Genomic DNA, 72,089 nt, shown 5'->3' on the forward strand with positions numbered 1-72,089 from the left:
AATTGGCTGAAATTTTCAGGAAAATGGCACATTTTGTTTCTGAGCAGCCCTTGAAAATTTGGGGGGGGTTCGTCAAGGGGGGGCCGAGAAAAAAGGGGGTCCCAAAACGTGTTTTTAACATTGAGTTTTCCATAGGGCGGTTGGCCTCACTTTTAGCCCGAACGGCTGAATGGATTTGCACGAAACTTGGCAAAATTGTAGGGACTGGTAGCCCGATGTGCCTTTGCTAGGTCTCAATATATGTGCTCCAGTGGATTTTGAGAAATTAACGTTCAAAAAAAGATATATATCTGTAACAGCGGACCGGGCAGCGCTCCGGTTCGCGGACTTTTCGCGGTACGGAGCTTTGTGAAGCGAAGCTGATTGGTTCTCCGGCGTCTGTGAACATTCCAAACAGTCCGTAGCGGCCGCCATCTTGTCTCTCGGTAGGATCGAGAGACAAGAGGAGGCCAAAGCGAAGGGGCAAATGACCATAAGGGGGCATAGTAGATCCTCGCTGACCCCCTAGGTTTGATGTGGAGGTTTTAAAAGGGCCCCGCGGGGCAAAAAAAAAAAATAATAATAATAATCGAACGGCTGAATGGATTTGCACGAAACTTGGTAAAATATTAGGGACTGGTAGCCCGATGTGCCTTTGCTAGGTCTCAATATATGTGCTCCAGTGGATTTTGAGAAATTAACGTTCAAAAAAAGATATATATCTGTAACAGCGCTCCGCTTCGCGTAACGGAGGTTTGCGAAGCTGATTCGTTCTCCGGCGTCTGTAAACATTGCAAACAGTCCGTAGCGGCCGCCATCTTGTCTCTCGGTAGGATCGAGAGACAAGAGGAGGCCAAAGCGAAGGGGCAAATGACCATAAGGGGGCATAGTAGATCCTCCTTGAGCTCTTAGGTTTGATGTGGAGGTTTTAAAAGGGCCCCGCGGGGCAAAAAAAAAAATAATAATAATAATCGAACGGCTGAATGGATTTGCACGAAACTTGGCAAAATTGTATGGACTGGTAGCTCGATGTGCCTTTGCTAGGTCTCAATATATGTGCTTCAGTGGATTTTGAGAAATTAACGTTCAAAAACAAGATATATATCTGTAACAGCGCTCCGCTTCGCGGAGATAAAATTATATCTGTATTACCTAGCTGTTGCTAACACCAGTTAGCGACGGCTAGTAGGAGATAGCGACCATCTTGGGCCCCACTTTGCATGTGAGTGATATTTATCACTAATGACATGCAAAGTGGGCATGCCAAGATGTTAGCGACTGGAAACAGTCGCTATCATCGCTATCTCCTATTATCAACTTTTGGAAATATTCGCGATAAGCGCGAATATCTCCAAAAGCTAGCACCTGCCCTGAGCAGTTCTTAGCCATGTTATCCAATGGGAGGTGGATAACATGGCTAAGAGCATTAGCTCGGTAAAGCATGAATATCGCTGAGTTTTCAGCGATATTAATGCATTGCGGTCATTTTTTATCGTATTTGCGATAAACCTTGATAATAGCAAGGTTTATCTGCGATAATTTCTGACGATGCTTAGCGGTAAAAAAATCGTTGCTAAGCATCGTTAGGGATAAATATCGCTTAACTTTGGTAATATGCCCCAACGTCTGTTAACGTTCGATTCGAAGGAAATCAGGAAGTGTTGAAAAACATTGTCTGCGCCATCTTGCCTTTTTTCAAATGCCACACTTTTGTCGTGCACGGCAGTCATTTTAGATGCCTTGACCAGACCCACTCTGTGCACGCTGTCGATCCTTAGCATGGCTCCCCACCCTCGCAAGCATCTCCCCCAGGCGGCAGTGGTCACCCCCGCTCTCTGTCTTATGCATGGGTAATAAACCACTCCCCATCTGCGCTGCTCTTCCCTGAGAATCACACCCTGTGCCCGCCCGACACCTCCCTTTCGCCCTATTCACTACCGCACCCTCTGACACTCCTTTTCCTCTGTGTCCGATTGTCCAGGCCGGTCCTAGGGTATCAGCTAGCCCTGCAGATGTAGTTTATGGCCCCAGCTGTAAAGAATCACCCCTCTTCAAAGGAGTTATAGTAGATCAAGGCCCACACTCGATGAGATCCGTCACAGCAGACGCGTTCCTATTATCTGAAAACCATCCTGTATTGTGATTGGGGAGGGGACCGAGCCTGAAGCGGAAGATTCCAGGGATGACTCTTTGTACATCAAAGTTTTTACAATTATGTGTCACATTAAAAATATATAGCACTCCAACAAAGTAGTAAGATTATAAAACTTTAATAACTTATAAATATATACAAGAAAACAAAAACAGTAATAACATATAAACATTTTTAGGGAAAAACAACGAAGTAGCGGTCGGCTGTGCGAATAGTCCCAACGCAGCACAACGTCCAGATTTCTGGCGTGGGGCGTTGCGGGGGGTGGGTCATCAGTAGCAAACTGTTGTGCGAATAGTTCCAAGGCAGCAGAACGATGGCACCAAGGTGATGTCCAGTAAGTTGCCGCACTGGTTTTGGTATCCTACAATGCTGCTCCGAATAACGGCGTGGGGCGCCCCGGGGGAGGCGGCGTGAACGGGCCTCTCCAGGTGGAGTCTCGTCTGTTGTAGTGGGGCGCCCCTTTACCGTTTCAGTTGCCATTCCGTCCGCTTTTGGTCCACTGTGTCAAAAGCCGCAATTCAGCTGAGTTGCGCCCACTCTTGCGGTGCAGCGATAGGCGGCTGTCACAGGACTCTCAAAATGGCGGCAGGCTGTTTCCTTTTTGGGCCTGGTCCACTGAAATGGCCCTGGGACACCTTGGAAATCGGACGCTTGTCTGCTAGGTCTTGGACCCCATTCTCGAAAGCGTCCCCTCCACCTTGAGGATTCATCAAAAGTTTTGGGGGCCCCCGACTCCTGTAGGCTTCTGGTGGGGAGCGGCTGCCATGATTGCTCGCGGAATGACCACGACGGAGCTACGAGATGGTGGTGCTCTCATGCTGACGCCAGCTTCAGTCTGAAACATCCAGAAACAAGGTGGGGCTTTCATCGTTTGGGAAAAAAAAAAAGTTTTCATCCAATGAAAAGTGTTGTTTTTAGGTCATATGATCAAGCCTTCCATCATTAGGAAACCAAAAGTAAAATGAACCAATGAAAAGTTTTATAAACAAGTCACATGACCTGTTATGCGGCATAGGGTATAAAATGCGGAGAAAATACGTTGGCACGTGAGGCGGCGTCAGTAGCGGACCGATGTGCGAATAGGCCGAAGGCAACACAACGCGCCAAGATCCGGATGGCACCGAGGTGGTGTCCAGCAAGTTGCAGCACTGGTGTGGCCATCCTACAATGCTGAAAGTCGGCGTGGGGCGCCCCGTTGGCCTGTGAGTTTGCGTCAGTAGCGGACCGATGTGCGAATAGGCCGAAGGCAGCACAACGCGCCAAGATCCGGATGGCACCGAGGTGGTGTCTAGTAAGTTGCAGCACTGGTGTGGCCATCCTACAATGCTGAAAGTCGGCGTGGGGCGCCCCGTTGGCCTGTGAGTTTGCGTCAGTAGCGGACCGATGTGCGAATAGGCCGAAGGCAGCACAACGCGCAAAGATCCGGATGGCACCGAGGTGGTGTCTAGCAAGTTGTGGCACTGGTGTGGCCATCCTACAATGGTAAAAGTCGGCGTGGGGCGCCCTGTTGGCCTGTGAGATGGCGTCAGTAGCGGACCGATGTGCGAATGGGGCCAAAGGCAGCGCAACAATATTTTCTGACTAGAAGACACCACAAGGCGCTGAGATTCCAAGATCCGGATGGCACCGAGGTGGTGTCTAGTAAGGTGCACTGGTGTGGCCATCCTACAATGCTGAAAGTCGGCGTGGGGCGCCCCGTTGGCCTGTGAGATGGCGGCAGTAGCGGACCGATGTGTGAATGGGGCCAAAGGCAGCGCAACAATATTTTTGGAATAGAAGAGACCACAAGGCGCTGAGATTCGGTTAGCACCGAGGTGGTGTCTAGCAAGCTATGCAGCTGAGTTGCGTGCGCACTTGCGGCAAATAGGTCGAAGGCAGCACAACAATGTTTTCTGAATAGAAGACACCACAAGGCGCTGAGATTCGGTTACCACCGAGGTGATGTCTAGCAAGTTGCCGCACTGGTGTGGCCATCCTACAATACTGCTCCGAATAACGGCGTGGGGTGCCCGAAGGGGGGGGGGGGAGGCGGCGTGAACGGGCCTTCCTAGGTGGAGGCTCGTCTGCTGTAGTGGGGCGCCCCTTTACCGTTTCAGTTGCCATTCAGCTGAGTTTCGGCTGCTCTTGATGCTACAGCGACAGGCGGCTGCAACAGGACTCTCAAAATGGCGGCCTGTTCTTTGGATTTGGGCCTGGTCCACTAAAATGGCCCTGGGACACCTTAGAACTCGGACGCTCGATTTTTTTTTCCTTTCCTGTACATGCAAAAAAAGGTAAATGCCCGGTACGTTACACGCTTCATCTGCCACGATGAACTCTCCAGAGGAACCGAAAAAAAATATAGTTATGGTAACTATACCATGCATCGTCATATGGAGAGGTGGCACCAATTAATTATAGTGCTGCATAAAAGAGAGATTTGGAGGAGAACCCCTGACCTGCTAGTACATTCATCAAAGAAGTGGCACTGACAGCATCAGAGGCAAGGGAAACGGTCCCAAATATTTAGAAGAACTTTGGAAAGATTAAAATGACATGTTTAGATTGTGGCAAATTAATTTCATGTGGACAGATGAGTGTTACTCTAATAAATACAGCATATGAAGATCATCATAGTCGATGGTTGGTAGAGACATTTTGACTATATCCTGGACCTGCCCGTCCTCGCCCAAAATGGCGCCGGAATAAATGGGACTCGTAACTCCTTGTTGTGTACTGGTTGCAGAACCTTGAAATCACGAGATACGTATGCAGTTTTGAAGCACATGGCGGGCGGGGACGAGAATTGATTGAATATTTCGACATCCCTATTGATATTAAGTTCTGATGTGTTATTGATTACTGTACTATTGAAAGTTCGAATTAACGTCACCCATGGTACTTGCCCGCAAATGTATATCTAGATAATTTTATTGTAACTGGCCCTGTCGTATTTTAATTATAAAATGTACGTCCACCGATTCCGTAACTGTTAGACACCTTAGTTCTTGCAACCTAATGGCCCGCCCGTTACGTTCCTCTACAGTGTAAATGTCTACTCATCATATACGATTACAGTTTGCTCCGTGGCCGGCCCACGTGGTTATAGGCTCGTATTTGTATAATGAAATTTTCACAATAAAGGTTTTTAAAAGAAAACATGGTAGTAGTATATACATTGGTAAAGTTTTTAATAATAGTCACTGTTTTAGAATCATTAAAAGGCAAGTGAAATAAAGCAGACCAATTACATGAAGGGCAAAAGGTATAATACGAAGGAACGCAGTAAAGATAAATGGTCAAGGGCTGTTGTGTTTTCTACTCCTGCAACATAAAGTGATCGATAAGAATCTCATATTCAGGCGTATCGGCGACTAAGACAGCAGGTCGACCCTCTTTTGCTCAACGGCTCCGTCATGGGACGAAGAAACGCTCTTTTTCTCGAAAAAAGAATATATTTTACTTGCAGGACAGTTGTAAATTTTCCGGGAAAGTACATTAGCCTGGAACATTATAACATATATTTAAGAAAAAATAATGTTCGGAAGTAATAAAAAGCATAATTTTTAGGTCATATGACCAAGCCTTTCATCATTAGAATAAGAAAAGTAAAATGAACCAATGAAAAGTTTTATTAACAAGTCACATGACTTGTTGTGCTTACGTTACGCGCTGCGCGCCCCGGATGACTTCCGGATGCGCTAACGCGGCGCGTCATATGACGCATTACGCGACAACGCAGGTCCAGAATATAGTCAAAATGTCTCCACCAACCAGCGGTCGGAACACAACCCCTTTCAGCAGGCTAAATAGTTCTGTTAAATGACAACAGAAGGGACAGGCAACAAGAACCATCAGTCAAAGAGGGGAGGGCTAGTTCTTCTCTACCGGGTTACATTGGGGCGCTACCGGAACTGATCAAATTGGTAGTCTACAGTGTTTCTGGATGTTTCAGACTGAAGCTGGGGTTAGCATGAGAGCAGCACCATTTCGTAGCTCCGTCGTGGCCATTCCGCAACCAATCATGGCAGCCGGTCTTTATCGTTATTTTGGGCGGGGTGGGTGGCGGAGCCGAGCTGTTTTGCAGCCATCATTGTGTGGAGTTCAGTTCATCTCACTAGTTTTGTATTTGTCATGAGGGGTTGTTCCTAATGTTTCTATTTTAGCGAGGTCAAGAAGAGATCCCATTAGTGGCCTACTGATTTTGCTCGATTCCTTTTCCTTTTTTTTTACACGATTTTTCGTTATCTGCAAAGACTAAACAGAGTATTGCGACTCTGTGTTTGTTTGTAAATAGAGAATGAACCAAAGAGAACCAATTCTAAAACAGTAAATACTTGGATAACAATCAATCAAATGGAGAGAGAAGCAGGCACGACGTATTACAACGGGGGCAAAGGCCTGCGTTAACTACCCTTCACTATGTGCAAAGAGAGAGTACTCCTAATAGAAATGAGGGGGGGGGGCACCATTCAAAGCAGATCAGTGTGCATAAACACGAAAATGTTTTCACTTACCACGTACTTGACATTCGACAGCTTATGATATTTGCTATTAAAAAACCATTGAAATTCACTGTAAAAACCATAGGTTATAGACCATATATAGTTAGGAATTAGCATTTACAAAACCTTGAAAATTCACTGAAAAAACCATAGGTTATAGACCATATATAGTTAGGAATTAGCATTTAAAAAACCTTATTTTACTCACACAAAACCATTGAAATTCCATATATAGTTAGTTGCACTAACTATATATCGCGCACCCGCAATCCACTGCTGATGATGTCACATATTACATCATTCATGACATGGTCAGTGACATCACTGATGACATCACTGATGACATCTCAAATGACATCACTGATGACATCACTGATGACATCTCAAATTACATCACTGATGACATCACTGATGACATCTCATTTGACATCAATGACCACATCACTGATGATATCATTCATGTGACAATACAATGCATCTCCTCACACTTTAATATAACCTCTGTTACACCCAGTGTTAAATACAGAGTATCATTTTTGAAACCATTGACACACCAATACTAGTTACTACATACGCACTCAGTGATTCCTATGTTTACACACACATTCACTCATTTACCCATACAATCATTCATACATACAATCACTCATCTTTACAACACTATCATATGCACTCATACACCTATACAGACTCTCACACTCTGTCACTCATCCATGGAGTTACTCACACACCTAGTCAGTCCTGTAAATAATCAATCACACTTCCATTTTCTAATCTATACAGTTAAACATAGAGCACCTTACATTTTGAAACATATACTAACACATACTTACTCTCTTATACAATCATTGATACAAGTACACATTGATCTGCACAGAGTCACACACCTCCCAGCCAGCCACACACACACTCAGTCTCCCATACAAATACTTGGGCAATCAATCAATAACCCATATAGTTACTCATATAGCTACTGACCAACACATGCAGCAGTTTACAGAACAACAGACATAATGATGCACAAATTAAGACAGTTTAGTCACTAACCCATGCACTCAGTGAGACACATTTAATCACTCACTCATACAGTCAGTCACGCACCTACTAAATCCTTCATCCAGACACTTCTACATCTACTCATTCTTCAATATGTAAAACATATTTAAACTTTTCAGAAACACACAGTCACTGGATGATGTCATCAGTGATGTCATTTGAGATGTCATCAGTGATGTCATCAGTGATGTCACTGACCATGTCATAAATGATGTAATATGTGACATCATCAGCAGTGGATTGCGGGTGCGCGATATATAGTTAGTGCAACTAACTATATATGGAATTTCAATGGTTTTGTGTGAGTAAAATAAGGTTTTTTAAATGCTAATTCCTAACTATATATGGTCTATAACCTATGGTTTTTTCAGTGAATTTTCAAGGTTTTGTAAATGCTAATTCCTAACTATATATGGTCTATAACCTATGGTTTTTTCAGTGAATATATATATAGATAGATAGATATATATATATACACACACATATAAATAATAGAGGTTTCACTTACCTGATATATACTTACCATTTTGTTTTAAAAGCATGCAAAGTAAAGGCATATGTGTGGTAAAGACTTGAGTGGTAAAGGCAATGCATGGTAAAGGATGACATACATGGTATAGACATACATGGTAAAGGCATTTGTTGTAATGTCATACAAACAGACAAAGAGGGTTTCAAGGCCGTCAAGTAACACATTGTCTTTTTAAGTGGGGATTATATGCTAAGAGTGGGAATGGAAGAAACACAAACTCAAGATTTAAAACATAACACAGAGCTTGGGGTTGTCCTGTACTACTACTCGAAGAAACCCTTTTTTAGCATCCTTATATTAACAGATTGAGAAAAAACAATTTTGTGCTATACCCATGTTTTGCAGTTTGCATGGAGGTCATTGTTTCTGGTTCATAGCTCAATGTGCTATATTGGAAGTACTGCGATTGATTAACTGGAAGTAATAAAAGGATCTCTGTATCAAAAGCAGTGACATACTTACCTATCTATGTGACATAATCTGTAATCTGCATGTCACGCGAAGAAACATTAACCCTCTATACTACTTTATGAGTCAAAACTGTGACTAAACAAACACACGGATCTCACCAGCAGGTGCTTCAACCACCAGAGCAATCTTACCAATTCTATTATTCCCTGAGATTTACTGGGCAAACAAAGGTTTGCAGCAGGTGCTTTAACCCTATAAGATATTTTAGAATTCAGCCATTGCAACCAATTAAGCCAGAACATGTTTACTCCCTATTTTTCCTTAATGCCAATTTATTTGTGACAGAGTTTAAAATAAATAAATGTCCAACTTGACTGTGAAACTGCTTTTCATGATTCCCTTTGTGACTCCACCCACTTTTTGTTGCCAACTTTTACCCCGCACCCTATAGGTTCTCAAAGTATTGTTTTTCCAATTCCAACACCGCCAGCGTCTGAAGGGTTGGTAGTATTTCTTCTGTGCTGTTTGTGAGTTGACGTCTCTGGTCCACATTGCAAAGAGTGGAGGTTGTGGTGAAAGAGGAGGCTGTGATTCCTGCCACGGGTCTCTAAGGAATTTTGCCAGCTGCTGCGAATATAGCATTCGGCCAGGGCATGAGTCGGGGTACCAGGCAGGTGGACGACATCCCCCCACTTATTTTACAGGGTGGATGCCGTCCACCCTGCTTATCAAAAGCATGATAATCAGCAGCTCAAGACTGCGCGTGCCAGGATTTAAACACGAAGATTTTCGCCGGGGCTGATTGTTGCTGGGGCGAAGGCGTGAGTCATTCAGTGCTTACTTGCGAAAACAAAGGAGTAAACGGGAGGGAACACTTGTTTCCAGCCGCTATCCAATGGATGACCCCGGATTGCAGTAGCACCCCCTATCCCACCCCCACCTGCCCACCGGCGCTGCCTCGTGCCTACCCCTCGTCTTCTGCTGCTAGGCCTTGCCCCAGTCTGCCCAAATGCAGGGAGGCTGCAACATCTCCTATGTTAAATTTGCACGCCACATGTGTAGGTCGCGGGGGCGTCATAAATAATGCAGCACCGAGGCAGAGAAGGCCCTCTCCAATTAAAAAGACATTTGAAGACTATTAGGAGAAGGCAAAGTTATCTGTAGTTTACAGTCTTTATACCTGGAAGAAAAGAGAGGGCGAGACAGAGGGGAGAGCAGGGCTTAGAGCGACAGGACAAGAACTGAAGGGGCATACAAGGGAAATAGGACAGACAGGAGAAAACATTTTGCAAATTGCATTCGTCTCTGCGTCTTGTTTCAGAAATGGGCCAATAGGCAATAGTTTTTCACAACAATGGAGAGAGGGAGGGAAATTAATAATGCTAGGCACTATGTGAGGCGGGAACTCCTGGTCCCCCAATTAATCTGAAAAAACAATGGAGGAGTAACCCCTCGTGGGTAGAGAGAGAAGTAACTCTCTAATCATGAGCAATAGTGCTCTGGCTAGCACATTTTGCCCCAACCTGTTACTGGATAAAGCATATCCTTATAGAAGACCCCTCACTCACCAACCTGGTTGGTGACATGCTTCATCATCGGGGTCCCACCCCATAGGCCGAGTGCCTACAGGGTGTGCTGCGACACCTGATTACAGTGGAGCTGGTTTCGTTTTTATGTGTACAAGACTATCAAAGTTGTGTATTAAAAAGGGGCCAACACTACTCACTTCAAGATTTATTCTTGAGCGCTTGAACCCTTATTAAAAATAAAGTGTGGCACCTTTGCCTAATTAGGAAGGCTTCAGTGTCAGAAGTCGTGTTAAAATATATAAAAATAGCAAAAGTGTGCTATGTGAATGTGAATATACAAAATTAATGTTTAAAAAGGTCTACATGTTTCAACCCAAACATGGATTTCAAGGGTTTTCGTCAGGACCGTAGGTGATTTGAACTGGGTGGTCCGCCCGCGCTAAGGAGCGTCCTGCCCTAGTTCAATTAAGAGATCTTAAATAGGGATCTCGTGAAAAAAAGTGCGTTTGTTCAATTTTTGAAAAAACGCTTGAAAGCGAGACTCTCGCTTCATGGGCACCAGCGTAACCAAGTAGACAGGATTCCGTCTCTTGTCGCTTCTGTTCATCGGACCGATAAACCTACTTGGTTCTTGCTCGGCGTGCCCCGTGGAGTGTCCACTCCACGGGGCACGCCGAGTACGCTGGTGCCCATGAAGCGAGAGTCTCGCTTTCAAGCGTTTTTTCAAAAATTGAACAAACGCACTTTTTTTCACGAGATCCCTATTTAAGATCTCTTAATTGAACTAGGGCAGGACGCTCCTTAGCGCGGGCGGACCACCCAGTTCAAATCACCTACGGTCCTGACGAAAACCCTTGAAATCCATGTTTGGGTTGAAACATGTAGACCTTTTTAAACATTAATTTTGTATATTCACATTCACATAGCACACTTTTGCTATTTTTATATATTTTAACACGACTTCTGACACCGAAGCCTTCCTAATTAGGCAAAGGTGCCACACTTTATTTTTAATAAGGGTTCAAGCGCTCAAGAATAAATCTTGAAGTGAGTAGTGTTGGCCCCTTTTTAATACACAACTTTGGTAGTCTTGTACACATAAAAACGAAACCAGCTCCACTGTAATCAGGTGTCGCAGCACACCCTGTAGGCACTCGGCCTATGGGGTGGGACCCCGATGATGAAGCATGTCACCAACCAGGTTGGTGAGTGAGGGGTCTTCTATAAGGATATGCTTTATCCAGTAACAGGTTGGGGCAAAATGTGCTAGCCAGAGCACTATTGCTCATGATTAGAGAGTTACTTCTCTCTCTACCCACGAGGGGTTACTCCTCCAATAGGCAATAGCACTACAGAAATATGCAATTTGGGCAGGAGCAGTGCAAGCTTCCTCGACACAAAAAAAAGATATAGGGTAGGTGACATGTACAGCTGTGCAAACCCCCCCCCCCCCCCCACACACACACACAAATACGGCGCGTAATACACAGATAGCAGCTTTGCATGCTTTCTCGTAGACATATAGAACATGTGGCATTGTTGCCGTCTCTTGCATACCAAGAAGACAGGCAGTAGTGCAAGCTGCAGCTGCATTGCATCCTTCTCAAGCATTCCTAGAAGACAGGCAGTAGTGCAGTCAGGGGGAAACAAATATTTCCAAACATTATCCAAAGGGCTGGGTTCGTGAAGTGACTGTTGTAAAGAAAAAGGAAATCCCGGTGTCAAACAAATTGGGAAGGAGGCAGGTCAGTGAATAAATCTTGAAAGTTACAGGTAGCTTTTCTGTGCTAAATACTCATTTTGAACTTCCATAAATGTCAGGTTTGAAGAAAGACCTTTAGGGCATGGAGCATAAAACGTTCTCAGAAGAGCTCATGTCAAGCGATGATGGCAGCATGTACACGTGTTGCCAAGGAACTAGGGCCTCATCAGCCAATAGGCCTCGCTTTTTGGGCTTCTGGTTTTGCCAATGCTGTTTCAGGGCGTTAGGTGGTTAGAGGAGGGAGGCACACGAGGGAGAGACAAACACGGAGCAGGGAAAGTGTTTTCCAGATTTTGGGGACCACAAAAGGAAGAGGACACAAGGAGTGTGGGGCAGGGGTTGTTTTCAGGGTTGAGAGCACACAGAGTGGGGAGAGAGTAACACGAAGCATGGAGGGAGTTTTCAGGGGGAAGTACACGAGGAAGAAAGCAACACAGAGGAGATGGAGCATCTTCCTGGGGAGAAGCACAGAATGGATAGGGAGGAACAGAGATCATGGAGAAAGGGAGGTTTGACGGGAAAAGAAGCGCATAAGAGGGAGAGAAATACAGTAAAAGGGCAGGGGAGAAATGAGCAAGACAGGCATTTGCAAGGGAAAGCACACAGGAGAGAGAGCAACACAGAGTGCAGGGGTGTTCAGAAAGTGAAGAAAGCACATGATGGAGAAAGCAACACAAATCTGAAGAGTAAGATGTGTGGTCAGTACTTGTGTTGCGACTTGCCAATCTTGTTCAACCCTCCCATGAAGCATAGGTACTTTACCATCGTACCACTTCCTGATGTGATGCCACTTCCTGCTGTGATGTCACTTCATGCTGTGATGTCACTTCCTGTTGTGATGTCATTTCCTGCCATGATGTCACTTCCTGTGACACCACCTAACTTGTAGAGTCCCCCCACTTCTTTTTTTAGGACTTGTGCCCTGCATTCGGCCATAATTCACGAACAAGCAAATACATAAATAAATACTTATAGCTGACACCTTGAATTCTAGAACTTGTTATTTGAAAGTCATGCCTGATGAAATTGAGATGCTATTTCATTCAGATGACATTTCATTCAAGCTGAGCGGGCAGTCTAGTGAAGGGCGGTGAGTCAGTGAGATGTCTCTATGACACTTGGAGGGACATGCCAGACTGTGCCAATCAGGATGAGTTAAAAAATCAGACCCCCGCATGTCATTGCGCCTCAAGACTATTGGTCCCAGGCTGCAGCTGTCTAAACCAGATGGACCCAGCTGGTGGCCGTGCTGGCTTCTGGAGACTTGTCAGTGTTAAAAACGACAACAGGTAGACGTTCCAATCTGGCGCTTGGCGGACGAGAGTCTCGGGGCACTGCGGCTCTCTGAGCAAATTGCGTATTTAATAAATTAGTGACTTTCTGTTTTTGGCTATAGGAATGTAGATGTATGCAGTCTTTGTCAGCTGTCAGGAAAGCTTTGCACTTTGAAACTGATAAATATATAAACAACAAAGAGCTGAGGCAATCACAGCACAATACACGCCTAAAACCTTAGCAGTAATGTAGAGGGTCCGGGTGGCTATGACTGCGGTCCATCTGTGCCCAGAAAGAAGGGAACATTGAGTGAAATATGATGAACAGGAATTTGGCTCAAGAAAATGGCGTCTTGGTAACAGATCAGACGAACTGTAGGACGTTCCTCTGAAACAACGAACTGCAAATCATTGGAGGACTTAAAAGAAAGTAAACCTTCTGCAGAAATATTAAGGGGCTTATTTAAGAGAAACTAATGCAGCTCGGTGCCGCAAGTTAATTTGCTGCGCCACGCTGCGTTAGTTTCGAGGCACAGGGATGCAACATATTTACAGCAACACGTCGCATCTCTGTGCCTTTCCCTCCGCTGGCACACAAACTGCTGCCATGCGCCGGCACAGGCACTCTTGCACCGTGGTGCAAGGATGCCTCCGTCGTGTGGAGATTGTGTCTGTGATGGAAGGGGCACCTTCCTGTACAAAAACTATGCATTTAGGTGATTTCCTCTTCCAGTGCTTGCTGTAGAATGCAGCATGCATTGAAAGAGGAAAAAAATGAGGAGAAATGGACACATTTCTCCTCGTTGCCCCTCGCTACAGCCCCCTGTAGCATTGTGGCGCAATTCCAGGTTTACGATTGCTCGTAAATCTGGAAATGCATCAGTGGATATGGGTGTTGCGTGTGAACACCCACAGCAACACCCATGTCATGCCCCTAACACCCTACCAGTTGTTACAAATGGGGCAATGTTTACCAGCACAGGTAAAGTCACGCAGAGTGGCTTTACATGTGCTTGTATTTTTAACACAGTAGGTTGCGCAGCTGGTGTGTCACGCAACATGACGCACCGACGGCGCAAGGGGCTCATTAATTAGCCCCTAAGAATTTAGCGTTGTCGTAGCTGGGATACCTGTTTTTGTCTTTTTGTGCAACACTAGTCCCCTTTTTCAGTTTTGTTTTTTCATAAATGCAAGGAACAAGTCCTAAAAAAAGAAGTGGGGGGACGCTGACGTCACGACATGAAGTGACCTCACGAAAGGTGGCTTGCTCCATCAGTTATAGAGATCCAGGTAAAATAAGTGGGGGGACGCCGTCCACCCGCGTGGTACCCAGACTCGAGCCCTGCATAACTGTACGAATGAGTGTAAGCATTTTTCTAACTCATTCTTTTAAATTCATCAAAATGGAGTTTCATCAGCTTTTCAACGCGAGCCGTGGGAGTTTAAACATTTGTTTTTGCCCTGACATGAGGTGGATCTACAGTGGATTTGCAGTGGCATTGTGAGCATCCCTCTTGCATTAAAAGAAAAAAAACATTCAAGTAAATATATCAGCTTTAAGTCATTCATTATCGGATTGTATCTTCTGTCTTCCTATTATCGCGCAATTACTGTCTTATATTGCTGAGGAAAGCGCCTCTGATACCATGCCATCTGTGCCCCGATCTGTTAAATCACATCATCACTTCTCTAATCTGTGAGCCTTTCCTGTAAGTGGTACTGCTCTCTGATAACATTTATTCAATGTTCTGATCTGTACACCATACTCACTAATAATGTGTTACCAATACTGATAGGTGAACTTAACTCTTTGGTGTCAGATGCACCCTCTAAGATCGTGTCATCAATGTTGTGATGTGGAAGACCAACCTGTAGGTGGCAACACTGTCTAAGATCTTGCATTCCCTATTCTGGGTGCCTTTATTGTAGCAGAAACCCAGGGTCTCATTTACAAAACAATTATGCAGCGGCACCGCAAGCCATTTTGCTGCGCCGGAGAGAGTCATTTTAAAAGCACAGGGATGCTTCGTATTAACAACAATACGACGCATTCATGTGCTTTCCCCTGCACTGGCGCACAATTGGCTGCCATGTGCCAGCGCAGGCAGCCTTGTGTCATGTTGCAAGGGTGCCTGCTTGGCAGGGTTGATTGTTTTTGGGTAGGAAGGGACATCTTCTTACACAAAAACAATCATAGATGGCATTTTCCTCTTTCTATGCATGCTGCAGAATGCAGCACGCATAGGAAGAGGAACAAATGAGGAGAAATAAAAGTATTTCTCCTCATTGCGCCACTCCCATGCTACCCCTGGTGAGGCATAGGATTCGGATGCATTCCCAACTTTACAAAACTTTGTAAATCTGGGAATGTGTCAGGTTCCACGGATGTTGCGTGGGAACACCCAGAGCAATACCCATGGAACGACCCTTTCACGCAGATCAATGCGTGAAAGGGGCCCATATTTACAAGGTGATGAAAAGCTACGCAAGGGGGACTTTATGTGGCCTTGTATTCATGGGAAAGCACACTGCGCTGCCAGTGTGTCAAATAAAGGGACGCACAAGCAGCGCAATAGCCTTGTAAATGAGGCTCCCTGTTGTTCCCTGCTCTGCTGGTGACTTTCCTGCAGCTATCAGCACCCTGTAAGACATTGTTTTTCCCTTCTCTGTGGGGCATCTCTACATCAGGTAATACCCATCAAGAACCTGTCTTATCTGTAGTGCTTAATTTGTGCAAGTGACTTCCTGTGCTCCGACCCTGCACTTAATTTTAGACACTGTCACTTGTTTATGAGAGTACACCACATGATGTCTCTTGTAGTCTATGTTTTGAGTGTGGCACGAATGTCTTGGAATGCAATGTATTAAAAACTCACACTTTCAGGCTATATCTACAGCATAGGGCGACCTGCAATTGTCCACCGTGTCATACTAGTTTGAGTGTGATGGCTGGTAGGTAACACTGGCAGCATTGCCATTCGGCGGCAGAGGCAGGAGACAGATATTAAAAGGCTCACTGTCTGACGAGGGGGTCTGATCTTGAAGGGGGCGGGCCTTATGGCCAGAATTATCGAGTCACTTCAGTGCCCTCCCTCTCCAAACCCCCTCCTCCAAAAAACAAGCCTGCAGAGGCTGGGTCTAATGTCTTGGGGTGTTTTAACACCCTTTATTGGACATCAGTTTCTAAAAACCTCCAAAAACAAGCAAACATTGGTAAATGAATTAGATGTCACCATTGAGATTAATAATAAGCTGTTTTTTGTTGTAACTTGCTGAGTAGTTGTACAATATAACTTGCATAAAGTCAATTAAAGAGTTATGACCTGTTTATGTACAAAACTGCAATAGTTTCAAGTTTTCAATTTTTATTTGATTTGGTTCTCCACTGAGAGCCACAAATGTTCCATTCATAATATACAATGTAAAACTGTTTTGTTAAAAGATAGGTTTTTCATTCTAATACAAAGTTAAAAAGGGTTTTAAAAATGTGTACAAATTGGAGCAGACAAACTCGTTTGGTGGAGCCTTACATAATGTGATCAATTCCTGTACAGAGTTATTTCTACATTTCATATAAATTGGTTGTAAAAACCTTTTTCTTGCCTTTACCACAGTCTCGTTTGGGCAAGTGAACAACAAATGTTCCAAGTCCTGCTCTCCACCATTACACAGATTACAGATAGTGCTTGATTTTTCTTTTGGGTGCCACCTATATGTAACTGTTTTTACAGGAAGTATCCCAAAACGGAACAGGACAATCGATCTCCTGACCCCATGCTTTAAATTGAAATTAATATACTGCTGTGTTTTCTTAAAAACTATAGATTCTGCGACATTTTTATATAAAGGCAATTTAGTGCAGTGCTGGGAGTCAAGGTCGAAACTGAGTCTTGGAGTATAGTGTTTTAAGAAGAGCTTCAGCTGAGCAGGTGTCCATGATTGTAGCAAATTAATATTAACATCGGATAACTTGAAAGGAGTTAGAATATTCCTTGAGAATACATATTTCGACGATTCATTTTTAAATGTTTCTATTTTAAGCAGAGATCGAATTGTTCCTTCTTCCGCATGGAGAAGGTTGTATTCCCACCTGATGATATTGGCAATTCCTCTAGCATAGGAGCTTATTAAAGAAAACTCGAGGCGGAGAGCTTGTACCAGTACAGCCTGAGATAGTTTTGTTAGTTTCCGTAGAATCTTCCCTTCTTTTAGGTCTATAAAGCTCCATTGGTTTATTGGTATATATTCAAGGGTGTATGACAGCACTGGTGGAATCTTAGTGCTGTATACCTGAAGCAGAGAAGAGAAGTGTCTTTGTCCAGATGCAACATATAACCATGAGAGTGCCCCCACATGAACATCAGATTTACGGATCAGATTCTGAGTATGGAGCCTATTTTGTAAAGTCTTGGTGAATATTCGACCTAAATAGGTATATTCATTTACCACTTCCACTATTTTTCCCCCTAGAGACCAGTTGAATTTGGTACTCTGTTTTCTTCCTGAGAATGGAACTATTTTTGTTTTCGCGATGTTCGGTATTAAATAGTTTTCCTCCATATAGTTGTGAAGTGCTTGGAGGCTTCTTTGCAGACCAAATGGTGTTGGGTCAAAAATGATTACATCGTCTGCATACATCATGGTGTGAATTTTGTGGAAAGCAATTTTGGGTGGAAAGTTGCATATCTGTTTAAAGCATTCAGGAATATCACTGAGGTAAAGGGAAAACCATAGGGGAGCAAGAAGGCATCCTTGCCTAAGGTCATTTTGAGTCAGAATAGGGCTAGTTAGACCCTTTTCCCTACCCATTTGAACCTGACACCAAGTATCGGAATGTAGTGATGTTAATATATGAAGTATTTTGTTCGGGATGCCCATTTTGCTGAGTTTTCTCCAGAGTGTTCCTCTGTCTACTCTATCGAATGCGGTGGTAAAGTGGATAAAAGCAGCATACACAACCTGGGATTTTATAGCCACGTATTTATCTAAGATAGTTTGCAACACAGCGAGATTGTCGATGACCGAGTGCTTTGGTCTGAATCCCGCCTGATATAGGGGGATTAGTCCAGATGAAAAGGCCCAGTCCTTAAGATGGTCTAATACTGCTGATGTGACAACCTTTCCTGTTGCATCTAAAAGGGCTATCTACCTGTAGTTGCCAGGATGCAGGCTTGTACCCTTTTTGTGTATAGGTATTACAATGCTCCCCTTCCATGATTTGGGGATTTCCGCAGTGGTAAAAATATGGTTAAAAAGGGGAGATAACATCTTACTCCATTCTTTGGGGTTGCATTGGAGGACCTTGATCGGGATTTGGTCAGGACCCATTGCTCCTGTCGTTCTCGCCTTTTTTATAAGTAGCTCAATTGGCAAAGGACTAAATGCTCCGGTATTTGAGAATTTTATTTCTGGATTTCTTGCAAAATTATAAATCATTTCTGAATTAGTATTTACAAAACTGCAATATATTGTGCTATTACTAGTGGTATAGTGCGGGTAAGTAATAGCAACACTTGGAAAAATGAAATTAAGGAGGGAAATAATAGAATTAATTGATGTAATTGCAATTTTATTTATTTAGAGGAGTTCTGACAAATGTTGGGCCCAGTGCCACTGCGCCTGCTGCACCATTCAAATCATATCACTAGTGCCTGCAAGATAACTGCATTAATGACTGCCTGTGTAGTAGTAAAATATAGCAATATTTGGTGTTTAGAGGAGTTATGACAACTTTTTGCCCCATTGTCTCTCCACCTGCTGCACCATTCAAATCATGACCCTATTGCCTGTAGGCAACTACATTTGGGACTGCCTGTTTAGTAGTAAAATACTGCAATATTTGATGTTTAGAGGGGTACCTAGAAATGTGGGCCCCAGTCTTACTGCACCTGCTGCACTATTCAAATTATGACCCTGGTGCCTGCAAGATAACTTCACTTGTGACTGCCTGTTTAGTGGCAACATTTAGCAATATTATGTGCTTATTAGAGTTTCTAGAGCTTTTGGACCAGGTGCCACTGCACCTGCTGCATCATATGAAATCAAGCCCCCTTTAACTGCAAGGTAACTACAATTGTGACTGTCTGTTTAGTGGTCAAATATAGCAATATTAGGTGTTCAGTGGAGTTCTGACAACTTTTGGGCCCAGTGTCACTGCACCTGCAGCACCATTAAAATATGCCCCATTTAACTGGAAAGTAACTGCAATTGTGACTGTGTAAAATATAGCAATATCTGGTATTTAGAGGAGTACAGCATCACTAAAGATAGAAAGTTGGATGGAGTGAAAGGCATAGCTTCATTATAGACAGGGCACTGGAATTATGTGGCAGGAGAGGGCCAAATTATGCGTCAGGGTTGAGTAAATTATGAGCAAGAAAAGGCAAATTAAGCAGCACAATGAGGCATATTTTTTACATTATTGCATCTTTAATTTGTCATTTCTACACTTATTAACCCTGCCAGGACATTGAGTGCACCTCATTAGTACCAGTTTAACACCCAAATATAGCAATAAGCAACAAAAAGGTGGCCCGTCCAGCTTTGCAAATGACCTTCCACTGAGTGGCAACACGTATCACTGCATGTTTAGTAATTTTTTTACCATTTGAGCTAGAAACAAACATCTTTTTATTTTAAATCTGCAGAAAATGGAATACGTGACAAACAAGGCAAATCTATAATTATGCAAAAATCGCCATGGCCGCACAATCGCATGATTTCAGTGGCACTGGTTATAGATGAGTAGCATGGGGGGAAGGGCATAGCCCTCTTGTAGACTGCAAAGTCAAGGGTGATGTCGGTGATATGGAAATGCCCATAACATTAAACAGAAAAAAAACAGAAGCAGTAAGAGTTCAACTCCATTACATTATAAGGAGTTATCTGTGGGGGCATTTGCTTGGCACAAATTGTTGTAATACATTGCATCAATTTACTTGCCATTTAAATGGCCAGCATGAGCAGTTCAAAATTGAAAATCTATATCATAGTATGGAATCTTCGAAGCGCTAATCTTAATAGTAGAGCAGAAGTGAGCAGCTTTGTTCTACATGGGCAGGTGGCCGTGAGGACATGGAACACGTTTTGGAATGTTCACAGAGCCTGCTTACCACTGCTCGATCGCTGATAATTGGCCAACACTTGCTGTAAGTGACTCGAATGCAGTAGAGATGGTCCTTTACACCCTTCCTGTTAAACTGAAGATTCGCGTTCGCAGCACTTGATTTCTGGCCAGAGTACATCCTGTTTCATAACATCAATCAGAAGCGAGCCATGGGAACACTCTTGCAAGGGATGAGTACTAAAGATGACATCAGCATTTGCTGTGAGTGTGTTTACTTGAAGTTTGTGCATTGTCATTCTGTAATTCCTCCCGAGCCTTTAGGTCTCTGCCATGTTGAATTTGTGTTCTAATAAAATATGTCATCTGGTGACTAAGACAGGCAGCACATTCGCCTTTACGTTTGCCCTTGCCATTGCCATATTAGGACACAGAAATATAGACAAAGAGATAACTCTACTTTAAAGGAATTCCCTTGTGTCAGCCTGGCTTCTTACAACTTGCACTGTGGTCTAGGGAGCCTCAGAACCCTTTGCAATTGGTACACTGGGGTGTAATTGCACACTGCAGCTAATTGTCACTGTGTCAATATCTGCAGCAGTGTTGCCAGATTTTGAGACCCATCCCAAGCCAAAAGCTGCCCAAGTATAAGCCCAAATGCAGCCCCATGCAGACCAGTTACAGCCAAAAAACCAGCCCAAAATAGCAAGTCTCAAATTATGAAGTAATAGTCATCAGAAACAATTTTAAGGACAAATATGCATTCTATTCAATATACAAATAGTGGGAGGGTGTTAACTGGGCACCTGTCAGATATGTCATTCTGGGTAAACAATTTCAGATGTGTTGGTCTGTTCCAGTATTTACACACAATTTAAATAGCAGTATTTTATTTCCTGCATTGATCCATAAGTGTGTTTGTTCACAAACATTTACCCATAAGTGTGTTTGTTCACAATTAAAAGCTGCAGACAGACGCAATTTTCACTTTAAAGATTTAATTTCTCATTAGCTTTAAATTATTTGCATCCAGAATTATTTCTTCATCAGAAAGAGGTCGAAGCAAGGGGGTAGGCTGACGATTTTGCTTAGGGAATAAAATACTCCCTTGTGTAACTTAATATTGCAAGTGACCACGGAGTTCTGTGCCCTCATAAAGGAATTTGACCTCTGGCCTCGGTATTTTATTTGGTAATACATGTATTCGTAACATGCAATATCCTTATCCTTATAAAGTACAGTAGGGAATCCTTTATCACGCAAAAATCACAATATAATATACACTGTACTAATTAACATATGGTGCGATTCCCAAAATGGGTATGAATAGATTCCGTACACAATTGTCTTGCACTAGTCGACGTTGTGTGCAAACTGACAACAGAAGTGGTCTGCGCTCAACAGACCAAAAAATACATTCTATTACACTGCTTATTTATCTTATTTTTGTTTCTCAAGATTGTGTTCACACCTTCTTTGTCTCATTTGCCTGAGGAAGATCTCTAGCCCGAAAGATGACTCTGAATTAATGGCTCAAGGTAAGTTCTCGCAGCTAAATGTAATACGCATTGGCAGAAGTATTAAATCCAGCAAGCTATTAGAGAGTACTGTTTGCTGAATGTGGAGTTGCAAAGGGTAGCAAAAGTGCTTGCATTGGACCCCACCTCAATCATATTAATCATACCAATCCGCGTTCGGTAAGATAAATTAGACAACAAATCTAATGGAGGAGGTGTTCTCCTAAAGTTGATTTTACAAAAAAGCAGCAATTTTTATTGTCCGTACTTGGATTAAATACAATATATTTGTGTGCTTTTTGACATCACAATAAATGAAAAAAGAAAACATATTTCTGCCTCTCCTTCCAGTGGCTGCCAGGAGGTTACTCGTCCAGGGGCTTATCATCTCGCGGCTGGATTTCAGTAACGCGTTGTTTCTGGGTGCTCCAGAATCCACCCTGAACAAACTGCAGCAAGTGCAGAACGCGGCCGCCAGGCTCCTGACGGGCCTTCCTAGGCATCAGTCCGCTCGCCCTGCGCTGAAGGCGCTGCACTGGCTCCCTGTCAGGGAAAGGGTGAAATTTAAGTCACTCTGTATCGCCCACAAAATTCTGCATGGGGTAGGCCCACCTATCCTGGGAGATATGGTTCAGCCTTATAAGGCCTCCCGCTCGCTCCGTTCCGATCATCTACATCTGTTGCAGGTTCGGAGGGTGAGGAAGGCAAGAACCGGTGGCAGAAGGTTCTCTATAAATGTAGCCACCTTGTGGAATTCCCTCCCATTGCACCTACGAGCGGAAGCGAGTCTCCTACTGTTCCGTAAACTTTAAAAAACTTTCTTATTCTCTGTCTAGTGCCTGCCCTTCTGTGGTAACGTATCTGTCTGGTTGAGCGCGGGGATGCCCAAGGGTAACCAGGCGCTATACAAAATTCATTAATAATAATAATAATAATTTCGACACGGTGTCTTACAAAGATTACTATGTAGATATACAGTGCTACTGGACAAGCTGGATCTAAATGGACTGAAGGAGCCTGGCCTTTCCCTTTCTCTCCCCCTGGACACATGTGCACACATACATCTGTCTAACCCCTCCTCTGTGGCGCTTCCTTACCTTTCTAAAGTACTCACTGTTCCTTTTGATGCTGAGGCCCTCGGCCCAGCCGCGGAGGATGGCGTCGGTCATTGATGCCCTTGTGCTCGGCGCTGTGTGTGTCACAAGTGTCTGTCAAGTAAGCTTCGCCCGGTTGGGGGGGGGCACTCTGAGCGGGACTCACCAACTTGTTTGGTCCCTACCCTTCCCTGACCTTTGGCCTCCTTCAGCAGCGGGATCAATGTGGATTACAAGCAGCCTCCTTATCCTGCGATTATCCTGCCAGGCAGCCGGCTAGCCGCAGGGCCCAGGGACTCGGCCCGTCGAGGTGCACTGCGCAGCAGCACAGGCAGCAGGTATAGCCTAGGCTATGATCCTGAGTGACTGTCTGACGGTCCCGACTGAGGCTGAGGGTGCAGTACAGTGTACTGGATGACGGGTGAGGTGACTGCTGGACAGGGCACCAGACCACAGAAGGGCTCGGCCCGGAGCAAGTCTGCCTGCTGCGGCCTGTTGTGAATGCCTGAGTGACCACAACGTGACTTGTCAATGATGGGAGAAAAACAAGATGACTACAGTCCACGACTACACCCGCACGCCGAAGGGAGAGCCCACTTGGCACCTGCACGTCACCCAAGCATTATATGGAACTGCGCAGGGGCTTGCCAAAAATGATGAGGTGCGCTTGCACTTACACACGTATAATGTTACACACAATTTCACATACGCCATCACGTGTCGCTCGTGATGCATGCATGCCGCTGCTCTTAGACTAGGATGAGTGGGTCATGTGCGCGCAGGCAGGACCTGGGTCAGTCCTACTCCAATGAGTAGTACTGCTGCACTGATGTTAGCGCAAAAAGTAGCCCCCGCCAGGTATGGGTTTTTCCCGCACAATTGGGAAAAATGTCGCCCAATTGTGCGGAAAGTAGCCCAATCTGGCAACACTGCGGCGGCACTGGGTGCGAGGGTTGATGCGCAAAACACAGTGTCATGGAACGCAAGTTTGTTCCAAAACAAGAGAAAAAGAAGCCGCACTAACCAGCTTCTCAAACAGTATGTTTCATAGCATGTCAAAACCGTGCCAGGCGGGCATAATAGAGAAGGCGAGTTATAGTAAGACCCCACAATGAAACTTGCGGTCTCCGACATAGGGGCCTATTAGGATTGCGGTGAATCTGCATCCTCAGGGGCGGCGGAGGCCACCGCCGGCCCGGAGGATGCGGATTCACCGCTACGGACCTCCAAAACACCACCAGCCACATTAGGATGGCGGTGTTATCAGCGGCGGACGGCAAGTCCGTCCGCCGCTGATCCACAGGATCTTGTCTGCAATTTGGTGGCGGTGTCTGCAAGACACCTCCAGCCAAATTACGAAGGGTGAGGAAACATGCTTTTCCGCGGCGGATTTTCCGCCGTCGAAAAGCATGTGTACCTTTGCTTTAGGGGGCCCGTTGCGGGCCCCCAGGGCGTTGGGGGGCACATGGGGGTACCTATGATACCCCCCTGCATATGCATGCACAAAGCAGCAGGCACCGCGCGGTGCCTGCCGCTTTGTGCATGCATATGCAAAGCATGCAATTTTAACCTTGCGGCGGGCGCTGCTTCAAGCGGCACCCGCCGCAATGTTAAAAATACAGGATGTGACCACCAGGGTGGCGGTCACATCCTAATTCGCATGGAGGGACCGCCGCTGCCCCTGCAGACGGTACCTCCACCTCTGGGGTGGCGGACGGACGTCCTAATAGGCCCCTTAGTCGGGGCTCAGATGTGACCCCCCATGTGTGATCTTGCCACTGCTCCAATGTCGCATGGCTCTCAGATGCAGCCAGCGGTATGCAGTGTTAATCAAAAGGAAAAAAGATCTAACCACCAATTCGGATGGGAAAAAGTAGTTAGGCCATGTGAAACGGATCAGAGAGACACAAAAGGGCGAACTAGCTACAATCAATAGAAACAGAGGAGAGCAAACTGGTAAGCACACGGACCAATAAGAAGTGAATACTTAAGTCCCTTTTAAGATTTATAAAAAAAATAGATTTCTCAAGAACAACGCAAGCGCTGTTCAGGCAAAACCTAAAAACAAGGTGGAAATCTACTCTTTTCAGTGGTTTCAAGCTAGTTTTTCCTGCTACTATGTCATATAGGATCCTTACCAGGTGACCGTGTGAAGGGAGCCAATATGGTGTTGGCAGGTCTGCAGGAGGTGTGGCTGGTGAGTCTACAGAAAAATACCTTGGGCCCTGGCACTTATATTTGTACATAGGAAGCACTGCCTATGGGTAATTAGCAGCACCCTATGAGACCATTCTGTAAGCCTGGGCGTAGTTTGCAGAGTTTTGCTATGTGAAACTCCGCGAAGTTACAAAAAAACTCCGCAAGTGGCAGAGTGTAGTGCGAACTGCTGTTCACGCTGGTCTCACTGCTGCTCGGGCAGAAATTCTACCTGAGCGGCAGCTCATGCTCAACGTGAGCGGGGGAAAAACTTTGCTGCACTACGTGAAGCAGAGTTTTCTGCACTCTGCGAGTTCAGTGGAGCGCGGAGTGCAAAAAACTTGGTAGCAGTCTATGAGAACATATGGTTACACCTTGTCTTTCAGTGCCTTGCATGCTATTTCTGTCCCTGTCTGTACCCCTCGAAATCCTGGTGTGGCGTGATCTTTATGCCCTTTTTAGGTCTCGCCTAGGCAGCGCTTGCTCTCTGTCTTTGAGACAAGCTGTATTCAGAATACAAATAACAATAATATTTATACTGATGATATTTGTTGAGCACAACAGCAATATATAAGGAAAAAGATGTAAAAACTCAAAAAACTACTCATAGAGCCCAACAAGTATTTTGCTTTCTTATTTATAAATTCATGTTAAAATTTAGAGAAGGTGTAAGGTGTCCCCAGTGAAAGGGTTCTAGAACGGATTGGATGGTATATTGATTTATTTATCAGAGATTTTGTACCTATCCAAGAAACCTATGTTAGGGATAGTATGATCATGATTAATATTATTGAAAACATGCCTTTTTGACACTGCCACTGACTGGCAAGCTACTTAGGACATAGCATCATGGTATACTAACAGCCCTCAAGAGGAAAGCCTCGTATTAATACTAAATATATTAGACACATGCACACGTCCAAATCAAGCACCTACCAACTTTATAATTTCCTTAGTAAGGATTGCACCACAACATAATTACATTATGTCAAATGTATAATACTTCCAGCAATGTTCTGGAACTTCAATGGGAGCAGTTTTTGCTTCCAGTCTGGCCAGCATTTATATGGACCATGTAGAACAAATGTACGTTCTCCCACAGCAAAATATATAAGGCTCCTTAATTATATGTTGGAAACGCTACATGGACGATATCTTCCTGATGTGGTCCGGATCAGAAATTGATTTCCATGATTTTGTAAGGTACCTGAACGAAATCCAAAAGCATCTATCCATCACTTCCACCATACACCAAACAGAAATAGCCTTTTTAGATCTGACTATAAAACACGACAATGGCCTATTATACACCAGACTCCATAGAAAGTCCACAGAAAGAAATAACCTCTTAGCCTTTAACAACAATCACCCGGGAGCACTGAGAGATGGCTTGCACTTCGGCCAGTTCTTACATTTCCGCAACAATTGCTCCCAGAAGGAAGACTATATGAAAGAAACTTAAATCTTAAAAAAATAAAATGTGATTAGCAGAGGTTACCCTAGAAGATTAGAGAGGAACTCACTAAAGCGAGCCTGCTATTGCACACGATTAGAATTACTTGTTGCCAAAAATAAAACACCACTTGAAAAATTGATCTGTGTAACCATGTTTGCTACTCACACTAATCAGATCCATAGGTTGATTCAAAAGAATTGGCTCCTGATCGAGAGTATTGATCTGACCAATCAGAAGCTCCCATGCTCACATACAAACATGGCAAAAATATCAAAGACCACTTAGTGCACTCCTCTACACAAATGAACATTGGTCAAAATCTAGAACTTTAAATACCATCTGGGGTCTTCCACCTGTTAAAGGCCATGATCACTGTAACAATTGTGCTGCCTGTGATTTTTTGTATTACACCAAGGTGTTTGAGCATAACTATATTAAACAAGAATTACATTTCTTCTCAAATTGTAACTCAAGGAATGTGGTATACTGTATCTGGTGTCCTTGTAACCTACCATATATTGAACAAACATCACAACTCATCAAGACACGCATCTGCCAACACTAAAGCAGAATAAGATGCGTGGTCCTGAATGCTCCATGGTCACTCCTTACAAAGAAAAAGACCTCACGGAAGAAGATCTGAAATGGCAAGTCATTGTAATGGCCACCATCCCAGAAAGAGCAGGAGAAATTGGCGAGATTTTACAAAGGATAGAATGTAAATGGATAGAACGGGTTAACTCAATCGCCCACAATCTCAACACTTCAGAAGAGTGGCATGGCTTTGTCTCCGCACTAATGAACTAACTTTGCAAACTGTGAACATTCCAGAACTATGATGCCTTTGGCTGTGACTCTTGGTCCCGGGAATTGAAAATATGAAACGTGATATATGTAAAACAACCTTGTCATACAAACATAGTATCATCTTCAGAGAATTGCCAAATGTAAATATGTCTTTTCCTTCTAGAAAAAAGAATAACATCAATTCCCATATGTTGGGCAAATTGAGAATCCCTACACTGGAAATTCCTTGGCCTGCCATATGCACACCTATAACTTTATTAATCAATGTAAGAGCATACGTACTGATCCTTTCCTCCTTGCTTTACTGTTCATACACTAGAATCAAGGACACTCCCTCCTTTCTTCACTCCCAGAACTGACAGTTGAAATCATGTATCTTCTGCTTGATACAAGTATAGAATATCATTTTCCACTAGTAGAATGGATACACCTCCGTTCTTCATCCCCTATGGACAGTTGAAATTCTGAAGCTTTCGTTTTATGAATACTATAAGAACAAGAGCACAGGTAGTTTTCACTGTGCCTTCTGTACGCCTGGGAATCGGAGGCAATTTTGGTTTTACACTGCGCCCCATCACTTTCAAAGAAGATAACTTTATTAAGAAAAAAACCTGATTCACCAAGCACAATGGACAGCTAGATCGGCGCTCCCGCACGTAGCATGGCATAGCAAATCAGTATTCCGGATTGCATGCTTTGTCTGGCGAGCCAACCTGACTGGCTGCTTAAACCATACAGCTCACTGCTATCAAGTCAATATCCTGTTGGAGGCAGACAGCAGCGGTCCTCTTCACAGCGGCACAGTTATTTGGTAACTGCCTTGTCTGACATTAATTGTCTTTGTGTCCTTGATGACTTCTATTTAGAAAGCAATCTTCACTTGCGGCTGGAGTCCTTTACCTTAAGTGGATACCGCTAGCAATGCGTATTTTACTACTGCCACCACAGATTGGCCTTTTTGCTTCTATCTACTTTTTCTTAATTCTCTAGAAGTAATATACCAATTAGGATTGTTCTTTTATACCTAAGACGTGAAAATGGATACACTCTGAAACAAGCATTTACAATGCAACGGTTTCGCCTTCGGAAAAGTTTGAGCTATTGGCATTGTAAATGACAAAATTTGTATTTATGTGTTGGTTTTGAAAACAGATAAGTAAATGGCATTGTCATTTACATTGCCAATAGCTCTAACTTTTCCAAAGGCGAAACCGTTGCATTGTAAATGCTTGTTAAGTGTTGTGACCTCAGATATAAGGAAACTTATATTTGGCACAAGTGGTGCTAGCACCAGCTTACACAGGCTGCAATGATAGGCCTGTATTCACAGTTTGAGTGGCCTTTCATGGGTGGCATAATATATGCTGCAGCCCCTGGGGCACCACCGGTGTTCTTATGCCCTGGGTACCTTAGTACCATAAACTAGGGTCTTTCAAGGGCACACCAGTAGCCAAATGTGGAGGTACCAAAGTAATTACCATGTCAACTCTAAGGAGGAAGCACAGTGGATGGGATACTGATTATCAGGATCCCAGCCAGATTAGTCAAACAAATATACTGACTCAATCAAAAAGTGGGGGTAACCATGAAAGCAGATCCTATTTTCCTACACCTCTGCTCTAGCTGCATGTGGTGTTAGGGCCAGAGCTGCCAACTGTGGAACTCGAGAACCAGAGAACCAGGTTTGAGTTTCAGCGTCTGCTCAACATCCAATGATTCTGGGTAAATCACTTAGGGCCTGTTTACAGGTTTGGCGGTCTTGGAGCGGGACACCACGCTAGCACCCGCTCAAAGACTGGCAAACCTGAGTTCAGTCCGACCACCGGATTACGACTTGCAATCCTGGCAGCCGGTCCTGCGGCGGCGCTCCCACAGCTGTGCCTTTCTACGGCTCATAGGAGAGTTATGTTATGTTATGTTATTAATTTTTATACCGCGCACAGCTGCCCCAGCGAAGGGGCGTCCTGGCGCGTGAACAGGTACTAGAACATAACACAGACAGAAGAGGAAGGAGAGCCCCTAACCAGATACAGAAAACAGAAAAGTTTTAATCGCGCGTCTAAAAGCAATAAGGTTATTCAAAGCACGGATGTGCGCCGGAAGGGTATTCCACAACCCAGCAGCAAGCACTCGATAGGAGCGGCCACCCATCCTGCTGAGTTTGAAGCGGGGGCAGACCGCAAGATGAAGAGCCTCCGATCTCAGAGACCTCAGCGGGATGTAGGGGCTGAGTAAATTCGCAAGTGCCGGCGGCGAGGAAAGCTTCATGATTTTGAAGGCAAAACATAGCGCCTTAAACTTAATTCTTTGCCTGACCGGCAACCAATGAAGGGCAGAAATAGTGCTGGACACAGAGCAGTATTTAGGAAGGCCAACAATGGCCCGAGCCGCAGCGTTCTGAACCCTTTGGAGCCTGGATGCCACGGCCTGGTTGATCCCCAATAGCAACGCACTACCGTAGTCCAGCCGGGATAAGACCGTAGCTTGGACCACGAGCTGTCGGGTAGAGGAGTCAAAAAACTTGAGGACCGGTCTTAAACCTCGTAAAATACCATAACAGGTGGCTGCGACCTTCTTCCTGCGGCTCGAAAAAGTAAGGGCTGAATCCATCCAAATTCCCAGGTTCTTTACCTCGGAGACAGAAGTGGGGGTGAGACCCAATTCCGGCGGCCACCACTGATCTCCCCAAAGCTCTGGGTGTTTCCCCATCACCATCACTTCAGTTTTCTTGGCGTTCAGCTGTAAGCAATTGGCTCTCAGCCAATTTGCTACGGCCAAGAGTCCTGCTCGGAATCTAGAAAAAGAGCCTTAGAAAAGCCCTGCCGTAGGAGCGCCTCAGTCCATTCCTGCACAGACAGAAATGCACAATGTTGGCATTTCTGTCCGTGCAGGAACAGGGGGTTCAAAAATACAGGGGGACACAACATGTGCCCCCCTGCATGTACCCCTGTGCACAGAGGCAACCAGGGACCCTGTAGGGCCACTTTAGTTTCCTCCTGCCACCCTTTTTATGGCGGGCTCACCACCATGAAAAGGAGGTTAGTGAGGATACTTGTAATATTCTCAGCTGTGCAGCTGTGGCACCACCCGCATATTACTTCCTCAGACCGCTGTGCCTTTGCCAGGGGAGCAAGGATCCTGGCAATAGCAGTGGTCCAGTAGCAGTTAAACTGCTGTGCTTGTAATATGGCCAGTGGACCGCCAGTCTGTTAGGCAGTCCCATGGACCGTCAAACTCGTAATCGGGTTGTTAATCTCTCCATGCCCACAAACAATAAATGTGACTGTGGGTAATTTAACTGGTGCGCATGTAAAGTGCTGCAATACCTTCGGATCGTGTCTGTGCTGTATTTAAAAACCTGCAGAGGAATCCATTTAGAGATAAAAGCAAAGCCTTTACGTAGCGAAAGACAAATAGCTACACATTTACTGGCTGATCTATACAGAGTGAAACCAGAAAGCCTAGATATATTGCGGTTTCCCTGCTTAAATGGTTTGATCTCGGGCAAATATTTTATTTCACCAAAACTTTTTTTTGTTCATTATCGCATATGATTTTTAACATGAATCCCAACTACCAGTTCTACAAAACTTTCACCTTAAATAAGTACTTCTTAATGCAATGCTACAATGTGTCTTATAAATGTCGAAGCTTCCACGTATTAAAAACTTTGACTTTAGCATATTTTACGTGGTTTGTTGTGTGATTTGCATAACACATTCTCAGGGCTCGGCTCGTGCACGGGCTCTAAGATCCGAGCCAGACCCTTGGCTTGGCTCTCCCAGTCATTGTTCCGGGGCTGATGTGCTGATGCAGATGTGCTGCATCTCGCTGGCATGCCCCCGATGCCCCATGCGATGGTGGCTCCCTCCGTGAGCCCCTCCCGGTGCCTGGATGAGGTTCGGTGGCTCTGCGGTGCAGCAGGGTGACCCACATTTCGCTGCGAGCAGCTGTGCGAGCCGCCTGCTCCCCGGGTCTCGCCGTTAATAAGATGTGTGGGTTTCCATTGGCTGCTGCCGGCTGCAGGTGACCGCTGGCGACGGCGGCGGCGAGAAGCAGCAGCAAAGTGGCATTCCAGCGATGCGAGCCCTCGCCCTGTGCGCTGGCCCCCTGCTCCCGGCCATGTCTGTCCGCTTCGGATCCTACGGGGCCAGCAGACCCGTCCACGGCAAAGGCGGTGAGTGCGGCCAGCAGCCTCCTCCACGTGGGGACACATGACGCGCGTGTGATGCACGGTCCAGGCGAGGAAGACTTTAGTCATTGGCTCTGCTTTCAGTTGTCAGGTGGAGGGTGGATTTGTCAGACTGTTATTAATCCGGCGCTCTCGCAGGATGTCTTGTCGGGAGCAGTGATTTGTTTACGACGAGCATCCTTGCCGGGAGCGCATGGTGTGCGGCGCCCCCGGGGCGGGGCGCATGCGGATACCTGGCGCCCCTCGGTGTCTTTGGAAGGGGCTCTGTCCTGCCCTTGAATCCGCTGCAGCCGGTGCCTGCTGCTCGTTCAGGCGTGTGTTGTTGTTGCAGTGCAGCGCCTTCCCCTCCGCGCGTCAAACAAGTAATCGCTTCCAGTACGTTTTGCTGTCACTCCATTGAAAAGTCGAGGACAATCCGCCTTTTATGCTTGCGTGAGCAGCGGGCCGCTATAGCGCTTTCTGTGTCAGCGCTTTGAGCGTCATACGTCTGTCTGTTTCATCTCGTGCCCATACAAAGGTCTCGAGTATACCCCAGATGTGGTGCTGATGTTTATGAGAGTGTACACAGAAATCACAACTTTAGGGGTGTCGCCCATCCCCATACACTAGTATCCCCTGAGACCAATTGTTGATCGCTCTTTTAGTGGGAAATGAGAGTTGGTTATGTGTGCCTGTTCGTGCACGTGTACATGCGCACGTGTCCGTGTTCATTATGGGGCATTATTACCCGAAGACAAATTACACAGGGTAACGAGGCATGGTTTGTAGCTGCTCGCGCGAGATATTGCAAAAAAAAAAAGAGGCAACGACGTAGAGGTTTTCAAGTGCCCCATGGGTCCCTGTAGGCAGAATGACGAGGGATGAGAGAAATTGGTCCCTGGGCAGACACCCGGCCTCGCCCCTGTGCGAGCATCACAGAAGGGAAACCCAGAACAGGGCTAAACTCCCAGCATATGTGCGAGGCACATAGATGGAGGCACATACAGTACAGAAAGAAACACGAAGACAGACACCTGACACCGGGTTAAGACACACAGACCAGTCACAGAAGGGGGTCCTATAACATTGCCAGATGCCCAGCATCTGTGTGAGTCACATAGATGGACGCTCAGACAGGAGAGCAAAAAACCTGTGAAGACAGACACCCAGCACCGGGTTAAGACACAGAGAGCTGTCACAGAAGGGAACAAGTCAGGTCCCGGGCCGGCCAGCCAATCACAGCGCGGCCCGGGGAATGACGTCACGGGGGTGTCCCGGGCCGGCAGCCAATGACAGCTCGGCCCGGGACAAAGGGGCGGGACTTAAAAAAAGTCCCAGAAACGCCCCCGAATCGCGTTTTCATGAGAAAGCGTGATTGACAGCCTCTGTCTCCCAATGGCTAGCCTCCATTTATGGAGCTAGCCAATGGTAGACAGAGGCTGAACCAAAGTACATATGTAGGATCATGAGGTTTCCCCGTGGGCGGAGCGACTGCTACGCAGTTGCAACACCCAGGGCGAAACCTAAAAACTGTCAGATCACCTCCCACTTACTGAGGTATGTTTATTTTTCCTAATAACGCAAGATAGTTTTCTCACATGGGCTTTACCCCCCACAGCTAACCACCCCATGTGTTATTTTTGTATCTCCTTGCAAATAGTGCCCGGCTGGACCCCATGTAAGTAATATCCCTCCCAACAACTCATTTTGAGTCACTTTTGTATGGGTGTGCACCTCACCTATCTTGCAGAGTAACATTCGAAATCCAGATAATGTAGTATGCCCCTCCTTATGCCAATTCTCAACTCTTGCCCTTCCCACTCTATTGAGAAAACTGATCCATTTTCCTACATTATTGGATTTCAAGTGTCCCTCATTGTAAGGTCCTAATGAGACCTCCTACCCTATGAGAGGTTGATACGCCGTCAAAGATAAAAGAAACCAACGTACTCAGCCTTCATCATTGTCACGGACGGCTGTGATTAATTATTGTATGTTGACTTAATGGTTGTTTTTTTGTAGTTTAGAAACCGTCATTGTATGTCACAAACTGTCACTTGTATATATAGGTTCTAATTTCACTGGGGACACCTTACACCTACTCTCGATTTTTACATGAATTTATAAATAAGAAAGCAGTTTACTCGTTGGGCTCGATGAGTTGTTTTCTGAGTTTGTGCATCTTTTCCCTTATATATTGCCATTGTGCTCAACAGATATCATCATTATAAGTATTATTGTTACTGTCTCATTTTCTCCACAGGTACCATTATTTTTTTTACATATAACTTATACCCTGGCTTACCTGTAAATAGGGTGATCCTTGTCTCTCCTGAACTCAGTATTCAAGATATGTGCATAAAGCTCTGCCCACTTTCCACTGATCATTTTAATTGACTCCTATCACCGTCCTTTGTAAACAGTGGCTCTTCATTGGTCAATATGCTTAGTAGTCCCTCCTTAGTACCACCTTGGCTCTTCTTGTAACCTCCCATGAGAACACCCCCTGTTACATGTGTTGTTACTCCCAAGGTTTTAATTACAGCCTCAAGGCACAATTTTCTTAAAGGGCTTCAGACAGGGCACTGGCTTGGTCCTAAACTAGGCTGGCAGTGGTTACTTTACCCACTAGCACATCTCACAAGTAAATGAGACCTTCTATAAATGTTCCTTCATCAGTCCACATAGAGTACAACCTATTCTGGAATTAATATAATAATTATTTTGTCACATTTCAAAGGTACTAATTGTATAAATGGACATAGCTATTTGAATGGACTTGTGGTAGTCTTGCATGGAATGCATTAGGAGTAGGGTGGATTTACCATATCACCTGCAGGGTGCAGTGCCATATGTGGTCAAAAAAGGTCCCATGGGATCTCTTTTGGCCACATATTGCACTGTACCCTGAAACACAATGACTCCAACATTGCAGGGTGCTGTTCTATGTGTGGCCAAAACAGGTCCCATTTGACCTCTTTTGCCCATATGTGGTACTTAACCCTGCTACATTGCTAGGTTAAAAACACTGGTATTTATAATGCCTACAACTTCAAATTTCAACAAATGCAAGACTTTCTGCTGTTAAAAATGATTTTTTTTTTACTTTTACTTTTTTATACCATTGGCAATAGTGCTATGCACATATAATAACTCCACTGCAAATAAAAAAAAAAGCAAACTTCCATTATTTAATTTGGTTCCTGTCCTTTGTAAAAAGTACCTTTTCATTGGTCAACAGATTTAGTAGGTCCTCCTGAGGACCACCTTGTCTTTTCTTGTAATCTCCCCATGAAGACACTTCCTGTTATATGTGTTGTTACTCCCTAGGTTTTAATTACAGCCTCAAGGCACAATTTTCTTAAAGAGCTACAGGTAGGACACACATTTGGTCCTAAACTAGGCTGGCGGTGGTTACTTTACTCACTAGTACACTTCACATTTATATTAGACTTTCTATAAATTTCCCTTCATCAGCTCCTTCTAGAGTACAGCCTAATCTGTAATTAATATAATATTTATATTGTCACATTTTAAAGCTATTAATGGTATACATGGACATAGCTGTTTGAATGTACTCATGGTACTATCTTGCATGTAATGCATTATGGGTAGGGTGGCTTTACTGTATCTTCTGCAGGGTGAATATGTGACCAAAAGAGGTCCCATTGGACCTCTTTTAGCCACATATGGTATTGCACCCTGCAACATGGCCTGGTCAAATCATTGGCATTTATAATGCCAATGATTCCAACTTTGCAGGATGCAGTGCTATATGTGGCCAAAAGTGGTCCCATGGGGCCTATTTTGGCCACATATAGTACTGCACCCCGCAACATGGCTAGGTAAACACTTGAATTAACTATATTTAACTATATTCAATTAACTCTAATTAACTATATTTCATCATGTTGCCCTGTATACACAACAGCCTTCCCAACATGACAGCTACTTCTGAGCCACCAGACTCACGCACGGAATTAGGCGTGCATTCCAAACGTGGTAGAGCCTTGTTGACTCTGCCCAGGTGCGTAAACTCCTCGCGCTATGTTTTAACCAGACACTGTGCCCGGGGACAACACTTAGTGATTCATTTACGTACCAAGCAGACCCGTCGCTCTTGTCTTGCAGCTATCTACAAGTAAGTCCCACATCAGATGCCTGCGCTTCCCCCTCTCTGCTGAATTCGTTTCTAACCAGTGCTTTAAATGGAAAAAAAATAAGTGCAGGTACTCACCAAAAGGATCAGTGGGCGGAGTTTAGGGAGGGAACAAGGGCAGGGCTAAGGGGGAACAAGGGGCGGTGTTAGCTTTTTGACCGTGCCAATGTTGTATGCACGAAATCTGCATGCATTGTTTGAATGTGGGATGTATCTGTCCATTAGTTCATTAGTTATCTCACAAATAACTATATATACGGCACTTACTAATAAGTGTTTATTACTATCCAAAGAAACTTTTCTTTTTTTTTTAGCAATTTTAAAATAAGAAAGTATTGAGGAAACAACAGCAAGTTCTAAATATATGCTGTCTTGTTTGAAGTCATGTCCTTGCTGCAGGTTCATAATTCACTAAGCTAAAATACAGGGATGTTAACTTTTGACCTGCAGGTAACACAAGGCTCTATGAAACAAAAACAGTAAACAACTAAGCTATCTACATAAAACAGCAAATCTGTGATTTACATGTTGCATGCTGTGCTTTCCAGCAGACACATTGATCCCCTACGCAATATTATGGTGAGTTGAACCTTTGATTAGAATGTACACAGATCTTTCAAGCAAGTGCACTAACCTCCAGAGTTATCCACTTCATTGTCACCTATGATGCCCTAAGCTCACTTACTTATGCTTTCTGGTTCTCATGATTGGTGAAGGCTCAACTGCGAAAAGCAGAAATTCATCAGGCAGTCTTTCATTCATAATATGACCATACAAAAAGGACTATCAATGGTCTCTACAACTGATAAGGGCGAGGAAAAAATGCAAAGGACTCTGTGTCTACCTGTAAAGTGTGTACAACGAAAAGGAAATGAATCCCATCAGCCCACCCATATGGCAGAGCATCATCATCTGGGATAGAACCAAAGATGGTCCGGTTAAGGAGCCACACACCTGTTGGAATTGTGTGCTTCTCCAAACCAGAAGAACCACCAGTGATGGATCATACCAAAAATCAAATATATTTGTAATGGTGTGGGATATCAGATTGCAGTGAGAAAAGAATTTGTAATGTGCAAGAAATCAAAAGTGAAGTGTAAAATTGGCTACCATGACTTAAGGGAAATTTTATTAGGGAGAAATCATGGTGTCAACATTAAAATAAGCGTGAGACAGTTTGAAAATAATAACAGTCTGTTCACAGATGGTATTTGGTCAACATGTTTCAGCCATTGTAGGAAAGTTACACCTACCCGGCTTTCATCAGGACCTATAGAACACTACTGCGATGGGACACCAAAAAATGATAACAAACATCCTACCGTACATTGGATTCGGGGGATGTCTGTTCCATGAATGGTTTGAGGATTCTTTCCTAAAAGGAAAAGGTACACAACAAAAAAACAACAGGTAGGTAGAACACAGACATATTTTATTTTTATTGCGCCACATATTTACATTTACATTTACATTTATATATCTTTTGCCAAAAGGTCATTCTCCAAAGAGATAGAGAACTGTTTATTTTTCTTTTACTCACCCAAAAATGCTTGGGAGAAAGCCTCACCTCTTCCTGGCCACTGCTCAGGGATGGAGGCCCCGCTCTAATACGTGAAATAAAATAGTGGATGCCTGGTTAAGTCACATCCATACTAATGTTTCGCTAGCACAGAGTGCAAGTAAAACCTAGGCATTATTGCTGAGCATATGAAAGACAGCACCTGCACGGGCAGTCGTGAGACTGAGACACAGATGTTTAAAGATCTCTAATTCTGACAATGTGTCACTGTAAAAACAGTGAATTCTTAGAAACTGGCTAATAGCAAACCTAGTTCATTTAGTAAAAATGAATAAAGAGCTTCATCCTGCTCAGCATCTCAATCATAATCCAGGAGCCTGTATGCTAATAGCCTGAGCACTCTCCTTAATAGAGAGTAGAGAAAAGTGCTTCGCTAAGAGAGCTGAAAAAGGAGCTTGGCTGTCTTTCATTCACGCCACTAGTGAGTGTTTCTGTCAATCCTGGAAACCAGAGTTGCTTTCGAAGAGACATAGTTTGTATTACTTTAGTGAGCAGCATATTTTCTCTCTCTCTGCCCCTGGATGAGAAATGCGGACACACAGACAATAGCGATATTGCTGTTGGTGGTTCAGCCTTTCAACATTCCGTTTTATGGGGTTGAAAGGAGTGGTGGAAGGAGTAAACACGCTGCAGATGTGATATCAAAGAATAAAGTATCTACTGGGCTCATCTAGCTGCACTATGTGTAATAAAAATACACACCATTATCCCACTTGTGTTAATTCAGCTAATAATTGAAATTCTGTGCCTTATATACTCACCATAATAAATGTCAAATGCATTCTTGCATTGGCAATTGTCGATTAAATAAATATTAAAAAGAACTTTAAATAGTGTTCCTCCGCTGCTCACCCTATGATTCAGGTGCTATTTCTTTTACGATATGACGCCGTGAATGCTGGCCACGTCCCAGCACTTTTTAACCTTTAACCTTCCCCCGCCCTCCTCAATCTTGTTTCTTCTCCCCTCCACCTCTCCCTATCCTGTTTCTTCTATCCCCTTACACTGCCATTCCTTGCATGTTTCTTCTGTCCGCTGCATTAAGCTTCTTTTTAACTGTCCCATTACAAGACCTATTGCCAATGCTTGTCTTACTTCATTCTCCCAATTTAGTTTATTTGTTTTTTTGCGAACTCATTAACCCCTTTATCTTCGCTGTTAAACCGTTGCACACTCCAATTTCCTTCAGGGTGGTAGGCAGATTTACCCACTCCTGCTCATGTACTGTTAGAAGGTTTCAGCTTTAAATTGCCTCTACTGTCACTTACTATGACTTTCAGTAAACCTTCCTTTCTGAATACAGCATCCACAAAGTTCAACTCAGCAAATATTTCCCATTTACTCCGATTTTGTAATCGATCCGATTTTGTAATCGATACATAAAAGTAGTACTTTTTAAACTGAACAATTCGTGCTTGCAAACGGTTTGAAATAAAGTTTGTAATGTGAAGCTTTTCAAAGAAATGAGGACAGTTTATGTATCAAACCTCAAGGTCTGAATACTAATGAGGCCATTGCATAACAGATTTTTCAATAATCTAATTAAAGCAGATTCATTTTATCAACAGCCTAAGGATGACATGCTGCTTCTGCCTGCCTTAAATCGAACCAATGGTCTACAGCCCACTGAGCTATCTGTCTAGCACACGAGTCTCTCCTGGAACATTTGCAAACCTGAGGGGCCAGAGCTGATAACGTTTTTACTGGGGAACCTGGTGCCAATCTCCACATTTTTGAATGGACTTAAGGTCTGTCCAAGGTCGATAAAATAGGGATCAGCGAGTGTGGTAACAAGATCCCTTCCTATTTAAACATGCAAGAAAGCAATTCAGATGCGTGGCGACGGTAAAAGCATAAGATAATACACAACTGTTTTATTGTGAAAAATAATGTAGCTATCGCAAAATGCAATGGAAGGGGTAATAAACAAAGGAACAAAAGTGGAGGAAAGATTACTGTCCTGAAGAAAAAATTAATACAAATCACTCATTAAGGACTACAAAGCCTTAATAATTACAGAAAAATCTAGATACTTCACAGACGAAATTAATACTGCTAAACACTCCACTAAGGAGTTATTCAAAACAGTAAAAATTGTATCTACCTGTAACAATAACAATGCCATCAGTCTTGGCCAATCTTTGTGTAACAAACTAGCAAAATGTGTCCAGTCTAAAATCGTAATTTTATTGAATTTACTTCTAATCAAAATGTTACATCCATAGAAGTCTACACTCAAATGGTCATTTCGTCAGACGTCTTGAATGCTAAAAGCTGTATCGCATCTAATGTCTTCACAGTTTTTCCCCCTCTCCGAGGAGAAAGTCACAAACCTTATTTAAACCACCAAATCTGCTCTCCCCCGCCCAACCAGAGAGTATAACAAGTGAGCATGCAAAGCTAGTCTTGCCTGCTTTTCAATCCAGAAGTGTAGCAGATTTCATAAACAACTGTCCCGTCTGATGCATTTTCAATAAAACAGTCACTGATGACGAAAATACTTTTTAAATTGGAGAAGAAGTTTTCGTTAACAGGAGAATAAACCTTTTGCCCTCAGAAACATACTTCAGGCCCGTTTCAAAATAGATAGCTAACAGAAGACCGTAGGTTCTTTTGTTATGTCCTGAACAGTGCCTTCCACCGCCACCCATTAGATTTTACAGTCCCCCTCTCAGCCCCACTGTGAAAGATCTATGGATAAGCAAATGACTCTTCAGACACACCCCTGCTCTGATGACTTATAAACAGCTCACGCTGTGTCCTGGTGACGAGCTCCATTGATTGATTTTGTGATGTGCTTGTTAAAGGTGCTGCCATGGTATCAGTTGAGGGATGAAGGGAGCGCTGCCTCGGTGAAAGTCAGGTCCCCATGAGTACCGGTACTCTCTTCATTCTAGAAAAAGTGCCGGTACTCTAGGGGAGAAAATGAAGAAGTGCCGGTACTCAGTACCGGTGAGTACCGGCCCATTTAAAGCACTGTTTCTAACCATACCCTTCCTTTAATTTTAGAGATTAACTTTCCAGCCGCGAGCTCGGCGTACTCCCAGCACCGACCCGAGATTCACCGGTTCTCCATCCCTTGAACTGCGGCCCTTCCAGTAAGTTCAGCCTCCTACCCTTCACCCGTAACTATTTCCCTGACTACCGGGAATTCATTAACACTTCCCCCTTCCATTGCAGCATGGTAACTGATTACACTGTCTGTACCACCTACAAGCCTTTCGGCTAACTTTAAGAGATTAACTCTCCTGCCTCTGAGTTCGGTACATTCCCAGCACCGACACCGGATTCACCGGTTCTCCATGCCTTCTACTGTGGCCCCCGTGGCCTTTTCCAGTAAGTTAGGCCTTCTGACTTTCACCCGGGGCTTAAATCCCTTACACAGTGATTTTCACTAACACACCCCTTTCTATTGTAGCCCGTCATTTAACTGTACGTCCGTACCAACCACAATCCAGGCATAACGGACCTTGCTCCTCCCAGTAAGTCCTCCGACATAAACTGCCATTATTTCACTGGTTCTCCTTGACTTAGCCTTCCAGCTAACGCCGCACCCACAGACTGATTGGAACTCTTACTTTTGTCACCCTGCACACATCTAATGAATTATCTTCCACACAAGTTGCATGATAGCCCTTATGTCACCCTTGGGGCCCCTTATCTGTTACATTAGTGTTACTTCCAGCGCATATATTCACCATGTAAATTCTGTTACTCCCTTCCTGCGCTCTTCCTCATGTGTAGACATGGCTTGATTTTATACTCCTCTTAACTCTCTATAATATGTACCTGTCTTCTAAGTAGTATACCATCGCTGTTACTTTGCCTTAACTATAGAACTTAACTTTTCTCCTCATTCCGCGAAAGTTAATGAAATAGAGATAGGACAACTCCGCCTCTCTCCTGTAATAGAAACAGACAAAGGTCCACACTACCACTCTCTTTCCTCCCTAAGGTGTCGGCCATCTTTGACTAGTCTTAAAACTGTCCTAGACTAGTCCCACCGCAGGCTTCCGATTCAACCCTCCTTGGCTGCTATTGCCCTTTATACACTCCCTTCAGCTATAACTTCCCTACTTAGCCACTCTCCTTGTTCCCCAAGGTGTCGGTCATCTTAGTCTAGTCCCGACAAGCCCTAGGCTAGTCCCTCCTCAGGCATCCTACTCTCATTCTCTTCAATTATTACCTATCCACAACAATACCACACATTCACCCTCCATAGACCTCTTTTCTCACAATGGAACTCACAGGCACCCACACATACAAAATCATTTACCCCCCAACCTCACAAAAAAATCAGCCAAAACCTTCAAACACAACTTCCTGAAATCTCACCCAGAAACCCCCTTTGCAGATCCTTATTTCTCACCTCGATTTGGACCCACGACTACCAACATCATTTTCTACACTAAACGTAGAGCACAATGGAGGAAAGCCTTCCTATCCTTACTCATGACTTCCTCCATGAAGAAGTCCGCACATGGTCTTCGGATGTCTATTACATCATCACAACTCTTCCAAGCCACAGCAACCATTACTATCTACAATAACGGCAATATCCTCATTCAATCCACAGATCATAGCCTTATCCTATTTGATAACATATTTCATATTATTAAAGAGCATGTATCTAAGCCTCTCCTTTCTCCCAGCCCCTCTTCCTCATACACCACCCCTCCCCCTCCTACATCCAGTCCCCCTCCCCTACCACCTCCCCGCCAACCCTCACATGTAACCCCATCTCTTCTATCACCTCCCCCTCCTCTTACATTTGTCCACGCTACTCCTGCGACATCTCCAGCCCGTCACCTCCCAATACTAGCCCTCCCCCTCCTCTCACATCACCACCACACCTCCTCTCCTATCTAGCCCCCCCTCCTCTGTCGCCACCCCTCCTCCTTCCATACCTATTCCCCTCACCGCCTTCACCCCTTCCCCGCCGCTCACACCTAGTCCCCCCTCCTCCTCCTCTCACAACATCACTACCCCTCCACCTCTCACACCTAGTCCCCACTCCCCATTCACCGCCCCCTCTTCTCACATCCAGTCTCCCCTCCTCCTCTCACATCTTGTCCTCCCCACCTCTCACACCTAGTCCCCACCTCACTTCGCACATCACCATCCCCCCATCTCTCACACCTAACCCTCTCCTCATTACCACCCCCACCTCTACTCCCCCCTCACCCCATACCACCAATATGCCCCCCTCCTATACCACCCCCATTCCCCCCTCCTCCCACACCACCCCCCTCCCTGGTACCCCTCTCACACACTGTCAGTGTAACCACAAAAGGACCCTCCATTGAAACTCCTACACCATCTCCTCCCCCTCCGTCACATGCCCCTACTTCCTCTATACCCACACCTAACACATACCAAACTCTTGTCCCACCACCGCCACATACTCCTTCCCGGCCCCTTTCAAGTCTCACACCAAACAGAGTCCATTCTCCTCAACTTTTACTACGCTCTACCATCCCCACCACCACCCTCCCTAACTCCACTTTGGACAAGATTATGACCACCCTGTTCCAAATTAAAGACGAGCTACAAATATTCAAAGAGCTATTTACAAATCATATTAGACCCCCTTCTCTACCCGGTACCCACCTACCCCACCAGCCCCACACCCCATCTACATGCTCATACACACACAACCCTCCTCTCTGGACCTCCATCCCTGCCCATAGCTCTTCCACCCGACCTTTCCGATGCATCAATACACTGACACGCTATAACATTCGTGCCCTCCTATACTCCTATGATTCCACTTCTATGGCCCGCACAGCCACCTCACACCTCCCCATCCCTACTATTCATCCCAACCCTCACAGGCCCCCTACTGAAAATAATAGAGGCACCATCTCTAATAATCTCACTAAAGTCACCCTCACTCGGGCCCCCTCCGCCTCCATCATCACCCCACGGCTCAAATGCACACTACTTAACTGTAGATCTGCCCCTAGACACGCATCGGACATAGCCGACATCATAATCGCACCTGATCTAGACCTTATCATACTCACCGAAACCTGGTTAACAGAATCCTCCTCCCCCCTCATTGACATTTTATTCCCCCCTAACTATCACATCATCAGATTAGACAGGGCCTGCAGGGCAGGAGGTGGTATAGCATGTATCCACAGGAGTAACCTCTCAGTAACTAGAGCCATCTCCCCTACTTTTTCGTCTTGTGAACACATATGCCTCGACGTCATCAGTGAGGGCACTCCAGTTTGCTCTCTGCATATCATTTACCACCCACCAGGAGACAGCCTCACCTTCACTGAACACCTCATGGACATGATCACAACGAACTCGGGTCGACAAATTACACAAATATTCCTTGGTGATTTCAATCTTAACTGGTATGATCATAATGACTCGGTGGTCAACAGTCTCAAAAACTTCCTCATCACCCTAGACCTCACCCAAATCTGCAACAGCCCCACTCATGACAAAGGCTCTATCCTGGACCTCATCATCTCCAAAGGTGATGCCACCCAACTAGACTCAATCCAACCCTGTGACTGGTCTGACCACCACATTGTCACATTCTTCATCAATGAATATGTGAAACTTTGTCCAGCCCAATCCACCAAACCCAAGACCTGGAAAAGAGACCTGAAGAAACTCAATCCCAACTCCTCACCATCATCCAGCTACAACCTTCTCCTCCCCCCCCCACCGGAAACAACGATGTTCAGGCGCTCACCGATCATTACCTCAAATCAATGTCCACGATAGTCAATGAAGTTGCACCCCTTCAGTTAAAAAGAGTCTCCTCCAAAATCTCTAAACCATGGTACGACGGTCTGCTCAACGATGACAGACGAGCTATGAGATTAGCTGAACGTAATTGGAGATCCACCCCCTCAGTTTTTCACCTCAATGCACTAAAGAAAAAAAGAAAAATTACTTCAGGAAAATCAAACGATCAAAGGCCGACTTCTTTAGCCTTCAACTTGACCAAGCAAAAAACCGACCAAAAAAACTCTTTGAACTAATCAAATCGCAATCCAAGGACGAACCACAACGATTACTGAACACATCCAATACCCTACCTTCCTGTGAAGAATTTTCTACCTTCTTCAATCTAAAAACAACCAGCATCAAGAATGATCTCCTCATTGACCTAAACCTATACTATAGCCCCCTCAGCAAACCCCCCATCAAACTAAAAAACAATGCGTCCTGGTCATCCTTTGACACCTACACAGAAGATTCCATAGGCAAGATCCTGGGCACCCTGAAGCCCTCCAATCACCTCTCGGACCCTCTACCTGCTAATGCTGTAAAGGATCTTATCCCATGGCTTCTACCGCTCTGGACTAAAATCATTAACAGCTCTCTCCAACAAGGTTGTATCCCAGACTCCCTCAAAGTGGGACAAGTATCGCCCATACTCAAGAAACCCACAGCTGACCCTACTGACCTTAATAATTATCGCCCTATCTCCAACATCCCTACCTTATCCAAATTGTTAGAAAAAAATGTGTTCACCTCCAACTGACAAAACACATCGATCACTTTGACCTCCTCAACCGACACCAATCCGGCTTCCGCGCAGGCCACAGCACAGAAACAGCCATGACTCACATTATTGATGATGCACTTCAAATTCTTGACCAAAATGGTACCTGCCTCCTCATCCTTCTTGACCTGTCTTCAGCATTCGACACGGTCAAACACGAGAACTTACTCGATCTGCTGAACACCAGAATGGGTCTTTCGGGAACAGTACTCAAATGGTTCACCTCCTTCCTCCACATTCGGACTCAGTAATTCAAAATCAACAACACTTTTTCCAGCCCTGCACCAGTAACACTAGGTGTCCCACAAGGATCAGCCTTATCCCCTACACTTTTCAATCTAGTCATGGAGCCACTCACCGTACTGCTTCATGCCTCTAATGTGCAATTCCACATGTATGCTGACTGTGAGATGTTGGCCTGGTATATGATGCTCACTAGTTCTAGTGATCACCTTGTACCATGCCAAGCAACCCCCTTGGTGCAGGTTGTAAAGTCAACCTTATAGACAAGCTATCCTAGGGGTAGCATGGACTAAGCAGTCTTAGGCTAAACTCTGTAAAGGCATGTGAAGCAAGCTGTTTTACCATACACAATCCCTTGAATATCAAATGAAAGGACACCACACATATATATATTGAACATATATATAGATTTATTTCTACAAATAACCCTGATACTCTTTATGAGCACAGAAGCAAATGCGTTAAAACAAAACACAGTTTAAATATACAAAAGTTGCACAATTATGGATGAGCCCTAGGGGCCACCTAAACCATATACTAAAATAGTGGTATAAGAACCACTATGGGGAAAGTGAAGAGGCCTAGGGCCTGGGGAATCACTGGAGCTGTTCGGGACTAGCAGTGAAGAAGTCGGGAAAGGCCCGCGGGACTCGGGTGCAGTGCGGAAAGTGCACGCATTACCAATGCAATGTCAATGGTGCGTAAAAGTTACAAAGTTAATTATTAAGGAACCTTCCGAGTGACCTAGAAGAATGAAACTTTAGACACAGACACTAGAGGTGTATACCAGTGTGTGAACACCGGCGTTGCTGAGTTACCTCACCCACTGGAAGCGGGTGCACAGGGTCGAAGTAGTGTCGGGTTTCGTCACGCAGGTCGATGGTGCTTGGAGCTGAAGATGCTGCAGGCGGCTCCATGTGAAGAGTTCCGGTGGATCCAAGGGTGGATCTGAAGAGGTGAAGACCTGAAAGCAGAGGGGACAATGTTCAAAGTCACTAGCGAGTGACTACCGTGGAACCAGGAAGGAACCAGGCGATGTCGGGCGCAAACAGGTGATGTCGTGAAGATTGTCTCTGAAGCCACGTGGACACGAAGAGGTCAAGGACATCCAGAAGTCGGTCACGAGCTGTCCCATGTAGGCTCTCGCTGATGGCGGTGTCGGCAACTTCATTGGAGCAAACAGGCCTTGGCTAAAGCAAGCCACGCAGGTAGTGATTCAAGCTTCTCACTCGGACCAGCAAGGTCAGAGCAGGGGCTCCTTTTTAGGGGAGCAAGGGCCAATCTGGAGCAACTAGACCAGCAGTGTAGTTTGTCATTTTCATCGCCAAGATGGCCGCTAGCCATGTGGCAAGTGGCCGGGATGGCACGTCGAGTGGCACAGTGCAAAAGGGCCCCACGCAGATCGTGGAGATGCTGAGGGGCTGATCTTTGGTGCAATGGCTGCTCGAGGTTGGGGCTTCTCAAACCCCAAAGCACAGTGTCGAGGGTGCCTCGGGTGCTGCACAGTCAGCTTCTCGGGGGTCTTTCAAGAGGTCTGGTCCCACGTCTCTCGGTGCCTCCACGGGTCCCTTCTTTGCAGGGACTGTGGATCGGGCTGTGAGAAGTCTGGGAGTCTGGGTCTTGTCAGGCTCTGGGCTCGGGCTCCAGCGGGAAGCAGCGGCAAAGCAGACATCGAGTTGCTGGATGGTACCTGTGTTCACAGGGTGGCCACTCCTAGGCCACAAGGGAGATGCTCTTCAGTCTTCTGTGCAGCAGAATGTCAAAGTCCAGTCGTCTTCTTAGTTTCAAGTTGATTCAGGATGATCTGAAGTTTCAGGACACAGCTCCCACTCTTATTCGAATCTGGGGGGCCGGATCACCTACTAGGTCCCTCCTCTGGGTGGGACCAGGAAGCGGGGTGGTTACACCCCCTCTCCTTTGTCCAGTTTCGCGCCAGGACTGGGGCTGGAAAGCCCCATTACCGGTTTGAACTGGCCTATGCACAGGGACACCTTGTGTGCCCCAGGCATGTCTGATTCTCTTCAGCCCTGTCCTACCCAATACACAAAATCCTGTCTGGGGTGGTGCTAGCACCTCCCCAGGCAGGAAACCCTTTGTCCAAGCTGCCCTCGCTGGAAGGACTCCCAGCAGCAGGAGGTCAGACTTGTGTCTGTGGTGGCAGCATCCATTTTGTGATGCTGAGGCTCTGTTTAACTTTAACCGGGGTTCAGGTTAGGTACATGTCGTGTCCCTCTAGAAGGGTGGAATGCTACCCCCGTTGCCAGAACTGGCAAGGGGGTAGTATTCCAATACGTATGACACCTTACTCGACATGTTTTGATAAAGCCAAACCAAAGATAGCATTTAACCGGGAGGTTCATAATGCACTTAAGAGTATATGGTATGGCAGTATCATGAAACAGCTAAAGGACATGGTTCCAAAAGCTGCAGACAGGCTCAGCTCATGCCAGAGCACTATCTCACATATTTCCAAGCACTCTGCCTCCAGGATTGATGAGGCCTTCCATAGGAGTGGCTAATAGGAACATATGTGTACATTTTAGGTTAGGTATAGGCATACTACACCTAAGTAAGGGGTGGTTACACCGACTTACCCCAGCTGAGTGATCAGCCAGTTGTGTCAAATATGGAGGCCAGGCCAGGGGTGGCACAATACATGCTGCAGCCCCTGGTAGGCCTTGGAAGCACCTATGCCCTGGGTACCTGGGTACACTGTTACAGGGGCCAATAAGGTGAACCAGTTCCAATTGTGTATGTACCTAAGGTACATGGAGTCCATTTTAAGGAGAGAGCAATTAGCCTGGGGCCCTGAATAGCAGGATCCCAGGCCAACTAAAGTCAAAAACCAGCTAAACACTAGGCAAAAAGTTTGGGGGTAACCAAAGTCAGATATCCACCTTCCTACACTGACGACACCCAACTCTACCTCAAACTACAATCCCCGGATGACATCCAACTTCTCAACTCAACTCTTAAGGAAACACAGACATGGTTGGCAGAGAATCATCTCAAACTTAATGCTACTAATAGCTCCCACCGCCAAAATCCACATCGCTCAGGACTGGCTTAAACACCTCAATGCATTCAACGTCCAACCCATCATTGTAGACTCAGAAAAATCTTTAGGTATAACCCTGGAATCCAATCTCAATATGCAACGACATATCAGCAATGCAACGAAGGGAGCTAATTTCCAAATCAACACCTTGAGGAAGTTGAAACCCTTCCTCCCAGCCAACAACTTCCGAACTGCGGTCCAAGCGCTAGTTATCCCTCGGATCGACTATGGAAGCACCACACTCTGCGGCCTCCCCCTATCTACAACCGCACCACTAAGAGCTTCTATCGATGCTGCAGCAACACTCATCACTGGTAAAAAATAACGCTCACACATCTCCCCCGACTTAAAATCTCTGAACTGGTTACCCTATGAAGCCAGAATACACCTGAAAATTGCGTGCATTACTCATAATGCTTACACCACAACTCTCCTAGTTACATCGCACAGAAATTGACAATCTCAGGAGGCTCAAGAACAACAAGAAGCGCACAGACTCTCCTCCTGAAACCACAAAAATTCCACAAGACAAAAACATACAAACGATCCTTCTCAGGGATGGCCCCCAGGATTTGGAATGCCCTTCCTCCAGAAATAAGACTTATCTCATTCACTGCATCCTTCAAAAAGGAAGTCAAATCGATCCTCCTGGCTAAACTCATTTGATCTTAAACTGTGTAAATATTATTTAACCGTTTCTCTTTCCCCTGTATTACATTGTTTCTGTCTTCTCATTCTATGTAAAGCGCTCTGATATCTGTAAGGATCTTGTTCGCGCTATATAAAACCTTGAAAATAAAATAAATAAATAAATAAAACTCACCAGCCAGTTATTAACAACTGGTTGCATGACAATTAGCATATAGGTTTTTCTTCTCGCAATTGTTATAATAATATATTGGTTTTACTTTTTTTTTCGCTGGACCTTTGTTTGATTTCTGGTATTCCATTCAATAGATTCTACCTGCTCACACGTGTCTCATCCTGATGATGATCTCACAAATATGAGATCGAAACGCCGTCGACCCTTACAACAAAAACTCTATACTGCAATCAATTAATTTGGAGTTTTGTACAGTATTGTTGTCCATGCAATGTAAATTTTAATGTGGCGAACACCCCTCACTTCACGCACCTTCACTTTTTTGTGTGAGCACCAGAACTATTATTAGAATTATACTATGATACTCCGTTTAATCCGGTAATAAATGTGATGTCATACCAAACCTTGTGTCCCAGCATATATTGCATAACCAGTCCCACCTGTACTAATTCTACTTTGTTTGACCTGACTAACGCTGTCTACATTAATTCAGTGGCCTAGGTCACGTAGGACCTAAGTGGCCTCCCCCTGACTTTTGTTTTCCTTAATAAGAGGTAAAAACCTTGGCATTTATAATGCCAATAACTCCAATTCCACCAAAAGAGACTGTTGGCATTGAACATTACAATGTTTTTTACTTTTGCTTTTTTTATACCACTGACAATAGTGCTATGCAAATATAATAACTACACTGCAAATAAAAAACAAAAGTAACAAACATTGTTATTTTCAACGCTAACAGCTGTAACTTTAACAAATGGGAGACCTATTGCATTGCAAATGTAAATGTAAATGTCGGAATTTGTAAAGCGCACAGCTACCTCCACCGGAGGTGTCCCGGCGCTGTCCGTATACCGCTTAGGAACCCTTCCTGGCTTTCCTGGGAAATGTCCACTCCTGGGCACCCCACAGGTGCAGCCAGGCATCCCAGCGCTTTTGGGGCCGTTGTGGAGACTAAGCAAGCTATTGCCCAGAGTTGCAGCGTGGGACCCATGATCAGAACAGGCACTGAGGCGAGAATATCCAGTCAGGGGAATTAATGAGCCGGAGACCCGCCGAGGCGGGAATCGAACCCTGGTCCCTGGCCAGAGCTCTGCATCAAGGTCTGCCTGCTATGCTATGCAAATATAATAACTACACTGCAAATAAAAAAACAAAAGTAACAAACATTGTTATTTTCAACACTAACAGCTATAACTTTAACAAATGGGAGACCTATTGCATTGCAAATGCTTGTTTAGTTGCAGCATCCTGTGAGACTCAGCCATTCCTCTCTCTCTTTGTTCGTCCTGTAGCTTGCAGCACACTCTGAGACCCAGTAGCTTACTGCTTGGGTACCTAGTCTGCAGCCTGCAGTACGCAGTGAGATCCTGTTGACCTGTGCTTTGTTTGCTCTAGAGGTGGGCAAGACAACAAATTTGCAGGTAGAGTTGAGCCAGAGCCAAGCCAAGGGTTTGCATTATAGAGCCCGTGCATGAGCCTAGCCCTGAAAATGTTTGCTATGTGAATCATGCAACAGATAGCACGTAAAAAATAACATTGCTTTAAAGTTCAAAAAAGTGTTTTTACTTTAATATGTGTAGCTTTGACATTAATATGTCATATTATAGCACTCACAAATAAGTACTTATTATAAATGATTACTTTTAAACATAAATCATTACTGCTCTAAGGGGCAAGACACTTGTCATGTAAACTCTCTAGGTGGCCTACATTGTTACTGAGCAACAGTATAGCCTATTAAATGGAGCATAAGAGGTTGTTGTACAACTGGTATTGTTTCATATTGGAAAGAGCTTTCACAGTTAGGGGTCGATTCCGATTCGGGAAAAAACGATCCGAATATCCGTACAGAGCGTTTTTCCTGTACGAATCGTACCCTGCAACGTCCCCCGTATGTACGACGAAGTACGATTCGTACCAGGAACTGGACTCCGTACGAATCGTACAGAGACCGTACAAATCAAATCCCTGTACAAATCTCCCTCGGAACACGCTGTACGCGACATCCGTACGGTTCGCGGCTGGTTTTTCTGACCCAGCAAGTACGATTTCTGTCAGGTAAACACGGTACGACGCTTTTCCTACGGGAGCCGAAAACATTCGGAGAAGCAGAGTTCGCCTCGAAACAGGTACGGAACGCCCCCCCCCCGGGTACGGTGCATACACCCCATGATCGCAGGGGTATGGTATGGTGCGTACCCCTGCGATCATGGGGTACGAACCGTACCCCTGCGATCATGGGGTGTACGCAACATACGGTGTGTATGTGATTGTGTGCTTTTCCGTACGAATTGCCCTTACCTGACGTGGACCGTATGAATCGCGTCCTCATACCCCGGTCCGGATTGTACTCGTCGGGTCGTACGGCATGTTTACGATTCGTATGGAGAGGGCTCTGGATACGAATTGTACGGACTTTTTTTTCCAGGATCGGAATCGACCCCTTAGTAATGGAGAAAATAGTTTTGAAGAAATTAAATATTTTCCTAGAATCACACAATTTAAGAGGGGTAGGTAACCACGATTCATCCAGGTTTTTTGGATTCATTTTGTACAAACCAGGCATGAAATGAGTACCTATTTGCCTTTCCTTTTGTTCAGGCTGTGTTTTTACAAGTTCGTGAATTTGTCTGCAGTTTTCAATAGCGTAAACTTGGCCTGGAGGCATTGGAGTACTTTACATGTGCACCACTTAATTACAGAAGATCACTAGCATTGTTTCAGAATCAGAAAGTCGGCAGCTCTGGCAGGAATGCCACATCCTGGTTGGAGGTAGGGTGGCAGACACAAGTCACAGCTCGGCTTATATCGAACTGAACCAGAGACAGGCTTCAGGCATGACCATGGCTCAAGATTTCAATTGCTGATTGTATACCTGTTTTATGGTTTGCTGGGCTGCTTTCTAATGTTGGCTTCCCTGATATTACCACATACATTGCCTGCAGCAATCACAATTGCAAAGCGCCTATATAACCTGTGCTTTAAATGGGTCAGTACTCACCGGTATTGAGCACCTGCACTTCATAGCTTTCTCCTTTTGAGTACCAAATCTTTTCCTCAGCTGAGGACAGTAACAGTACTCATACAGTAACAGAAGATTTCACCTGAGTGCCAGTGCTGTCCTACAGATCCCAGTGGTGTAAGCATCTAATCTCTTTCCCTCCCCTCGCAGATGTCCCCCGGCCATCTCATCATTAGGAACACCAAAATGCCAAGCATATTGCTTTTCCGGCAGCCAGCAAATGTTCCAGTAGCACATGCTCAAGAAAAAATCAATATGCACCTATCCATTATTTACACAGCCGCCCATATAGGTACACACTGCATTTTCTAATGACATGCCTTAATAATGCGTCAGTCACACAGTCTGTTGAGTTTGAATTATTGGAGGGCCAAGCTTGACTTCATAATGGAACAGGTGCTACAGCTGGCTCAGTTCCTGCAGTACCTGTATCTTGAAGTCCGCCCAGTTCCAGAGGCCCGTGAGACTTCCACTTACGACTTCTCACGATGTATGGCATTCTTCTCGTCACTTGTGCAACCGACAGCCATGGTGCGATGGCTGATCATGTAAGTTGTGGGAAAAGAGTGGGGTGAACAGTGGGTAAGTGAAGCTGATCCTTCTCTGGTTAGGAGGCCAGGACACTGCATCGGCTGCTGAGGTGCACTCCGCCATTGTCCCTTAAGATTCTCGAGCCTGGGCCATAGTGAGAATGCTGAAGTAGTTTATTATACTCCACACATGCACACAAAATTATTAGGTATCACAGCTCTGTTTATGCTTTTAATGAGGCATGGAAAACAGATCCTGTAGACCTACGACTAGAGACAGCAGCGCTGTGGATGGACGGGACTTGTTGTTGAATGGCAAAGTGATAGTTTGGGGCATGGAAAATAAAAGCGGTTAAAGGGGTGACAGGTTTGGACTGGCCCACAGGGCACTGATGGGTTGGTCTGACAGGTCAGTGTATGTGCTGGTCTTTCTTGACTGTCTGTAAGACTAATTTATATTCAGGTAGCCCCTTTTTTTATTAGGTCGAGCTAGACAGCACCGCTGTCTCTTTAAGACCTGCTGTAATCAGTCTGTGTGCATCAAGTCCATCCCATTTTTTGCCATTGCTTTTAATTTGTCTATGTTAGTGTCCTTGTTGGACTTGGCCCTTTTCCCCCAAACTTTCCCCCAAACTTTTTCGCTTTTTGCCCCTCTAATTTGAAATGTCTCCCCCATGGTAATGAACCTGTATAGGCCATGTGTGGTGTGAGACACCTTGTTAATATGTAATGTCATGTAATGGTGTGAGCACTTGTAAATTTCCCCCATTGTAAAATGTACCCTGGTGAAATGTTCCATATCTAAAATGGATGCCATGGCTCTGGGTTTTGCCACCTGACTGCCGTAGGTCAGCGGTCTAGATATTATTACCCAGTCACCCCTAGCTTTTGGAGGGAAAGCCTGGGACCCAGGGTGCTCAACCCCTCCCCTTGAGCCAGTTTAGGCCAGCTTTGCCAACATTCTAGAAGGTTCTGGCACTGCCTGGGAGGAGGGTATAAGTAAGGGGGATATGCCACCAGAGAGACAGACAGAGCTGGGACAAGAAAGAGAGGGGACCTGCTGCGAGGTGCTACCGCCACATGGGCCTGTGAGCTGGGCATGCCACCATTCAACCCCCCTCTACTGTCCCCGGGGCCCCTGACGATGGAGGGCCTCCCCAAGGTCCCTGGCACTGTGGGGGACCGTGAACCACACCAGCGCGGCGCGAAAGTAAGCCCCCTGGAGGTGAGGAGTGTGCCCCTGGGGCTGGCTGGAGAACTAATTGCCCCTTACTGCCTACCAAGTGCTACAGAGGGAGGTTTGTGCCCCAAGGTACTGTTATTGGCTGAGGCGCTGTGGCCGTGACTGTTTTGGGCCCCGAAGTGTTGCTAGCCCCTTGAGCCCAGGGCCCTGGAGGATTGTGTGGGCCAAGATGGAACGGAGGAGTAAAGAGCTAGAGGAGCCTACCCTCGTTTTGGCGCGCTTGGGCAATTAAAAATCTTTAAATAAAAGGGAAACTACCCCTTACTTTGCCGAAAATCACCGTCGCAGCCCGGGAGCCGAGGAGACTGTGGCGCTGCCTGAAGATTGCGCCTGGGGCCGGAAATCACTGCCGCGGCTGGTGCTGTCGTGGGGACCACACGGCAGCCCCCAGCCACCGTTGCGGCAGCCCCCAGTGCCAGGAGAGGGCCGCCAAAGTGAAGAGAGGGCAGCGACAGGCCCCGAAGCCACCGCGGCCAGCATCACGTGGCTGGGGCACCGGTGTCATCACCGGCCACGCCTCCAGCCTGCCGCGCACGGATTGGCCCGCGCGGCCATGCCCCTGGAAGGCCGCGCAGGCATTGGCTGCCGGCCGGCAGCCAGAGAAGAGGAGGCCGACCCCAAGCCCCGGGTCCCCGTGAGGAAGGGGGACCCGGGTGAAGCGCCGGTGCGGGGTCCCCGTGGTCGAGGGGGGGCCCCGTAGAGGGAGCAACCGGAGCGGGAGCCCACCCCGCCGGTCTGTGCCCCGAAGTGAGAAGGCCGCCGAAGAGGCCTACAGGGGTCCTGGTGGGACCCGACTGAAGCCGCCGGAGAAAAAGCCCCCGCGGGCTGCCAGTCGGGCAGCCAGGAGAAGCGACCCGACAGCGTTGCGGGGCTCCCGGGAGGTCGAGGGAGCCCCGTGGGAGGTGGGAGGAAAGCCAGGCAGGCGTCCCCCGCGCGGGCCGAGCCACCGCGCTTGTCCCCTGTGGCCTCTCCGAGGCTGTTTTGAAACCCCGGGCCCCTGTGAGGAAGAGGGGCCCGGGTAAAGCAAGAAGCCAGCCGTTGGTGAACACCTGAGGAGAGCCCCGCAGGAAAGGTGACGGCTGCCGGTGAGTCCCGGGTCAAGCAGGATGCCGGCAGCAAGACTCCCCCGCTGGTCCGCGCCCGAGGAGAGCCTCTCCAGAGGAAAGCCTGCAGTACCTACCGAGCCCCGCGGAGACATCCCAGGAACCCCGGTGAGTGGGGGCTACGTTAGACTGTGTGGAGGGTGGAGTGGGCAACGGGGCATAGGGTCGGTGTCCGCCCCCCCCATGACTTGGAATATTAGAGCACAAAGTGTTAGGGGCCCCCCAGTTGGCCCTGCTTGGATGGTAAATGATGTAAGTAGAAAGGAAGTACTGACACGTTGATGACAGACTTTAGAGTAGGTTTAATGCAGCACAGAAGAATACAGGTCCATCACTCATCTGGCCATAGCATTAACTGCCACAGCATAGAACTTAACGAGGCATCATAGGTAGAATTCACAGGGAATCTAGAAGGTTAACATGAAGGAAGGCTAAGCATTGTACAACATATCTCCCTTCCTTATGCAACAAAGAAAATAAGAACATAAAAGAAATAAAAGTACAAAAACTATTAATGAATATAATCATCTAAGTAAACTGGAGGGCGACGGGAACGTGGACTTCTCAGGTTTAAACTAGGAGGAGTCAAGGAATCAGAAACAGAAATGGGACTACTATCATCACTGAGAGAAGTGGAAGCATCCCCACTACCCACCTCCCCTCGTGCAGCAGGTAGAGAATAATTGGGGTCACATTGTGAGGATAACATGTAGCCATTGTAGTTCTTTTCAGAATTCTCTGGAGAAACAGTTCCATGTTTTTGATAAAGTGCCACTCTCCTGTAGTTCCATTTTTCACCATTGTCTAGAAGCACGAAATGGGGAAAAGCCTTTTTGACGCTAAAAGGGCCCCTAAACTTGGTAAGACCTTTAACACAACGACCAGGCTTAACTTTAACAAGGTCACCTGCTGATATTGGCAAAGAAGACATGTTGGGTGGAGGATCTTGACTATCTAGACTTCTCAGCCAGGAAGGTGTTAACTTTGAAATGGGAGGACGACCACGCATCAACTCGAAGGGAGACTTTTCTTCCTTTTTGTGAGAAGTTGAGCGATACGCCCATACAAGTTCCTGAACACGTTCAGTAGAAAAACAATCACTCGCTACAAACATCTGAATCACACCCTTCACCAACTGATTTATCCTTTCACACAAACCATTACTCTCAGGATTATAAAGACACGTACGATGATGTATGATTCCACACTCACGTACAAAGGAAACCATCTTGGCAGAAGTCAATTGAGTGCCGTTGTCAGTAATTAGTACTGAGGGAAATCCCTCATCAACAAAGACATTCTTCAGGAAATTGATTGTGGAATCGGTAGTGATCTCTCTCATAAAACGAACAGTTAACCATTTGGAAAAACAATCAATTACAACAACAGCAAAACGCTGATCAGAGGGTAACTCATTCATTGGCCCAATGAAGTCTAGGCAGATAGTGTGCCACGGTAAATCCTTAAAAGAGATATTGCCTATTGAACTCGAGCCCACAACCTTCAGACGTTTTTCTCCTTCTTTACAAAAATTGCATTTAACCACACAATCGATGGCATCCGAATCAATCAAAGGCCACCAGAAATTCTCTTTCACACGTCGTTGGGTGAGGGTTTGCCCCAAGTGGCCCTTGTGGGCTAACTTGAGTATTCTATTCCTTAATGAACTGGGAGGGACAAAACGATCACCCCTCATCAAAACATTTTTACCAGACAAAGACAACTCACTTAGAATTCTAAGAAAGGGTCTAACTGGAGGCTCTACCGTACTCTCTCTTCTTGATCCTTTACCAACAAGGTCAATGACAGCTTTCTAAACTGTGTCCTCTTCCATGCCCTTTGACCACTCCTCAGCTGAAAAGGAACCATCCCCCAATAGCAAAATATCTTGTAATGAGGCAACTGCAGCATCATCTTGCTCACTATCCAAAGACTCTTGTGTTTTCTTTGGTTGTACAGGAAGACGTGATAAACAATCCGCCTGGACATTCTTCCAACCATGTACAAATTCTACTTCAAACTGATAGTCCTGCAAACGAGAAGCTAATCTGGCTAACCGGGGTGAACCTTTGCCCGTTCCCCCAGGAGCTATGACATTGAGTAAGGGTTTGTGGTCAGTGCGAAGAACAAATCGGGAACCCCACAAATATGTCCTAAAATAACTTGTGCCCCACGCAGCTGCAAGAGCTTCTCGCTCAATCACAGAATAATTTGATTCCGATGTAGTCAATGGCCTAGATGCAAATGCAATAGTCTTTTCTACACCACTATGCTTTTGTAGAAGAACCGCACCAAGACCAATTCCACTCGCATCCACCATCAAAACAGAAGGAAGTTTGGTATCAAATGGAGTAAGTACATTGGCAGATTTAAGTTCAGATTTAATGTGCTTGAAACAAGAATCTTGCTCATTTGACCACAGAAACTTAACTCCTTTTTTTAACAAACACCTCAGAGGGGCAGTTTTCGTTGAGAAATCTTTCACGAATTTTGAATAAAATTCGATTAGTCCCATAAAGGACCTGAGCTGTTCTTTGTCAACTGGAGACGGCGCTAACTCAATAGCCTCTAACACATTTTTCTTCGGTTTAACACCCTCAGCAGAAAGACAGAAACCTAAATACTCAACTTCTTCAACTAGGAACACACACTTCTCTCGCCGCAAAGTGAGTCCAGCTTCAGCTATTCTGCTTAAAACACTTTGTAAAACACTGTTGTGCTCATCTAGTGAATCACCAAAGATTAGGTTATCGTCCTGAAAATATTTTACCTTGTCCAATCCCTTAAATACTTCAGACACCATCCGCTGGAACACGCTAGCAGCTGAAATCAGCCCAAACGGTAATCGAGTGAATTGGAAGGTCCCTTCACCAGTTATGAAGGCTGTCATATGTTTAGAACTATCCTCAAGGCGAATCTGGTGGTATGCATGCTTCAAATCCAATTTACTGAAATATTTTGCTCCCTTAAGTGTGGAAATTAATTCACCAATATAAGATAGTGGAAAAACATCCGCCACTACACACTTGTTCAAAGAGCGAAGATCAACGCAGAACCTAATTTTATTATCAGGCTTCTGGGAAATCACAACAGGGGAAATCCATGGGGAAACTTCTATAGGCTCTATGATTCCTCCTTGCAACATTTCTTCTAGAACTGTCTTCACTTCTTTTCGCAAAGCAAAAGGCACTCTTCTAGCTTTGTGTTGAATGGGAATACTACCCTCTTTCAACAAAATCCTATGTAAATACCCTTGCAGCTCACCTAACTGTTCTCTGAACACATGATTGAAACTAGCAAGTATATCATTCACAGTAAAGTCATCAATAACTAAAATTGGTTCTTCCGCTCTAGGATTTACTATAATGTGTAAGTCATACTGATGTGAACGTCCTAAAATGGCGGGGCCATCCACAGACACATAAACTTTACCCCAAGTGGATCTGTTCTTGAAGATGATTTTTCCTTCAAAGTAACCAAGAAGATCAATTTTTTCACCCTGGTAGCCAGAAGGAAAAATGTCACAATCCTCCAGACATTTATCACCCCATACAGCTTTTAATAAAGATGCAGGAATGATTGTCCACTTCGAACCGGTATCAACCATCAGACTAATACTTTTGATGTCAATCATAAAGTCAGCTTTTGGAATCCGCTCTCTTTTCTCCACACAAGAACATACCGAATCACACAAAACAAGAATCTTGTTCACATCTCGTTTCAATTCACCAAACTCATCCACTACAGTTACTCTTGAGTTAGTTTTGTTTTTACACATCTTTGCAAAGTGACCTAATTTGCCACACCGCAAGCACTCTTTGTTGTTTGCAAAACAAAACTTGGCATCAGACGCATGCGAATAGCTGCCACATCTCGAACACATTTTCGATTGTGTTTTGTTAAAGGGCTGGTGAGGAGTATTTTTCTTTTGAAGAATATACCCTTTTTTTCTTACTATAGCAATAGCAGCTGCTTCACTATCACTGTTATCACTGTTAAAAGCTTTACGAGAAACTTCAGCAACTTTTGAATCTATACTACTCTTTTGTAGTTCCTTCATACACTTTTCACTTTCTTCAACTACTTTGGCTAATTCTATTGCTACTTTTAATGTAGGATTCTTAGCCGCCCATAAGCGCTCCTGTATTTTGCGATTATTAGCTTGCAAAATAAGTTGATCTCTAATGAGTTCATCTGCCATTTGGCCAAAGTTACATTTGACAGATAATTCGCGTAACCGTGCAACGAAGTCATCAATACTCTCATCCTCGTGTTGTTTGTTTTTGTAAAATTTGTATCTCTGTAGAACTAGATTTTCTTCCTTCCCAAATCTAGTCTCAAGTCTTGAAACAGCTTCTTTAAATTCGTCCATAGAGGATTGAGAACCAGAAGGTAATGCTTGTGGTAGGAATTTAAAAATAAGTTGCCCTTCCTTCCCTAAAGTTGTCATGAGAAGAGCTTTCTTTCTCTTGGGTGTAAAATCTTCTCCGTCTAAAGCATCTATGTAGTTGTTAAACATCACAATCCAATCCTCTCAAGCAGTAGATGGATTCCCAGGTTCACTAAGGAATTGTGGAGGGAGGGCTACATTAATTGGCTGAGACATTGTGAATATATAAAGATTCAAAGACTTAAATATCCAAGGAAAGAGTTAAAGTGTAAATTGTACTTGTAAGTTGTAGAACACCCAAGTAAAATAGAATGTATAGTGTTGCTTTAAACGAGCTATTGTAGGTAGGTTTGATTAAAGATTTAAGTTTAGCAGGAGAAAATTATTATAAATGAGCAGTGTACTGTGATGTAGTTCAAAACATATCAATAGTCAAATTAATTGTCTCCAATATGATATTCTCAAGTGCGCACTGATAGTAGACTTGTAACTCCCTTTGTTGAGAAGTCATGTTTAAATATGAATAGTACTATAGGCTTATCTAAAATTATTGCGAGTATCAAACTCTGCACTAAAACAGTACCTCTATATTTATGTTGAGCATATCACCACAAGTCGTTTTCTTAAAGCGTTGAGTTCAAATGTATTAGTACTCGGTACACTGAAATTCGGCTCCGACACTGCACTGAAAGCTGATGAGTTTTGTAAATAAATATGGCCGACAGCGTCAGACGTCACTCAGGTCACTGCGTGACCTTACGCTAGTGACGTATATCCGTCTGACTGGTTGCTTGGAACTTCAGCTCACGGAGGAATGTTTCGAGTTTGCTCTGGAAACACACGAGACCATCAACTCACCACAACAGGGTTGCTATGGTAATATTCGATGACGACAACCGTTTTAGTCAACGATGACATCAAGAAGAGATTTAGTTCAAAAGTTGTTTTCTTCTTGTCGTGGGGACGTCGCTCGATACTTGAGTTGATAAATGGTTTCCCTCTGTTATTAGTTGCCGCGTAGGGTTCTTTGTTGAAATGAAGCACTGTTTCTCTGTAAATTGACACCGCTGCAGCACTCGAGTCTGATTAATGGCCAGACGCATCCAGGGTCCAAGTCGCCAAATGATGTATGTAGAAAGGAAGTACTGACACGTTGATGACAGACTTTAGAGTAGGTTTAATGCAGCACAGAAGAATACAGGTCCATCACTCATCTGGCCATAGCATTAACTGCCACAGCATAGAACTTAACGAGGCATCATAGGTAGAATTCACAGGGAATCTAGAAGGTTAACATGAAGGAAGGCTAAGCATTGTACAACAGTAAACATACACTGAACTGGGCGACAGCCTGAAGTGCGAAGTGGTGAAGGCTGGATGTCAATGCTACGCCCCTGGGTCCCCCAAGGAATTATTAAAGCCCCATGAGCTAGGGCCAGGTCTTATGTTAATGCTGGGTTGATGTTTAGGCCGATGGTTGCGCGTCCCGGGGTGTTATGGCCTAGTGATAATGCCCCTGTTAATGGTGGGCATCCTCATGTGTTATGCTGCTGAGGCCGACTGCCCCTTAAGGGAGTGTTATTCGCCTGAGGAGACATTTAGGATTGCCCTAACAAAATGTTTATTCCTGCACAGTGATTGGGTTATAGGAGATGTTTGATTATCCCTGCCATGTTTTGTGCCGGGTGGGTGATCTTATGCTGATTCCAGGCCGTTATACCCATGAGGATTGTGGGGCCCCTGCGGATGTTATTTACCTGCCTAAGTGAGCCTAATGTACGCACTGGTGAGGTGCACAATGTTTTGGATGCCCATAGTATTGCTCAGGAATAATGCGCCACTGTTGATATGCTCATGGTTAAATGCCTAACCTCACCCCGTAATGTGTATGTCTAAGGTTTTATTGCATACAAGGTGCCTACTTAACTGATGAGATGGTCATCTCCCTGGCCTAAGGTGATGAGACCGATATCTAATGTTGATGCCCTCATGCTTTCATGCAGGTCCCGGGTTGAGTAGTTATCCAGTACCGGTTGATTCCAGATATGCTGTTGAGGCCCTATGTTCAATGAGTTTGTGCCTAAAGCTGGATGCCCACATGTTTTGGCATTACAAGTTCTGCCTAATGTTTTATTCCCACAGGTTGAGGGTGGAGTAAAACCTCGATGTACCCTTTTACTACAGGTGTCCTGCTCCTGTGCTGGCCTGACGTGTCATTCCAGGCCCCTGGTTACATCCCGTGTTAATGAGCAAGCCTTGTTCATTTATTACAGGTGCTCCTGTCTGTTAGGATTGGCTGTGATGCCGTGAAGCTTTTCCTTTACAGGGGTCGTGTTGGAGTTATACTGCATGGGGTGTCCTGATGCTAATGTTGTACTTTGCAGTTACAGTCTACTACTAAGGATTAGAGCCTGAGTTGGCCCCGCCATATTGACCCCAGGTTTAATGTCAATTTAATCACATTCTTTTCCTTTCAGCCATGGACTTACGGACTGAACCTCTTTCCCATTGTCCCCCTTGTAAATAATCCCCCCTGATACACTTGGCTCTGGTGCCAGTTGGCGCCGTGTTGTGATTACCACTGTTTTTGCATTTTTGCCTTGCAGGTTGGAGATATACTAAACCACTTCTTATTTTTCCAACTCAAGCTGGTGTCCTGCCTCTTTTGTGGTGTGCCTGGTGTGTCGTCTGTGAGTACTGCGTGAGTGCTTCACATGTCCTCCGAAGTTTGGCCTGCCCCCTTGGTTACGTGCTACCCCCCTGTAGATTTGGTAACCCCATTTCTTACAGTCCTTTAAAAATCTTTGCTTGCTAGTGGTCAGTCCTGTCTCTTTATCCCTCTTTTCTCTCTTCTGTTCCTCCCACAGAGCAGGGACTTAGTACTGTTTCATTCCACCCTGGCTCTTTATATGTTCTTTGGGGGACTCTTTTTTTCCTTGGTTTCCTGTCCTGTTGCTGTTTGTCTGTGGTCAGCTTCAGCGAGCTACCTGCCTACGTTCAAATATAAGATTTTTAGCTTGGTTTCTTTTTCCTCTTGCTGAATAACGCAATACAAAAGGTACAACAGTCTGCTGAGCCCGTAATAAATCAACTGAGTAGAGAAGCTGTCATCACTGTCTGAGGCAGAGTGAGTGCATTGTTTTTTTCCCCTTCATTTTATGTAACTGGTTGCATGCAGCCTCTATTTCCCCTTGCAAGGGTATTGTCTCTCAGGGCACATGTTAGCAGGTTTATACTGTGCACAAAAAGCACCAAATAATTAACATGAGTTATGACATCTAAAATTGCAAACCAGTGGCTTTGGTGTTGCTTGTTCTTCTTTACTGTTCACAAGTGTGTGTCTGCAAGTGGGTGTTGGGGCAGGCTTGAAGGTGTCCATCTAGCAACAGGCGCACTACCATCTCCTGTTACTAGACGGAAGCTGTTACACAACAACCAGCCGTCTTTTTTGTTTCTAATTTGCATACCCAGAAGCCACTGCAGTTCAAAGAAATAAGCATCCTTACGTACTTTTATCAGGTGCTTATTTAAAGAGCTCGTATGCCTTCAGGTCCACTTTCTGCTAAATACACCAGCAACAAAATGCTTTCGAAGCCCCTAAAGCTAAAATGTGTGGACAACAAGGCTCTAGCGGTCACGGAATAGCTGAAGCTGCGGTACGCTTGCCTGGACTGCTTTTCACCTCCCTCGCTCTGTTTTCAAAGCCTTGTGTATCTGCCATTCACAGGGAGATTAGTTGGACTGCCCAGAAGCACTAAATTACAAGCCTCTGTCTTTAAATCTAGTTTTAATCTGAGGCTGTCAGCTAAATGTCTTCACATGCAGCATTGGCTCTTTCTGTTCAGATAGAAGTATTGCCGTCCCTGTCACATAAGCATTGAGACACTGTGTGGGAACAAGCACTGTCTTTCTCATTCCACCATGCTCTCTTCACCTCAAATTGGCGGGCATTTATCAGTCTGCATGGTAGAATAATTATTAGTCACAAGATGTCATGTGAGAGGCTCCGGTCCAGTCCCAAGCTCGCCAGTTTTTTTTGTTTCAGTAGCCCATTTTGAGCCATATCCAAATGCCATAAAGGAGCAGCGCAGCGTCTCCCGATAGCATGGGGGATATTATATACCTAATAAATAGTCTTTTTGTTCTGCTTTGCTGTTCACAAGTGTGTGTCTGCAAGGGGGTGTGGGGACAGACTTGAATGAGTCCACCTAGCAGCAGTTGCAGTGTCATCTGCTGTTACTAGAGGGAGGTTGTTACACAACAACCAGCTGTCTTTTTTAGGTCGAGCCTGAGCCAGCACACAAGCGCTGCTCTGGGGATGATCTGTGGTAATTCTGCATGGGAGAGAAGCCCCGCTCACTCCCCCGCCCATATTTTTCATTGGCTTGTGCCTTTGTCCTTCGTAGGTGCTGCTGTCTCATTCCTTAATAGGCTTCTTAGTCTCTCCTTAGTACAGCCATATCATCACTTGTAACCTCCCATGGCCACTGGCCCCTTTACTTGGTTGTTACACGTATGTGTACTATTTCATTCATTTCAATCTTTATTTCGATCGATTTAGATCATAAAAGAAGTACAAACAAATTCTCGATCAAGATACAGATAATATTCAGTAAGCATCATTAAAAAGCAATACAGTGAGCATGTTTAAAATAATTTGCTATATATTACAATTAAAAATCATCGGTACATTTCATTTATCCCGCATCTACCTCATATTTCAAAAGGCTGGAGCGGGTGTGCCACATCGCAGTTAAGAATTTTGCTACAGCAAACACAGTCGGAGGTGAGAGATCCGTCTTTAAAATTCTGTAAGCAGGGAGGTATCGGCTGAAGCCGAGGTTTTTAAGAAAGGGAACAAGCCAGTATTTCCTGGGTCTTCGGTAAACCTTACAGAAAAATATAATGTGCAGTTCATCTTCCAGATGGTGTGAACATGACGGGCACTGTTCGCTAGATGGAGATGGAGACTGGGCCCAGTGTTTTGTAAATGCCCTAATAGGAAGTGTGCCATAGCGCCATTGCAAAAATAGTTTTCTAGTAAGGACGGGAGTAATACCATCTAACACACATTCAAGTTGGTACGAGTCTTTAGATGTAATAAACAGATCTGTCAGAGACCCCTCCCGTATATTCCCCTTTGTAGCTGATAGCTTCAGTTCATGAAAGTCCCTCGAAAGGAGTTTACATGGGATCTTGCTGCATGCATTGCATGGGTCTAGCCATAATTCTGGTCTACCTAATATCTCACATGTTTGTTTAATATACCTTAACCATGGGATTTGTCTTGATTTGGGTAGTCCAAGAATCTCTTGGAGCTTGTTCCTGTAGTTCATGAGTTCAGGCGTGCTCCAGATACGACGCCAGAAGGTTATTGGTCTTAGTCCCAGCTCCTCCGAGATAGGTCTGAGACCCAAATCAAGTCTCAGCGGGAGAAGCGGGGTACTTACAGGTAATTCCGCCAACTGCCTGATAAATTTATTTTCAGTAGTCTGGAGATTTTGAGCAGAAGTATGACCCCACAATTCCCCTCCGTATAAAACTGCCCCTCTAGCCTGCATTTTGTAGATTTCGAGGGCGGCACCAAAAGGTTTGTAGGTCGACCTACTTGCCATCCTACAGATGCCACCCGTTAACTGGACCAGTTTCATATTAGCCTTGGACATGTGCGTGTCCCACGTCATGTCCTGGTTGATGGTTACACCCAGGTATACAAAGGTAAAAACCCTCTCTAATCTTAATAGACCTATAGTATGGTTGGGACGTGTTGAGGGAGGGGGGGTTGAGAATCATGAATTTAGTTTTTGTGGCATTGATCTCAAGCCCCCGCTCCGCACAGAAAGCTGAAAACCCATCCAGGACCCTTTGTATTCCCATGGGGGACTTGGACAGCAGCAGGGTGTCGTCCGCAAACATAAACACCCTGCTGCCGTTCAACTTAGGAGCATCAATGTCGCCCATCCTAGTCAGGTGGGCAATCACCCCATTGACAAAGAGGCAGGACAGGGTCGGCGCGACCACGCAACCCTGTCTCACTCCTCTGTCAACGGGGAACCTGTCAGAAAGTGCCCCATTTCTTCCGCACCTGACACGTGCAAAGTTTCCCTGGTGTAATCTTATCAAAATGGTCAGGATGTCAGCCGGAATGCCCAGCTCCGACAGTACGGTCCAGAGTCTATCTCTGGGTACTAAGTCGAAGGCGGCGCGCAAGTCCACGAATACCGTGTACAAGCTGCCACCCTCGATTACCGCAGTCTTCCAAAACAGGAGGTTCAGGCGGAAGATCTAGTCCATAGTAGAGACCCCTCTTCTAAATCCCGCCTGAAAGGGACTAAGAATGGTAAATTCCTCTATCCAATTTTGGAGGCGATCTAATATCAGCCTGCCAAATAGCTCCTGGGGTACATCTATGAGGATAATGGGCCTGTAGTTGGCTGGGAGCTGGGGTGATCCCTTCTTGAATATGGGAACGATCTCTGCGCCCAGCCAAGTACAGGGGACCTCCATACCCCTTAAAATAGCATTGAATATCAGAACCAGGTAGGGGGCCCATACATCAGGCGCCTGCTTGAATAAGTCACCCGGCAGACCATCCAATCCTGGGGCTTTGCCTGGTGCCAGTCCCGCGATGGCTGCTCGCACTTCCATCTCTGTAAAGAGATCCCCCTCCACTATTACGTTAATATTAAGAGGAGTGTCATTGATGACACCATCTGCGACCTTGTAAAGGGACTGGAAGTGATCCTGCCAGGTCTTAGCTGAAATGTTAGGTTCGATTGCTGAGGCTAGCTCCTCGGACCCCATGTTAACAATGCACCAGAATTTACGGGAGTACCTGGTGTCCAATGATATACTGAGATTTTCCCATTTTTCGTGCTCCCATTCACTTTTGGCATGGGTTGTTAGGCGCTTATAATCCCTTCTTCTTGCCTGGGTTACAGACCTATCTGCACAATCCTTGATAGATGTCAGAAGATCTGATTTAGCCTTACGGCAAGCCTGATTATACCAGTTGGGGCGGTCACAACGCCGCCTCTTTCCTGTGGTGAAAAGAACTTCAGCCACGTACTCAATGAGATTCTCGTGTGCCATCCCTAATTCCTTGTATATGTCCTGGGAGGTGAAGAGCTCCATTATTATGCAGATCTTTTCTAGGGTCGGTATAAGCCGGGAGTAAAGTCCACAAACCTTCTCTGGGTTAGAGGCTAGCTTCTCCCACCTCACTCGCCGTCTGTTGTTTGTCAGCGCTAGCCCTAGGGCAACATCATCTAGCACAACTCTTCTGTCTTCTAAGTCGGGAATGGCGTATTCCAATTCTAGCGCATTGTGGTCGCTGTCTTCCCTGAATATCACATTAAAGTCAGTGATGTGCGACCAGAGGGAGAGTTGAACCAGGATATAGTCCAGTCTGGACTCCCTGCCCTCTCTATGGTATGTGCATTTGGGTGGAATGTCTGAGCTTATACGTCCATTACAAGCCCGCATACCACACTTCAGAGTTAGGGCAGTAATTTGAAGTGCTAAAGGGGTCCAGGCTCTGGGGGGAGGAGCTGTCGAAGGAGGTACCAGCCACACGGCATCCTCCTCCTGGGATAGTCCGTCCAATAGACCTGGGAGGGGCTCGAAGTGGCAGTTAAAATCCCTCCCACCAAGAGCGGTATACCCTGGGGAATATCACTAAGGACAACCGAGAGTTGATCAATGGTGTCTGACTCTTGTGTGCTGTTTACTGGTCTGGAGTAAACATTTACCACAGCCAGCCTGCTCGAGTTCGGCCATTCCAGCAGGACCACCAGGATGTCATTGGAAACTGAAGTGAGGGGTGTAGCCTTACAGCCCAGGTCGACAGCCACCCAGGTTGCGAGGCCTCCTGAGGGACGCCCCTTACCTCCCCACTTTGCCGGAATCGAAAATGCCACGAAGCCTGTGCGAGGGACAGCCTCTCTGGCCCAAGTTTCCTGGAACAGGCATATGTCTTTTCCCTCAATAAACGAACTCCAGTCAGGACAGTTTAATTTATTCCCCAGGCCGGCCACGTTCCAGGACAATATCTTAAGTGAGGGTGATCTAGAGTTCGAGACAGGAGCAATGGATGTGAGTGTATCCATTATACTCAACTGTGATAAAACACCAGGGGCTCGTTCCCGTATTTCATCTCTAGGTTCCGCAGAGTCAGTTAAGGGGCCCATGGTATCTAAATGAGCCACTTTGTTGTTATCATTATGCTTATCACAGTAATCATTTTTCGAGATATTAGCAAGGCTTGCAGTATGGGAACTAGTATTTCCTTCTTTGCAGACCCCATGAGAGTCGCCCGCCTCCCACCTCCTACCCCGGTTGTGTCAGTCCACCATGTCCAGACAGCTATATCTATTGAATGTTGGAAAAAAATCTGGCTGGTGTGATCTGGGGTAGTGAAAGTCACCTCTAGCTCTATCAACCCAGCCTCTCCCCCTCCTGGAAATTGTGTGCCAGCCCTCCTCCTCGCATAAATTGTGCAATGGTGGGTAAAAAAAGCATAGGGGTAGCGACTGGATGGATGTCCCCTGTTCTGAGTGCGACCAACTGCAAATGTGGGAAACAGTCCTAGGATCCCTAAAATTAATTATGACGCAATCTCCACTGATTGATTTCTCTGTGTTGCCCAACCATGGGACTCTCCTAACCATAAGAACCCCGCTCGTGATTCCATGTGGTAAGGGTCTGTTTATGGTGAGCCAATTGGCAACCTTATTTTTCAGATTGAAGACGGATTCTTTAGAATTGGACTTCAGCTCTGGTACACCAGCCAAAATGACTGTGTACGGGCTTGCCCCTGGCGGCAGGTTCATTAGCCCAGATTTTTTGGAGATTGGATGTGCTCCTTGCGTGCCAGCAGCTTCCTTTTCTGGGCGGCTAGCTCTAGAATTACGATCAGTCACCTGAGGAGTAACAGTAAGTGCTGGCAATGGTTGTGATTGAGTGATGCAATCGGTCACCAGAGGGGTGGCAATATGAGGTATGGGAGGTTGTGTTTGTAGTATCTTAGGAACTAGCCCAACATCCTTTTGTGGGGGCTTAGGTATGACCTTCTTACTCCTAAGCTCTAGCCCCCCTTTCATTGTACTGTTATTTAATTTAAACGTGTCGGCAAGCTGAGCAGTTGTATTTTCTATCGTCGCTAGCCTGACTTCAATCTTTAATAGGCGTGTTTCTAAAGGACTTAGTAGTGTCTTAAGGAGTGCTTCCATCCTGATTAAGGTGAGATCATTGGCATCTGTGTTTACAGTGGCAGGTGAAATTGCCAAACTTGGTATCTGCGATGACAGTGAAACAATGGGTGGAGGCATGGTTTTATCTGGTACGATGGGTCCCTTTTTGCTTAGTCCTTGTCTGCTACCCTCCACTATACCATTATGTTTGGGGATTTTCGCTTTTCGTCCGCCGATGTTTTGAGACCCTCTTTTCCTTTTTGGTATGGCACCTTCCCTTTCGCCCTGCGTACGGCAGCCTACACTATCAATGATATCGTCCGGATTAGCCATAGTAGCAGAGGGAGATGGGATGGTCTGTTGCGCTTGAATCTGGGGTAGGGGTAGGAGACTAAACTCGTCAGCAACACTTATGTCATTATCAATATTGTGCAAAGTAGAATTTGTTAAGTTAGATAGGACTAGCAACCCACCAACCGCATTTTCCCCATTCTCTGTGGCAGTACCATCCAGTCTGTTTTCCGGACACATAGCGTGCGCTATGGGTCCTACGGAAGATGTTCGAACCCATTCTATTTCTTGGGATATGCGCCTTTCCAATATTGTTATCTCATCGATCAAGAGAGACCCAGCTTTGGCAAAATAAGTATCTAAAGTACCTTTTGTTGCTCCAGCGGTCAGCGTGCTCTTGCTCCTGGTTTCTCTGGTCGCCATAATTAGTCTTTTAAAGCGCGTTCGTGAAAATCAGAGTTAGTAACAGGAGCAAGGGGGGTGGCCCGGTCCCGGTCTCGACCGTTCTCAAACGGCCTCAAACGGTCCGCCCTTTGCCCGGGCTTAGCCCCGGGCTGAGTCCCGCGCGCGTCCCGCGATGCGCGATGGGAACTCGATTAAGTACAGAAAAGAAGGCGGGGCACGCCCGGGAAGAGGCACCAGTTGTAGATGGTAGGAGGAATGCTGGTCCTCGCCGTCCCGGGCTCCCGCTCTGGCTCCTTGTAGTCAGGCAACTCCAGGGAACTCACAGCCTCCCAACGACCATTAGAAGGGAAACAGCAAGGGATTTAAAATAGCGCCAGGCAGGGGAGGAAACGCCAATGTCCAAAGTTCTGCTGCCAGCGGCTCCCGCGGAGCGGGGGCCGCGAGCAGTAATGAGGCGGTGAGAGAAGGCGGGGCACGCCCGGGAAGAGGCACCAGCTGTGGATGGTAGGAGGAATTCTGGTCCTCGCAGTCCCGGGCTCCAGCTCTGGCTCCTTGTAGTCAGGCAACTCCAGGGAACTCACAGCCTCCCAACGACCATTAGAAGGGAAACAGCAAGGGATTTAAAACAGCGCCAGGCAGGGGAGGAATCGCCAAGGTCCAAAGTTCTGCTGCGAGAGGTAATGAGGCGGTGAGAGAAGGCGGGGCACGCCCGGGAAGAGGCACCAGCTGTGGATGGTAGGAGGAATGCTGGTCCTCACAGTCCCGGGCTCCCGCTCTGGCTCCTTGTAGCCAGGCAACTCCAGGGAACTCACAGCCTCCCAACGACCTACTGTACTATTTCCTTTATTGAGGTTTTTTCCAACATTAGGCACGATGACGACGCATGCCCGCTTTCACTTTCGTAGCAGCAGGGACAAGAATGGCCGTTTGTTTCAAATGCTAAATGCGGACATGTAGCATTGCAAATATGTGTATAGGTTAACTGAAAGGTTGAGCCGCCAACAGGATAGAGACTAGAAGTGGTTCTAAAAGCAAAGTTTGCTGTCGGACAGTTTATTCTTTTAGCCTTAATATTTCTATCTTAACTTTTCCAGTAACTGTTTTGGTTGACTTCCTACAATTAATTACCTGTTTTCCCTTTTCAAGGCCATAACCTGAGAGGAAAAAAAACATCTTGTGTGCACGTTTTCATGCTTATATACAAATGTTTGTGTGTTTGTGTGTGTGCCTATACATGTGTGTCGATGCGTGTCTGCAGATGTGCATATGTGCAATTGCATGTCTGTATAAGCATGGATGTGCATATATTAGTTTTTTAAATGAGGTCTGTGTATATGCAGAATGTATGTTTATTCAGGTATTAAGTATGACAATGATGGAAAGTCTCGTGTTTTACTGTCTGGTGAGTGGGGTGACGAAGGGAATCATGCTCGGTTCACATGTCACGTGGTGGCATATATCCTAAATAATACTCTTTATTTGCGTTTATGTTATTTATGGTCAGTAAAAGTACACCTATAACCTCAAAGTGACAGTCTCTCTGACGGAACATAATTACATTTATTTCTACCAATAAACTGTAGACATCTGTATGCATCTACACAGACACGTAAGCACACACGTAAACACAGGGCGCACACAGAGAAGCCCACATGCACGAACTGGGAAACACACACATGCACAAAGACACACACTATCGATACACACTGAAGAAAATACACACAAATCCTGATAGAACCACAGAGAATGCATACTCAGAAAGCTACCGACTGAATGCAAAGAAGGCGCACACACCCACAAACACTGGCAGCTACAGACGTGCATGGAGAATACCATGATAGCAGGAGAGCAGAGAAACTAGTCCTATCTATGTATCTGGCCAAGTGTAAAGGAAGGGAAGTGACCCCAAGCCGCAGGAAGCCGGTGTCCCGGGCGGTGTGACCTGGGACAGAAGCTTTTCATATTGTACATATTTCAAATAGAGAGATTTCAAATCACTACTAACCAATGTTGAAAATAAATTCGGTGACTGTTGTTTGAGGTTGTACTATGTTTCAACATTTGTAGCAAGCACTATATAAATGTTAACCGCTCTCTCTTTTATCCGTCCATTATCCTTTTTCAATCAAAATAGCAAACTCACATGTCCACTACTCATATTAATTACATATTTCCCTATACTAAGTCACCAATAATCCTTTTTGGGGTTCTGGAGGAGCGTGCTACTCACCGAAAAAGTGCTTTGAAGCCTCGTTTGGGGTAGTGAGCGTTATATAAATGCAATCACAATTACAACATTTGCACTTACTGAGAAAGTACATGGCATTGAGGTCATGTCCACATGACTGTTTAAAGGCCACACAGAAGCAGACAGGCTTTATAGTGGAAAAGTATAGCTGCTGAGCTCTTTTTAATCCTCGAAGCATCCTGAGAATGTATTTTTGCGCGCAGCTCTAAAAAATTCTATCCCTCCAAGTATATTAAAAACTTGAAGTAAATTATGTTTTGCCTGCTATAAAAAACAATACCTTGCAATGCAATTGGTTTCGCATTACTGAAAATTTGAGCTATTGGTATTGCAAATAATAATGCAACGCCAATAGCTCAAACTTTCAGTAATGCGAGCCCTATTGCGTTGTAAATGTTTGTTTAATTTGCATACCCATAAGCCACTGCACAGTCATAAGATGCCCATTTCATTATCACAGGTAAAACAGTATTAATTTTTTTGCATTGAAAACCCCAAGCATGATTATGTAGGTCTATCCATAACACAGTGTCACTCGTTTTTTAGCATGCGCTGCTCACTTTGTGAGGTATGCAGTATACACTATAGCCTGGACGCTTCATGGAAGCTCCGCCCATTCTCCGCCCATCTTTTTCATTGGCTTAGGTCCTAAATGCTGCCTTCCCATTGGCTTTAGCCTTGTGAGTCCCTCCTCCTGACGGCCATGTCGTCATTTGTATGCTTCCATTGCTACTGGCCCCATTACTGTCAACACTAATTTGTTCTTGTTGCTCCCCCTCCC

This window comes from Lissotriton helveticus, chromosome 3_1 (assembly GCF_964261635.1).
Source record: "Lissotriton helveticus chromosome 3_1, aLisHel1.1, whole genome shotgun sequence".
In the NCBI taxonomy this organism is placed as follows: Eukaryota; Metazoa; Chordata; class Amphibia; order Caudata; family Salamandridae; genus Lissotriton; species Lissotriton helveticus.